Genomic DNA, 71,854 nt, shown 5'->3' on the forward strand with positions numbered 1-71,854 from the left:
ATGCGGGTACGAGCTAAGCCTTAGATGTGTGCCATAAAGGTGCTTTACCTTTTCCAAAATTGAAAATTTGCATCAGAAAATGATTTAGGAAAACAACAACTCTTTGTAGTGCATATTTATAAATTTAGTTTTATGGTAGCAACTATCATATGAATGAATTCGTCGAGTTCTCAACTGGTTGGAAAGGAAACAAATTGTGTTTCAATTATTTGTAGCCATCCCGATTGAGATCCCCAAATTTGTTTGATATTTTTTATACCATCCTGTCAACTTTGATAGCATAACTTACAACCATCATCTGGTCGCAGGCACGGTTCTTCTCAACTTCTGATCCATCCATTTCATGGTGGAGATCTATTTTTTCTGGTTAAGTTTGAAAAAAAACATATTTCACAATTTACCGTAAATTTGCCATTTCTATACAGCTCACAAGTGAACATACTAACGTAAGTTTTAAAATTCACACCCACATATATACTTGCATCTTTTATCTACGTGCAATGATTTTTCTAATATTTTATGAAACTTGCAAATAAGTTTTTACAGTTTTTATAGCACCGTATAGAAAAACGAGGCCGGCCTTTTTGTACTTTTCTCGCAGGGCCTTATTGTTCTCTCACTATTGGCTTAAGTTTAGATGCACCCTGATTCCGAAAATCTCCGCTAGAGCATTCTATAAAAAAAAATTGGAAAAGCATTTGCAACGCATGTGGCCCCCAACTTCGTAATGCCTTGCCCACTCGATTGAGCACATTCGTGAGCACCGCCTATGCTCGTGTTGCTCGGGGCACAATTTTACTATGCACATCCTGATGCTAGCTCTCCAACCTTCATAACTAAAGGTTGACAATAGGTAACCTATGTCATACTACCTTCATTCCACAAGCAAACTATTTTAGTTTGCCAAAACGGCTTATACTACGGAGTCATAGGCGCCTAGGTAGAGCAATATTACCTACGACTAAGTTGGGATAGGATGCTCGGCTACCGGTGTGTCTACCGCCTGTTCGCAGTTGCCCTGTGCAACAAAAAAAAACTACCAAATGGATTTACATTTGTGAGCTGATCTGAGATCAATTAATTTTCAGAAATCTTATCTGCGATCAATGCGGCAAGCGTACGCACAAAGGAAAGGAAAAGCTGATCTTGTGGCCTTGCCGAATCAATCCATCGCGCGCCATTCAGTCATGGATTTGTTGGCAACGTCTTTGTTGTTCAAAAATAAAGAAAAAGCCCTAGTTCGATGAGATCGTCCAAGCAAAGACGCGCGCGTATATAGGCAGAGCGAACCAACTAACTTCCCCAAAGCACCGGAGATCGATCGCGCGAGAGAACGGCGGCGCACGATGATGGCACGCCCGTGCTGCACGGGAGAAGACTTGTGCTGCTGGTTCGGTACCATCGTGATCGTCGTGGTCGTCTCCGTGCCGCTCCTGGGGATCCCCTTCGCCATTCTCGCTGACACCGTAGGCGTCCTGCCGCCGCACTACTTCGCGGCCATCGACTCCGTCTCCGGCCTCGACAGCCCCGGCGGCAACCTCACCCTTGCAGACCCGCTCTTCAACGTCACCCTCCGGGTGACCACCAGGGGCTTCGTCCGCCACGACTGCATCGCGCCGGGCTCGGTCGTGGAGGTCTCCTACGTCGGCGTCGCGCTTGCCGCCGGCCGCGCGCGGCGGTCATGCGCGAGGGTCGGGACGTCCAGGCGGCAGCGCGTCGTGGCCTGGGGCGCGGACGTGCGCGTCCCGCGGTTCGCGCTCGACAGCCTCGCGGCGGACGCGCGGCGAGGGGCGCAGGCGTTTGACGTCGCGGTCCGGATGCCGTCGACACACGATAACGGCCACGGGGCGACGCTGGTCTCGTGCTCGGGCCTGCGCGTCGGTGACGCCGCTGCCTTGCGGTCCCCGTGTTTTGTGTCCCACGTCGACGTTATGCCCGCGGCTAGCGACGTCCATGGCGGCGGCTCGAACTAGTTCATTATTGTCATTGCAGGGTTGCTTGCTATTTGATCTACTGTAGGTCTGTAGTTATATTCACATGGTTGCTAGCTTTGCTGTTGAAATTTTTGAATTTCAGAGAATGGATCATGCAATCTTCGGAGATCCATTAAGCCCCCTGAACACATAGCAAAACCTCTTGCTTATCCATATTTCCTCCATAGTCCATACACATATGAGCTGTACGTTTTGTGTATCAATTCTGCCATCCTGCAGTGTGTTTGCGTGCACGGAAAGAATTACATCGATCCTTCCATCCCCGTACCTTTTTCATACTAACCCAGCTACAACTCCACGGCGAGTATGTAGTCTATTTCTGCTTCAACTTGATGGAAGTTTGTCCAATAGAAAAATGATTTGTTATCAGCAGAATTTGATATGTATGATGTGTTCTAACCAGCTGCTAGAAAATCTGGTATGGCATAAAGATTAGAGAACCTAATATACTTCCACCAGAACTACAAAACCTCATGGCAAAGGTTTCTGGGTAAAATCCATGAAAAGTTGTCACCGTAGATTACACAATTGCACATATCTCTAATTCTTGCTTGTATGGAAATTAAAGCAATAATTCTCTCTTCTTAAGGAGATTACTGCTACTAGACCACCGACTGGTTTTAGCACTTCTCAAATGTGTAGTTATATGTTTCACACAATGACAGAGCAACTAGTTGTGCAAACAAAAAGTTTTGGTGACTTAAAACATTCTGGTGAGCCAAACATGAACAAATAACTATACATAATCATGAAATTAGTGATATTCTTTCGCAAGGAAAATAGTATAAAACCTCATGAGCTATGGTTGAAAGATGCAGAGGCGAAAAAGCAAAGTGAGCAAAAAAACAAACACAAGTACTTTTGAGCCATTTTCACATTTAATTAAACATAAGTTTCTTGCTTTCTGTGTGTTTTCTCTTAATACAAATGATATGCTAATTGGTGCATGTTGCAGAAAAGAATTAGAGATAAGTCCTATACAGCGCTAGAGACCATTGATGATTTGTGTTAAACACTGGTGAATTTTATTTAATATGAGCAGAGTGGTAAATAAACCCCCTAATTAACCTCGTGTTTGTATGAACGTTCAGAACGTCAAGTTTTTCAAAACTGGAGTGGATGGAGTAATTAGCAGTATATCCATGATAGTAAGAATATCCTCTTTTGTATGTTCATATTGTTTCTTCACTTTGTGGTCCACTTGTCCATTGAGTCATCCTTGATCATTTTGTATGAATTCAAAATTCTTTTGTTCTGTTTCTTGATTGAGGCATTGATGATGCTAAAAGTTATTAGTTACGTATGACATCTTATGACATCAAGTATAAGAAAGAGACCGGTGTTATATCTTATCCTTTTCTTGAGTGGGGATGGGGATTCATAATATTACCTTTGGTGTTTATTTGTTTATTGTTCTCTTGATGTAAATCACTACCTTATACCAGAACCAGATACCCTTTTTCTGATGTTTCAGCTACTTAGGTCGAGAACTTACTGATCACAATGGTAATGAGATATTCACGGTATAATCTCAGTAGGCCATTGTTGAACTCTGTGAATACACTCCTTTGTGGATTCATGGTATAATCGCAGATATTCACGGTATTTACTTAGGTTTATGTGAAATAATGAGATTCTAAATAGCCAAATGCTGATGGGCATAGCTTTGGTTTTATGCTTACCGCTGCTGTTCAAAAATGCTAGTCAGTATGCTATTCTATTCGACAATGTCGTAACAAGCCGGAGTTTTAGTCGTCCTGAAGATTGTAAGTGTTCCCATGTGATAAAGAGTTTTGAAGCTTTTGGCTGAATGTATTTGTGCCAGCAGTATATTACATTTCCACATTAACTGCTGATTATTACATTTCCACCTTAACTGCTGATTAAGATTATCTTAAAACTGAAATTCAAATTCCATTGGGGCAGATTGGCAAACGTCATACTTTTCTCCAGCTGGATTTACCTGAAAGGGCTGTTGCTCTTGCTCTTGCAGTGTTGCTAGACCGTGACTACTTCTCTAGGAGATTGGGCTGGTTTGTATGCGAACTCCCTAGTTCCAATTGGCCTCAAGTAGTTCTATGGAGTGCTAACATGTACTAGTAGTTTAAGTGTTCATCGCCTTGGACACTGTTATAGAACTAACTCAAGTGCTTGTCTGTTCCACGGAAACACCATCTTCCATGGGTGATGCCGCTGCCAGTTCGGAGCGACAAGGTCACCAAGTTTGGGGGGGGGGGGGAGGATGAGTTGTTCTGGGCCTGCCGCCATCTCGTCTTCATCAGGCTAAACATTTCGCTGGCTGGCTAACGGACTGCCTTAATGTAATGCTATACCAGCACATTCAGAGATGGTTTTATCTAGTAGTGACTCCGGCTAGGCTCTCTTTGCAAGCTTCATATTCGTGATCGCAAATTTTTTGCACCAGTCAAGTCCCTCTTTGCGAGATTATATAGGTTTCTAGACACTAATACGTGCCATGAGACCATAAAACTTCAGATTCGTGCTGCCACTCGTCGCCCTTTTTCTGTCTACTTGGTGGCTCCGGTTGTCGGTAGAAGCTACCGCCGCATCACATTCTTCAGGATCAGCGCAGCTGGTTGGTTCGTTAGACGCACAATGCAGGAGCAAGAGGCGTCATCTTGGCCAAGTCGAAGCGGGTGGTGCCGAAGGGGCCAAAGTGTAATGGCAACATGTGAAGTGCAGCAGATTTCATATTTGCACAACAAGTTGTTAACAGACAAGCAGCAATTGTTTGCGAGAAAGTTTCATAAACGATGCTCCTGAAGCACAGTAATAGTGTAACGCTAGCATGTGAAGTGCAGCAGTTTTCATATTTGGTGCCACATATATGTCCTGCATCGAGAAATTTAAATGAAAATATAATACGTACGATTTTTCAGTGCATGAGATGTTATCAAAATATTTAGTCATATACTCCCTCCGTTCGTAAATATAAGACGTTTTAGACATTTCAAAGTGAACTAGATACGCACCATAATAAGTGAATCTACACACTAAAAATAGACTACATTGAAAAGTAGAAAAAACATCTTGTATTAGTGAACGGAGGAAGTATAAAGTAGAATTTCAAAGCAATATAATATTAATTGATTACATTATATTTTAGGCGTTTCAAACTTTTAACAGTAACTCCAGAATTTAACCTACCGGAATAAGCAGAATTGCAAGCCGAATGACATCATTTACACAAGAAGCTCTCATGCTTCTGTTTTTCTATTGCTAGCAGTACGGGAGTGGTGTTTTTGAACATGGGTGCATATGCTCCCTACATTTTGAAATGCATCTTACACATATTTTAAATTTCAAAAAAATAAAACAAAAAATTTGTACGTACATCTTCACGTGCTACACGCTCACAAAGTCGTTTCATAAAAAATCGACTTATCATGTGACGTGTGTAAAAATGACAAAATTCAGAGCTAAAAATAATGCTTTTCACAAGATAAAGTTTCTCCTTTTTACATAGACCAAAAAAAAATTTGTTTTTTCGTGAAACTTGACGAATGCACATACATTATGAAGATGTACATATAGAATTTTTTGTCCAATTTTTTCGACATTTCAAAATATGTTTTTTTGGTAGAGGGAGCATACGCACCCGGGAGCCGAATTGAATTTCCGTAGCAGTACTTGCATCTAACTATGAATGACTGACAAATCTATAGAAGTTTCTGAACGGAATGCAATAGATGGTAACAGGTTCAAAGACGTTACACATGACATGAGACCAGAGCATACGACTTGTATCCGGCCCCATTTATGTAGCTACGAACATTCCTTTCCTCGATGCAAACAAAGCCCGTATGATTCTGCTCATGCCTGAGGACCAATCAACTTTTTTCTAGAGCTGAGATAGATTGAGCAATTCACGGAGGGATACGCCAAGCAGGTATTGTAGATAGCCGTCGCGCAACCTCCAATCTCACTTTGCTCAACCTCATACACCAACTTGATGATCATTCTTTTAAGAATTGGCGCCCATCCAAGTATCGATGTGACAAAGTCAATCTCGTGATCCCCTCCTCTGAGGTTGATGATCTCCACTTCTTCAAGACGAGTCAATGTGATACTTTGGCTCATCCAATCCTTGGGATCATCACAAGGACAGACTCCAAGACATTGTGACGCTTGTGTCATCTAAAACATTGAAAACCATCATGATGTATTTTGAACAAGTATTGTGTGAATCAGATATCTAAGCAACTTGAATAATTACCTGAAACCACCCCGGCAGGACAACCTTCAGCTTCTGAGTATTAGTTCTAATGTGATGCATCCCAAGAAGACCTAGCAAAAATGCTCCAAAAGCATGCCCCTTTGCGTTGAGATGTAACTCAAACACAGAAAAATTGGCAACCAGAATTTTCTCCATCTCATGTGCAAAGTCCACCACAACACCCACAGGATTCTACACCCTCGGCGCCCCCGACGCCCGTGGCGCCTCCGTCGCCCGTGGCGACCCCGGCGTCCCCGTCGCCCGCGACGCCCGTGGCGTCCCCGACGCCCCCGTCGCCTGCGGCGTCCCCTTCGACCTCGGGCGCTTCGTCAGCTGCCTCGTCGGGCGCCTCGCCGTCCGCCTCGCCACCCGTCGCTGCGGCCCCTGCGCCCATGCTCACCCGCGCACGTGCGGGCGTGCGCCGGCCGTCTACACGCTACCCCGCCGACCAGTATGTCTGCACGGCGTCTCCATCTGCCTTCTGGGCCAGCGGCAACAGTCTATTGCCGCACGACGGCGGCGCCCCCTTCACCAGCAGACCCGGCCCCGCACCCGGTCCGACCGGTTCCCCGGCCGGGTCACTCGGTCTTCCGCCCGGCACGACCGGCCCTCCTGCCGGCCGACCCGGTGCGCCGCCCGGTTCCGGTTGGCGGCCGGTTGGCGACCGGTCAACCGGGCCAGGGACCGGCCAACCCGGTCTGCCGCCCGGCGCGCCGCCCCGCTCCGGTTGGCGGCCGGTTGGCGACCGGTCAACCGGGCCAGGGACCGGCCCACCCGGTCTGCCGCCCGGTCCGACCGGCTCCGCCACCAGCCCGGCGACCGCTCCTTCGCCAGTGCCCACCTCGGCTCGCGCTGCCTTACGCGACCCGCATTGGCGTGCCGCCATGCAGGAGGAATACGACGCGCTGCAGCGTAATCGGACCTGGGAGCTCGTTCCCCGGCCCCCTCGCGCCAACGTCATCACCGGCAAATGGGTCTTCAAGTACAAGCTCGGCTCCGATGGTACTCTCGAGCGCTACAAGGCGCGCTGGGTTGTGCGCGGCTTTCGGCAGCGCGCTGGCGTCGACTTCACGGATACGTTTGCCCCGGTTGTCAAACCGGGCACGATCCGTACAGTGTTGCACCTCGCCGCGTCTCGTGCCTGGCCCGTGCATCAGATGGACGTCTCCAACGCCTTTCTTCATGGCCATCTGCAGGAACAGGTGTACTGTCAGCAGCCCATCGGCTTCGTCGACTCCGAGCGCCCCGATGACGTGTGCTTGCTTTCTCGGTCCCTGTATGGACTGAAGCAGGCGCCCCGTGCCTGGTACAAGCGCATCGCCGGCTTCCTACATCAGCTTGGTTTCCGCTCCACACGTTCGGATGCGTCGCTGTTCGTCTACCGGACCGGCCACGACATGGCCTATCTACTGCTGTACGTCGACGACATCATCCTAACGGCCTCCACTGCTGGACTTCTTCGACAGCTCACCGACAGTCTTCGCGCTGAGTTTGCGTTGAAGGACCTTGGCCCGCTCCACTACTTCCTCGGCATCGAGGTTGTCCGGCGTACGGATGGGTTCTTCCTTCATCAGCGGAAGTATGCTCACGAGCTCCTCGAGCGTGCCGGGATGCTCAACTGCAACCCCGCACCTACTCCTGTCGACACGAAGGCCAAGCTCTCTGCCAGTGATGGGTCGTTGGCGTCCGACGCGCCGTTCTACCGCTCCATCGTCGGTGCCCTTCAGTACTTGACGTTGACGCGCCCGGAGCTCCAGTACGCTGTGCAGCAGGTGTGCTTACACATGCACGCTCCTCGAGATGCTCATTGGGCCGCGGTGAAGCGGATTCTCCGCTACGTCTGTGGCACCATGGGCTACGGCTTGTCGTTGCACGCTTCGCCCTCGACGTCGACCGACCTCGTCGCCTACTCGGACGCGGACTGGGCGGGATGTCCGGACACGCGGCGCTCCACCAGCGGTTACTGCGTCTACCTCGGCTCGTCGCTCGTCTCTTGGTCCTCCAAGAGGCAGCCCACCGTGTCTCGCTCCAGTGCTGAGGCTGAGTACCGCGCTGTGGCCAACGCTGTGGCTGAGTGCACGTGGCTTCGCCAGCTTCTGTCTGAGCTCTCTTGTCCCGTTGACAAGGCTACGGTGGTCTTCTGCGACAACGTGTCGGCCGTCTATCTCTCCGCCAACCCCGTTCATCATCGGCGCACCAAGCACATTGAGTTGGACATTCACTTCGTTCGTGAGCAAGTTGCCCTCGGTCGTGTTCGAGTTCTTCACGTACCGACCTCTCAGCAGTTTGCCGATATCATGACGAAGGGATTGCCGTCTACGACCTTTCCGGAGTTTCGCTCCAGTCTATGTGTCGGTGCCGACCCTTCGACTGCGGGGGGTGTTGAGTAACATATTGTATAGGTATAGGTCCCCGTGTTTTCTCAGGGTTGTACCTGTAATTGTACATGTGTCCGCCTATATATACATGAGCAGCCGGCCCTATTGGTGCTGTGCAATCTCCAATATCTCTTCTACAGGCTTGATATATTCAACGGTGTGCTTAAAATAAATTTATGGGGGAAATCTAGCGGATTGAACAACAGCACATAAATGAGATCTTACATAGGAAGATATCTCCATGGATAGGACCTGAACACAAGGAAGTTGCGAACATATGCCTGCCTCATCGTTGAGGAGCACCCCATCTTTGTCTTTGTAGGCCTCGATCTGTAGTCTCTAACCGCAGGCTCTGGAGCCACCAGAAACCAAAAATAAGAGGCAACGATGTATACGTACGACACCACGAGACCTTCTCCACCATCGGTGCCGAGATGAAAACCTGTAGGTTCGTCCCGCCATGGACCTTGAGCTTCAGTTGCTTAAGTAGCGGAGTCACGATGTGGATGCTCCGGCATTCCATGTTTCTGTCCAAATCAAGCTCGAGCTCCTCGAGTGAAACTGAGTAGACCTTGACGGCCTCGATTGAAACGGAGTGGACCTTGAGCACGCGCAGTCGTGGAGATAGAATGATCATTGTGACAAGATCGGTGATAGTGCAGCCATTGAGGGTCAGCCTCTCGAGCACACTACAGGAATGGGAGGATACGCCGAGGGCCAGGCTATACGCCGACGGCCAAAAGTCGGGGCCGTCGGCGTATGGCCTGGCCAGGCCAGCCTGCCCTGTCGACCCTCGGCGTAGCGCGGCCGTCGGCGTAGCGATGTCTATGCCGAGGGCAGTCCTCGGCATATCTTTGGCCCTAGGCGTAGACAGGGCTACGCCGACGGCCACCCTCGGCGTAGGCCATTTTTCAAATTTGTCTAATTTTGTAAAAATCATAACTAATTCATATGATGTCAGAAAAATGCGTATGAGGTATCAAAATGTTCAGTAAAACATCCTCTATCCATTTATGTCAAAATCATGCATATTTGAATCATGTACAGTACCATTTTAATATAGAATCAATTCAATCACTTTCTTCTATGTCCTCAGGTTCCCGTTTTAGCCAGATGACAATTTAAACGAAGTCCGAAAATCTCGCGGAACCGCATGGCATCATTTTATGTGTCCTAGTAACCACTCCAAAAGATGGAATTGGGATATGACAATTATTTTGGAAAACCCTTCACGAACAGGGCTATCAAGTCCGGAGTTCTATGGCTTTTAGGGCAAATGAATAGGAAACGGCCCGTGACACCGCATAGTTTGTCGGAACGAGGCCATATTTGGCACGTGCGTGGTCCCTGGGATGGGAAGCAAGGCCCCGGGAGCGGATTTCCAATCCGACCCATGGGCGATGGTTTTTTCATTTTCGGGGTGCCAAAACGGGTTATTTTTGTGAAGTAACTACATGGGGCACATTTTAGTATTGCGCGAGACCTCCACGTAGTTGTAGGACACCGCCTTCGCACCACATATCACATGCCATATGTGCGCCCTAGCTATCTGGGAATCCATGCGGCTTCCTGCGGTGTCCCGCCGAATCCGCTGGAAACTGACCGGATTTGAACTAGGGCTACACTTTTCGTCGCTCAATAAATTTCGGGAAAAATGTTTTTAGGTCTATGACATATCACTTTATATGCGAATTTTTTTCCGTTTAGCGCGATGGTAAACGGGTGCACCAGCGCGCCTGGTACGACCATACCGCATCTCCGTGGGGGCCCGTTTTGGCCAAATGGCAATTTAAACGAAGTCAGAAAATCCCGCGGAGCCGCATGACGTCATTTTATGTGTCCTAGTAAATACTCCAAAAGTCGGAATTAGGATACGGTAATTATTTTGGAAAACCCTTCACAAACAGGGCTATCACGTCCGGAGTAATATGGCTTTTAAGGCAAATGAGTAGGAAACGGCCCGTGACACCACATAGTTTGTCGGAACGAGGCCATATTTGGCATGTGCGTGGTCCCTGGGATGGGAAGCAAGACCCCGGGAGCGGATTTCCAATCCGACCCATGGGCGATGGTTTTTTCATTTTCGGGGTGCCAAAACGGGGTTTTTTTATGAAGCAGCTACATGGGGCGCATTTTAGTATTGCGCGAGACCTCTGCGTAGTGGTAGGATACCACCTTCCCACCACATATCATGTGCCATATGTGCGCGCTAGCTACCTGGGAATCCATGCGGCTTCCTGCGGTGTCCCGCCGAATCCGCTGGAAACTGACCGGATTTGAACTAGGGCTACACTTTTCGTCGCTCAATAAATTTCGGGAAAAATGTTTTTAGGTCTATGACATATCACTTTATATGCGAATTTTTTTCCGTTTAGCGCGATGGTAAACGGGTGCACCAGCGCGCCTGGTACGACCATACCGCATCTCCGTGGGGGGCCGTTTTGGCCAAATGACAATTTAAACGAAGTCAGAAAATCCCGCAGAGCCGCATGGCGTCATTTTATGTGTCCTAGTAACCACTCCAAAAGTCGGAATTAGGATACGGCAATTATTTTGGAAAATCCTTCACAAACAGGGCTATCACGTCCGGAGTTCTATGGCTTTTAGGGCAAATGAGTAGGAAACGGCCCGTGACACCACATAGTTTGTCGGAACGAGGCCATATTTTGCACGTGCGTGGTCCCTGGGATGGAAAGCAAGGCCCCAGGAGCGGATTTCCAATCCGACCCATGGGCGATGGTTTTTTCATTTTCGGGGTGCCAAAACGGGTTTTTTATGAAGCAGCTACATGGGGCGCATTTTAGTATTGCGCGAGACCTCCGCGTAGTGGTAGGACACCGCCTCCGCACCACATATCACATGCCATATGTACACGCTAGCTATCTGGGAATCCCTGCGGCTTCCTGCGGTGTCCCGCCGAATTCGCTAGAAACTGACCGGATTTGAACTAGGGGTACACTTTCTGTCGCTCAATAAATTCCGAAAAAAAATGTTTTTAGGTCTATAACACATCACTTTATGTGCTATTTTTTGTCTGTTTAGCGTGTTGGCGAACGGTGCACCAGCCCGCCCGATACGGTCATTTCGCATCTCCCAAGGGGGCCATTTTGGCCACATGGCAATTTGGGCGTCATAGTTGGATTTCTCTAATTTTTAGATTCAAATGATGATATGGATGTTATATTTAGATTCCTCTCATTTTTCTGATCGATTTAGACATATTATTTGTGGAATTTCGATTTTCCGATTTAAAGATATTAATTAACCCATATTAAATAGAAAAAGACCAAAAAATAAAATAATTTTATTGTTATTTGAATTCAATATAGTTATTACTTATATATTCATTGCTGTCTACTTAAGTAATTGTTTGGGATTCAAAAATAAAGATGTGTGCATCACGGTTCAAGGGTTAATAGGGTTGATATGCTATTATTATCAGCAAGAGGTGTCAATTCTATAATGAAAGCTCATCCGAATGGAACCAAGAAGTTAAGCGTGCTGAGGCTGGAGTAGTGTGAGGATGGGTGACCAACTGAGAAGTTTAACCATGATTGCAATTTGACCTAAGATTAAGTGTAGTTAGAGTTAAAAGTGTATTGGGTGAAAGATAAACAAGTAAAAAAAAGAAAAAAGAAAAAAGAAGAAAAATGTGTAAAAGAAATTAAAAATTTTAAAAAATTAAAAGTCTATGCCGAGGGCTTTGCCGTCGGCATATAGAAAAATATTTTTTTTAAAATTTTTTTGGAAAAGAAAATTTTGAATTTTTTAAAAGTCTATGCCGAGGGTTTTGCCGTCGGCATAGCGTGCTACGCCGAGGGCCGGGCTACGCCGACGGCGACAGTGCCTTTGCCGAGGGAGTTATACGCCGAGGAGATATGCCGAGGGCGGCCCTCGGCGTAGCCTATGCCGACGGCCAAAGCAGCCTACGCCGAGGGTTCCCGGCCCTCGGCATATAGCCCCATTCCTGTAGTGGCATGGAGAACTCACCGGCTGGCAGCTGTGTGAAGCGGATTTTGTGCAAGTTCATCTCGATCGATGTGGTGCGGTGGAAGCAAACCAAGTTGGCGTCAAAAAGTTTGCGGAAGCTGTTAGTAAAGAGGAGCTCCTGTGGAGAGATCCTAGCCGCGACAAGGAGAAGAGAGGCAAAGCGAGTGCCATCGACACTAAACCTCCTATTAAATTCTTCAAATTCGATGCCGAGGCGAGAGACCGTGAGGCCGAGCGCAGCCGCCGTCTCGAGTGTGGTGAGCCGCCGTCTTGTATTAGTGATCGGAGGGAGTATAAAATAGAATTTCAAAGCAATATAATATTAATTGATTACATGATATTTTAGGCGTTTCAAACTTTGAGCAGTAACTCCAGAATTTAACCTACCGGAAGAAGCAGAATTGCAAGCCGAATGACATCATTTACACAAGAAGCTCTCATGCTGCTGTTTTTCTATTGCTAGCAGTACTTGCATCTAACTATGAATGACTGACAAATCTATAGAAGTTTCTGAACGGAATGCAATAGATATGGTAACAGGTTCAAAGACGTTACACATGACATGAGACCAGAGCATACAACTTGTATCCGGTCCCATTCATGTAGCTACGAACATTCCTTTCCTCGATGCAAACAAAGCCCGTATGATTCTGCTCATGCCTGAGGACCAATCAACTTTTTTCCAGAGCTGAGATAGATAGAGCAATTCACGGAGGGATACGCCAAGCAGGTATTGTAGATAGCCGTCGTGCAACCTCCAATCTCACTTTGCTCAACCTCATACACCAACTTGATGATCATTCTTTTAAGAATTGGCGCCCATCCAAGTATCGATGTGACAAAGTCAATCTCGTGATCCCCTCCTCTGAGGTTGATGATCTCCACTTCATCAAGACGAGTCAAGGTGATACTTTGGCTCCTCCAATCCTTGGGATCATCACAAGGACAGTCTCCAAGACATTGTGACGCTTGTATCATCTAAAACATTGAAAAACATCACGATGTATTTTGAACAAGTATTGTGTGAATCAGATATCTAAGCAACTTGAATAATTACCTGAAACCACCCCGGCAGGACAACCTTCAGCTTCTGAGTATTAGTTCTAATGCGATGCATCCCAAGAAGACCTAGCAAAAATGCTCCAAAAGCATGCCCCTTTGCGTTGAGATGTAACTCAAACACAGAAAAATTGGCAACCAGAATTTTCTCCATCTCATGTGCAAAGTCCACCACAACACCCACAGGATTCTACAAAACGAATATTATTATTTGGCTTGATATATTCAATGGTGTGCTTAAAATAATTTTATGGGGGAAATCTAGCGGATTGAAAAATAGCACATAAATGAGATCTTACATAGGAAGATATCTCCATGGATAGGACCTGAACACAAGGAAGTTGCGAACATATGCCTGCCTCATCGTTGAGGAGCACCCCATCTTTGTCTTTGTAGGCCTCTGTAGTCTCTAACCGCAGGCTCTGGAGCCACCAGAAACCAAAAATAAGAGGCAACGATGTATACGTACGACACCACGAGACCTTCTCCACCATAGGTGCCGAGATGAAAACCTGTAGGTTCGTCCCGCCATGGACCTTGAGCTTCAGTTGCTTAAGTAGCGGAGTCACTATGTGGGTGCTCCGGCATTCCATGTTTCTGTCCAAATCAAGCTCGAGCTCCTCGAGTGAAACTGAGTGGACCTTGACGTCCTCGATTGAAACGGAGTGGACCTTGAGCACGCGCAGTCGTGGAGATAGAATGATCATTGTGACAAGATCGGTGATAGTGCAGCCATTGAGGGTCAGCCTCTCGAGCATGGAGAACTCACCGGCTGGCAGCTGTGTGAAGCGGATTTTGTGCAAGTTCATCTCGATCGACGTGGTGCGGTGGAAGCAAACCAGGTCGGCATCAAAAAGTCTGCGGAATGTTAGAATAGATACCGTATTCGTATAGTACTCCTCTGTAATTATATTCTGTACATCTATATAATGAAAAGAACCCTACCCAACGAGGCACGTTGGGACAGCCAAACCAATCTACATCTAATTCTTTTATGGTATCAGAGCGAGCGATCAGGACCTAGGTTCCGTCGAGCCAAACCTCCGCCGCCTCTGCCGGCCATCGCTGCGCCTCCGTCGCGCCTTCCGCGATGACCTCGTGAGGGTCGTCCATGGCCTCCGTGCCAGCGACCTCTTCCGCTCCTTCCCCGGTGATTCCCTTGCCGGGCGCATCTTCTGTGGGACTGCCTAACCCTGCCGGCCACGGCGCGACGCCGGGAGTTCCTCCGCCGCCCGTGCCGCCGGGAGTCCCTCCGCCCGCGCCGCAGGAAGTTACTCCGCCCGCGCCCCCTGCATCAACATTGGGCGCTGGTGCGACCGGTGTTGTGCCGTCGGGAGGTCCACCACCAGCTCAGTACGTGGTGCCTCCGGGATTTCTTCCACCCGCGCAGTACGTGGGAGTTACTCCGCCCGCGCAGTACGTGGGCGTGCCACAGGGAGTTCCTCCACCCGCGCCCCCTGCATCAGTCTTGGGCGCCGGTGCGACCGGTGTGCTGCAGCACGTGCCGCAGCCGTCCGCCGCCACGGATGTTCCTCCGCTGCCATCCGCGACGATGGACACAATTTTCTCGGACGCGGCGATCTACTCCGATGCTCTCGCCGCTTCCCTGCGCTACCCTGGGTACAACTATCCTCCGATCTCGGGGTTCCCCCAGGGCACATATCCCCTTGCGCTAGGGTTTCCTCGGGCGCCGCACGCCAGCACGTCGTCGCTGCCTTATGGTGGTGCCCTGCCCTACAACACGACGCCTAGCTTTCCGCCCCAGCAGCAGCCGCCGTTCTATGGTGCCGGCCAGTTCACCAGTACCGCACTTTCCAGCATCGTCACCATCGCGCCAGCTATCACCATTAAGCTGACCAACGATAACTACATGTTCTGGCGTGCTCGGGTTGGCCCGCTGCTCCGCAGTCATATGTTGATGGGCTATGTTGATGGATCCTTCGTCTGCCCCGACCCTCATGTCGTCGTCAGTCATGCCGGCAGCCTCCACCCACAGCCGAACCCGGCGCACCAGCACTGGATTCAGCAGGACCAGGCCATCCTCTCGGGCTTTGTCTCTTCGATGACCGAGGGCGTCTTGGGTATGATCATGTTCGCCGGTACTTCTCGCGAGGCTTGGGAGACCTTGAGTGGCGCTTTTGCGTCGACATCTATTGCTCGTGCCTCAGCTCTCAGGCAAGAGATGGCTGACTTGAAGAAGGACAACAAGACTATCAATGTCTACTTCCATCAGATGAAGGCACTCTCAGACTCGTTGACTAGTATCGGGATGCCTCTTCGCGATGACGAGTTTATCTCTTCCCTCCTCGCTGGCCTCGGTGAAGAATATGATGCCCTGTTCGAGGTGGTTAATGCTCGTAACACACCTATGCAGATTCGCGACCTGTTTTCGCAGCTCCAGGCTACTGAGCAGCGCAAGCTGGCGCAACGCCGCACTCACGGAGGTGCTACTCACTATCCGGCAGCGCACGCTGCTGCCTCCACTCCCGCCGGCCCTGTCGCTGCATGGACTGCTCGTGGCAGCCCCCGGCCTTCTGCTCCACCGCCCAAGACGGCGCCCCCTCCCACGGCTCCTAAGCCGACTGCTGGGCGTGGCAGTGTCGTCTGTCAGCTCTGTGGAGTCCCTCGTCACACTGCTTCTCGATGCTACAAGCGGTTTAACCGTGATTTTCTCGGCATCGGCAATGATGGGCGCGACACCGAGAAGCAACTGTCCATGGCGATGACTGCCTCCCATGGATCCTCCTCTGGCGCCCCTCAGGTTGCAGACCCGGCATGGTATGCAGACTCTGGCGCCACGCATCACATTACTCATGAGCTTGACAAGCTCACCTCACGTGAGCCCTACCACGGCACCGATCAGGTTCATACAGCCAATGGTTCAGGTATGCGCATTCATAATATTGGTCATGCTATTTTACCTACTCCATCCTCTAGGTCTCTAGCCCTTAATCGTGTCCTTCATGTTCCTAAAGCAACTCGCAATTTGTTATCTATGAGTAAACTTTCATCTGATAATAATGTATTCATTGAACTTCATCCTCATGATCTTTTTGTTAAGGATCGGGACACGCGGGCACCCATTCTTAGAGGTCGTTGCAGTGGTGGTCTCTATGAGATTAAAGCTCCTGTCATCAAGCAAGCACTTAGCAGCGTCAAGGTGTCTCGTGATATGTGGCATCATCGTCTAGGACATCCGAGCATTACAAGTCGTTCAACATGTTCTTCGTAGTCATGAATTACCATCCCTCCATGAGTCCAATAAAATTGAGTCAGTTTGTGATGCCTGTCAGCAAGGGAAGAGTCATCAGTTACCCTTCTCCTTGTCTACTCGTGTAACAAAGTTTCCATTAGAGATTATTTATTCTGATGTATGGGGTCCTGCCCAAACTTCTGTCAGTGGACATCGCTTTTATGTTAGTTTTGTTGATGCTTATAGTCGTTTCACTTGGCTCTACTTACTCAAGCATAAATGTGATGTCTATGATGTGTTTCTTCAGTTTCAGAATCATGTTGAACGCCTGTTAAGTCGCAAGATTATTTATGTCCAAACCGACTGGGGGGGTGAGTATGAAAAACTTCACCCCTTCTTCCACAATTTGGGTATCTCCCACCGTGTGTCTTGTCCTCACACCCACCAACAGAATGGCACTGCCGAGCGTAAGCACCGTCACATTGTTGAGACCGGTCTTACCTTGCTTGCTCATGGGTCTGTCCCCTTATGCTACTGGAGTGATGCGTTTGCTACTGCCTGTTTTCTCATCAACAGGCTTCCTAGTCGCACCATCGATATGAAAACTCCTCTTGAGCGTCTTCTCAAAGAAACACCAGACTACACCTTTTTTAAGGTGTTTGGCTGTTCTTGTTGGCCTCATCTTAGACCATATAATAATCATAAACTTGAGTTTCGATCAAAAAAGTGCGTGTTTTTGGGCTATAGTTCTCTTCATAAAGGATACAAGTGTCTCCATGTCCCCTCCAATCGAGTCTATATATCTAGAGATGTCATCTTTGACGAGCATGTGTTTCCTTTTGCTAACTTGCCCAACTCACAAACACTACCACCTGTATCGGAGTCGTCTTTACTTTCAGCTGACCAATTTATGGATGATCCACATGCCTCGCCGTTGCTTGCTAACCATGGTGCAGGTACTGGACGAGGAGGTCGACTGGAAATTTTAATCCCGCACACGCCGCCGCGGGACGTCGATCAACATGCTCCTCTTATGCATGGCTTGCTGCCCATGCATGGCTTCTCCTCGGGCTGCGCGCAGCCATGCATCACAACAGCTCCAGCCAGCCCCGCCTCAGGCTGCATGGAGCCATGCAGTGGCTTGGCTGGCAGCTCAGCCGGCTCAGCCTCGGGCTCTGTGCCTGCATGCGGTGCCATGCACCCGCCTGCACCGAGCCTGGCTGCTTCAGCTCGTGGCGTGCACCCTGCTGGCCCCCTGCATGTGACTCCCATGGACGTGACGCACGCGACCGCGACGCGCACGCCTGCTGCTTCTACTGGCCTGCTGGATGATGACGCTGCCGGCCTACAGGATGCGACGCACACGCCTGTGCATGCTCCTGCTTCCCGTGTGTGCGACACCAGCACGCCTGCTGATGCTGGCCCGTTGTCCCCTGCTGCTCCGACGCCGGTGTCTCCTGTCTCCTCGCCAGCGACAACTACGTCCTGGCCAGCAATTGCACCGCCTGTTTCGTCTGCTGCTCCTGCTCCTCCGCCGACTGGCCCTGTGACACGTCTGCGTCGCGGTATTCATCAGCCTAAGCAGCGCACTGACGGTACAGTTGCTTGGAATTGTATTCTTCAGGCTTATTCTGCGTCGAAGCATACTCAGGAACCCAGGGATTATAAAGAAGCTCTGCGTCTTCCACACTGGCGTGATGCTATGGAGGCGGAGTTTTCAGCTCTACAGGATACTGGCACTTGGCGACTGGTCCCTCCTGTTCCTGGTGTTAATTTGATTGATTCTAGGTGGATTTTTAAGGTCAAGCTTCATGCTGATGGTTCTATTGAGAGGTACAAGGCCCGTTTAGTTGCTAAGGGATATAAACAGCGCTATGGTCTGGACTATGATGAGACTTTCAGCCCTGTGGTGAAGCCTGCTACCATTCGGTTATTACTTGGTATGGCTCTCTCTCATCGCTGGTACCTTCGTCAGCTCGACATTCAGAATGCCTTTCTTCACGGTTTTCTGGATGAGGAGGTTTACATGAGACAACCTCCTGGCTTTGTTGATTCTGCTCGGCCAGATCATTACTGTCGACTGATCAAATCACTATATGGACTGAAGCAGGCTCCTCGTGCTTGGCATGCTCGCCTCAGCTCAGTCCTTGGCTCCTTGGGTTTCTCCCCGTCCGTGGCCGATACGTCCTTGTTTATTCTTCGTCGCCCGGATGTGACTATCTTCCTGCTGGTCTATGTTGATGATATCATTGTTCTCAGCTCATTGGAAGGTGCTATTCCGAGGTTGATTGGCAAGCTTCGGTCTGAATTTTCCGTTAAGGATCTTGGTGCTCTCCATTATTTTCTGGGTATTGAAGTGTCATCACCTTCTGCTGGTCATCTTCTTCTTCAACAGCGTAAGTATGCCTTGGAGCTTCTTGCACGCGCTGGTATGTTGAAGTGTGCTCCTGTGACTACTCCTATGGCATCTTCTGAACGTCTGTGCAGCTCGGATGGTGATGCTCTATCTCCTGAGGAGGCCACTCAGTACCGCAGTATTGTTGGAGGTCTTCAGTATCTCACAGTGACCCGACCAGATTTATCTTTTGTTGTTAACAAGGTCTGCCAATTCCTTCATGAGCCTCGTACACCTCATTGGTCTGCTGTAAAGCGGATCCTTCGCTATGTGCGTCACACTATTCATTGTGGCTTGCATTTTCGGTCTTCTTCCTCCACACTACTTTCGGCCTTTTCGGATGCTGACTGGGCTGGTAATGTGGATGATCGGCGATCCACGGGGGGATATGCTATATTTTATGGAGGAAATCTGATCGCCTGGAGTGCACGGAAACAGTCTACTGTCTCGAGATCGAGCACGGAGTCTGAGTATAAAGCTCTTGCTGATGCTACAGCTGAGCTTGTTTGGGTCCAGTCCTTGTTGAGAGAGCTTGGTGTAACTCAACATCGTCCTCCAGTCTTGTGGTGTGATAACATTGGTGCAACTTACCTGTCATCCAATCCAGTTTTTCATGCGAGGACGAAGCATATTGAAGTGGACTTTCACTTTGTTCGTGAGCGTGTGTCACGGAAGCAACTTCAGATTCGGTTTATCTCGTCGAAGGATCAAGTTGCTGATATCTTTACTAAGCCACTCCCTTTACCTTTATATGAGCATTGTAAGCGCAATCTCAACCTTTCATTAGTTGAGATTGAGGGAGGGTGTTAGAATAGATACCGTATTCATATAGTACTCCTCTGTAATTATATTCTGTACATCTATATAATGAAAAGAACCCTACCCAACGAGGCACGTTGGGACAGCCAAACCAATCTACATCTAATTCTTTTACGGAAGCTGTTAGTAAAGAGGAGCTCCTGTGGAGAGATCCTAGCCGAGGCAAGGAGAAGAGAGGCAAAGCGAGTGCCATCGACACTAAACCTCCTATTAAATTCTTCAAATTCGATGCCGAGGCGAGAGACCGCGAGGCCGAGCGCAGCCGCCGTCTCGAGTGTGGTGAGCGCGGCCTCAAGAGATGTCGGATGGACGCCTCGGAAGATGATCCTGAGCACGCGAAGTCGGGGGCAGCGGTTCAGCAAGCCACCGACGTCGACAATGTTGCCCGAGATGGACAACATCTCGAGCATCGGGAGCTCGCCGGCGGGCGGCGACATGATGCGGAGGAACCGCATGTCCAACTCGATTGAGGTGGCGCGGTGGAAGCAAGGAAGTACCATCGTGACGCCACGGCCTCGCTTAATCATAGGAAGCTGCGGGAGGACGAAGACGTATTTCGAGAAGGGAGACAGCGGTGCGACGAGCGACATGGGCGAGCGCCGATTTTTTTCGATAAAGGATGCTTTATTACTTTTGCGAAGCAATTACATCCAGCCTCTGCACAACCAGGGTGCACACAGCCGTTTATGAGTCTTTTTAGGTCCAGAAGTATGTCAAGCTTGAAAAAAGAAAACTAGGCGAAATACATATCGAATCGATGAAGCATATAACGCCTAAGATGTGGGTGGGGCTTCAATCCGTAGACTATGCTGCCACCCATGTAGGGAAAAAGTATCCCTCGCCGTAGCCTCCAACCGTGTACAGACCTCCGTAAATAGGTCTCGGTTCTCCATGCGCTGAAGAGGTAACCACGAACGGAGAATACCTGTACATCTGTAGATGACCTGCAACAAAGAGCAATTTTTATCATTAAAAATCTTGTCATTTCTACTTAGCCATAGCGCCCAGATGACTGCTAGCGCCCTCACCCTAAGAAGCAACTTAAACATTGAATCTATACCATGAAGCCAATTGCCAAAGACATTGGCCACACTAGTCGGAGGGTACAAGGTAGACGCTACTTGGATGACAGACCAAATAGATCTCGCAAACTGGCATTGGAAGAAGAGGTGTTTAATTGTTTCGTCATGGTGACAAAAAACACATCGCTTACTTCCTTGCCAATTCCGCTTAACAAGATTGTCTTTGGTGAGGATGACACCTCGACGAAGATACCATCCAAATATTTTTATTTTTAATGGTATCTTCATCTTCCAAATTTTCTTATTATTATCTACTGGTACATCAGAATGAAGTATAGCATTGTATAAAGATTTGACCGAGAAAGATCCATCTACGTGTAAATTCCACCTAAATTCATCGGGTTCAGGTGATAAATTAATATCCCCCAGCCTTTGAATTAAGGTATTCCACGCCAATAGCCTCTGTCCTAGCAAAACTCGTCTGAACGTCACATTCGGAGGAGAGGTAGCCATTACTGTAGCAATAGTATCTCCTTTACGATGGACGATACTATACAACGCAGGATACTGTTCACTTAGGGGTGCATTGTCTAACCAAGCATCTTTCCAGAACCGTATCTGTGCTCCATTCTTAATTGAGAAAGTTCCATGGCGAAAAAAGGCATTTTTTGTCACCATTAAACCAGCCCAGAAGTGTCAATCCCCAGGTTTCCAAACCACTTGGGATAACGTCTTGGAGCCAATATACTTTCTCCGAAGAATAGTTTGCCAAATCTCATCCTCGGTAAGGAGCTTAAAAAACCATTTACCCAGCAGCGCCAAATTCTTGACCTCTAGGTCATGAACTCTAAGCCCGCCTTGATCTTTGGGACTACAAACTATACTCCATTTAACCAGTCGATACTTCTTTTTCTCGCTGTCCCCTTGCCAAAAAAATCTGGATCGATAATAATCGAGTTTGTGCAGAATTCCTTTTGGCACTAGGAAGAATGATAACATATACAGTACCATATTTGTTAGTACCGAATTAATGAGTATCAATCTTCCTCCCATGGACAGCAATTTACCTTTCCAACTGCTAAGGCGTTTCTGTAATCTTTCTTCCACTATTTTCTATGGCGAGCGCCGATTTGACCTCGCCGGCCGGGATGTCGCGGAAGGTGAGGCCTGGGAGACGAGCCCAGAGGCCGCGCCACCGCCGCGAGAGCAGGCCGGTGCGTGCGGCGGCGCGGGCGCAGTGCAGCCGCACGAGGACCTGGAGGAGCATGTCGTCATGGAGGGCGCTGATTCGATCATCGCCGTCTGGATCACCGGCTCCATTCTGCGGCGGCGGCGAGCGCCCAAGGCGCCGTCTGGATCGCGGTTCCATCCACGAGAAAAACGAGAAGTAGAAACAAACCCATGCAGCCGTGTTCAGGGCAACTCTGTGTCAGAAAAATACGAGCAGCTCGTCCGTCGCAAGGCCGAACTGTCACTTCGCCCAGCCTAAAATCTATTACGTGCCAGGGCACGCTGGTGTCTTACCCGGTGCCCCCTTTTCCTCATTACGATCCACGTGGGGCTGTTGCTTGAAGATACCGTGTGGGTCCCACCACAATCTGAGCGATCTTATCTCTTCCAGGAAAGTTTTCCCCACTTTCGTAGAGCACCGTTCGAGCGCTCTGTCGCCGGTTGCCACCTCCGCGAGCGCGTCGCCGCCGGCCAGCACCTCCGCGAGCGCGCCGCCGCCGGTCGCCACCTCCGCGGGCGCGCCGCCGCCGGCCAGCACCTCCGCGAGCGCGACGCTGCCGGTCGCCCACCTCCATCAGCGCCGTCGCCCGTCGGGAAGGGCCTCCGCGGGCGCGCCGCGGGCGCGCCGCCGCCGGCCAGCACCTCTGCGAGCGCGATGCTGCCGGTCGCCACCTCCATCAGCGCCGTCGCCCGTCGGGAAGGGAAGGGCCTCCACGGGCTGCGCCGCCGCCGGCGAGCACCTCCGCGAGCGCGACGCTGCCGGTCTCACCTCCATCAGCGCCGTCGCCCGTCGGGAAGGTAAGGGCCTTCACCTCGCCGCCGAGCACGCCGGTGACCCCTTCTCACCTTGCGCCGTCGGGAACGGCGAGCCGCTGGGCCCTCTCTCCCATGATCCAGCGCGTTGCTAGTCCGTGCCACCACTTCTCTTCCCGTTAATTTCTGCTCCTCCAAGGCTCCTTAGTTCTACATCTAAAAACATTCAAGGATGTAATAAAAGTGTGCTCCCCATTGTTCTGGTTGTATTTTTTTTTAATCTGGATTTATTTTTTGATTTTTTACATCCCAAATGATGATAGTGGTAGATGTATTTTTTTCTTCCTTTTCTACATCCAAGATCTGATTCACCCCTATTTTGGATGTAAGAATAGTAGATTCATCCCAGGTTTTATACATCCCGAATGATGGCAGTGTTAGAGAATTTCCAATGTTATATGTATTTCTCTCTTTTTTCTACATCCACTGATCTGGAACTAGTATAACTTTTCTGAAGAATTAGATGATGTATTTATTTTACAGGATCGATCTTGCATTTTTGCTCTCGTCGTGAACTTCGAACGGAGGCACGAAATGAGTCGTTGATTTTGCACATCCCGTGTTGCAGGTGCAGCGGACATTCCGAATGAAAAGAAGAAGTGCGTGGGATTAGACTTTCTATTTTTGGAACGTGGAGAATGTCAGACTAGTTTGTTTCCATTTTTGGGTGGGGCACTCCATAAAACTAACCGGTGCTATGGCACTGTGTAGCAACGTCCTTCGCCCAGCCCATATTTGCCTTGCAGTTAGGGCATCTCCAACCGGGCGACCCAAACGGACGCGCTGGGCCGTCCGTTTTGGGCCGTTTGGGTGGCCGAACGGACACCCGAACAGCGCCCCGCGTCCGCGTGTCCGTTTGGGTCGCACGCTGCGCCCAACGCAGCGGCCACCCCATTTGGCCATTTGGCCTACTTCTTTGGGAAATAGGCCATCTGGCCACAGATACTTTATAAAACAATGTCTAAACCTAGAATAATATCTCATAAACATTGAATAATATATAACAAACATAAAATATAGCAAATAGCATAAAATAGCATCAAATGTAGCATGATAAATCAATTAAAATGTGCCATAGTTTGAGAAAAATATAAAAATTACAATTGAGATTGTCTAACTCAATTTGGGCGCTCGAGGATCTCCTTCGCCTCTTCTCGAACCAAGCTCTCTTCGCCTCACTCATGTTGGTCAAGTCGGCGTTCATGATGAGGTTGTCCTCGGCTTGGCGTTTGAGCTCAACTTCCTGCGCCTTCATCTCCATCTCTTTGGCCCTTGCCATTGCTTTGAGCTCAATTTCCTTCGCCTTCATCTCCACCTCTTTCGCCCTTGCCGGTGCTTGTGAGCTCAAGTTCTCTCTCTTCGAGCTCAAGTTCTTTAGCTTTGGCCTGGGCCTTGACCTCTTCAATCTCAAGCTTCTTCTGCTGGACATCAAAGAATTTCTTCCTGTCCTCTTCTTTCTCCCGGCGCCTCCTCTCATCCCTCTTGTCCGTGGACACCTCTCTCTCCACATGCATCTCCTTCAAAGTGCCATACAATAGTACGGAGGAAGCATCACGCTTCATGTCGGCTTTGGTTGACTTGTGGCCGCGTGGACGACTTGCACGAGAAGCGGAGCTACCGCAAGGCTGCCCACCATCAAGGTCAATGACCGTGGCATCTTTGGCGGGGTTGTTGCCAGTCAAGGTGGCCATGTACCCCTCAAACCCCTCCTGGAACTTGGGGGTGCCCTCGGAGTTCCTTCCAACAATGAGGGAAGGCAAAGGTCTTCTCTCCATTGTTGGCTTTGTAGAAGTCCAAAGCTCGCCACACCTAGAGCAAAGCGAGAGAACAACGATAAACTTATGTGCGAATATCGGATGATTAAGTTGAGGTTAAGAATCATACCAAGTCCTTCATACCCATGCCACTAACGGGGAGCCGCTTCGCGTGCTCATACGCCGCCTGGAACTTGTTGCATTCCGTTTGAATTGTTCCCCACCTCTTTTGGATCGATATGTCGCTGCGGTCGCTCTCAAATGGCTCCTGTCCATATTTGCGATGTTCATGGAAGTATTCATAGACCCGGCGCCAGAATGCGGTCCCCTTCTGCTCGGCACTTGTCAACGCATCTTGCCCGATGGTCAACCATGCATTGACGATCATCTTGTCCTCCTTCTCCGTGTAGTTGGCGGTTCGCTTGCTTACCCGACGAGCTCTAGCTTGTGCGAGCTGCGGCTTGTGTGAGTCCCTCAGCGAACAACGGCTCCTCCTCGATGTTTATGCTGCCGGGACAGGCAGTTGTGCCCTCTCGTGTGTCAACGGGAGGTGGCTGGGGAGCCTGCTGTGTCGAAGGACATGGCAGGGTGGCCGGCATCGTCTGCGCGAAAGACGTAGGGGCCTGCACGGTCGACGGTGACTGCGCGCGCGCGGCCGACAAATCGTCGAACAGGTTGCGTGCGCCGGCCATGGCAGCTGCTGCCAGGTTCTTGTGGCCTTTGGAGTTCGCCGGCGCACGGTTGAGGTCAATGGACGAAGGTGACGGCCCCGACATGGACTCTCCCACCTCCGGTGACCCATCCCGTGAGTGGTACGCGTGCCGCCCAGATTGCGCCCCCAATTCGTGCCCAAACGGGGCAGACGTTGGGCCAGTTGATCTTGGAGGAAGGGGCAGGGTCACGGATGAGGACGAGCTCCCCCGAGGCCGTGCCGGTGCCGGGGATGAGCATGTGCTGGCCGAGCGATGAGTGGCCGTAAAACAGCATGGCCTGCGCCTGCTCTTGCATGACCGTGTTCTTCGCTCGTGTTTGGAGTTGGAGGAGGTGCTCCGCCGCCCGCACCCGCTCCTCCTCGGCGGCGGCCTCCTTCTTCCGTTGATCAAGCGCCCGGCGCCGGTCCGCCCGCTTCTTGGACTCCATCGCCCTCTGCTCCGCGGTGAGCTCGGGCTTCGCCTTCTTCGTCGGCGGCCCGGGCTCCACGACCACCGGAGCGTCCAGTTCAGAAGCCGCCTCCACGGAAGGAGCGGCAACGGCCGTGACCAGTGCCTCCTCTCCGATGGTGGCGGTGGTGGCGGTGGCGGCGGCAGTCGCTTCGTCGGCCATCTCTAGGTTTTGGGAGTGGAGTGGAGTGTTTCGTTGTGGGAGGCAGACAGGGCGGGCCAGGGGCGGACAAGGGGAGGACGCGAGCGACCAGCCTTTCGCGTCCGCGGCCACGCAAACTCGTCCAAGATTTGGGCCGGGTTTGGGTCGTCCCGGACGCCCCGGCCGTCCGTTTTAGGGATGGGTCCGCGCGCTGGGCTGCGATTTTGTCCGTTTCGACCCATCCGGACGCGCGGGCGCGGGATGGGTCGCCCGGTTGGAGATGCCCTTAGAGCCCACTTCAGAATCTACGCAGTGTTCTTTGGCACAACTGATCGACGATCAACTGATCGACGATCAGCAATTGTTTCCCCTGTACCAAAGTTTTATAACTGATGCTTCTGAAGCACACTTGCAGTGTTATCCTAGCATGTGAAGTGCAGCAAATTTCATATTTTGCGCAACGAGTTGTTCACATATCTTACAAGAATAATACAAAATATTTATATTTATCATTGCAAAAGGTTGCAATGCCTAGTAAGGCTTCATAGAAACGGAAGAAAACAATATCACAAAGACCTTTAAAAAATCAAGAATATTATTATATCACCAATAGTTGTTAAGTCACGATAAAAAAAAATAACAGCCAAGAATCCTTTCCGGTCTGTTTTCATCCCTGTATATGAAGTACTACTTTTCTTGTTGGAGGGACAACCGTCGGTTGAACTTCCAAAAAAGTGTTAATACCTGTAGATACTTAACCACTTCCATAAACAAGGCAGGTTACGGTGCCATCCAGAAACAACAGATGTTCATCAATTTTACACCTAGAATTATCATCATTACAAAATAACTTCACGCTAATCGACAATTACTAGCTAAGTAATGTCACCATATAAGCCAATGGCAAACACAGACATCCTATCTTTATCAGGAATTCCTCCGATGGCCATCTTTATCAGGAATTACTCCGATGACCATGGCATCCACATTACTGGCCAACAGGAGGTCGGAGGTGCAGGTGGAGGGTGCCGGCACCACAGATCTCTGGGAACAGGGGCTGGCCGTCCTCAAGCAGGTCTCCACACGACAAGAGGCACTGCTCATCCGGGGGAATGCCCAACTCGGCGTAGATCCTCGCCTTGACATCGTCGACCGTATCCGAGCGCATAAATGCATGTTCGATGATGCTCTTTTCAGTCTGCGTCTTGACCGAGACGCGCAGCCTCTCCAGTGGGAAGAGGAATTCAACACCAAGGACAGAGTCATTTTGGATGTTGTAGTCAGCCAAGGTACATCCGTCCTCCAGCAACTTGTCAGCAAAGAAGAGGCGCTGCCCGGCTGGGGCCATACACGTCTGATCGAAAATCTTTGCCTTCACACTGTAAATTGTATCTGAGCTCTCGACCTCAAGAGTCGTGCTCTTACCAGACCGCATCTTGGCAATTATGTGGATGCCTCTGAACACAATGTCAAGTATGTCCTCCTCCTGGATGTTCTGGTCCTTTAGGGTGCGGCTGCCCACTAGGAGCTTATTGATATACATGAGTCTCAGATGACCTGCAGGGATGCCCTCCTTGTCTTGAATCTTAGCCTTCACACTGTTGACAGTATCTGAATCTGCGACCTCAAGAGAGATGGTCTTGCCATCGTGGATCTTGACAAAAATGCACATCTGTTGATCGAGTGCACCAAAAATCAGATTTTAGACAAAAGGCGCCTTCCATTAAAGCCAGCCACCAAACAGTACATGAAAATAATAGTAATGATTCCAACAGATAGCAGAACTGGAAACAGTAATCTACATGATAGCAGCAACTAATCAACAGGTTCCACAACAATACACGGCCCATAGCACAAAGATCGAAAGCCAATTATGAACATTAGGAGTAGGACCATCTCCGTGTCATGCTCTAGTCCTTCATTGATTTGAAAATTATTTTTGAGAAAATCGACTCGGAAACATAAATTTGATAGATATACTGATGAAGACTACTAACAGTACTAGAGTACTACTACTCAAGAATCCTGCATGGTTATTGTTCTCCTTTTAGATAGAATGGGACATGACAACATTTTCCATATATATTCTCAATGTAACCAATCCTAAGGTCAGATAAATCTTATGAGATCAAGCACACATGCTATACACCACTCCTAGAATTAATCCACATATGATAAATACGCAAACTTCATTACTAATACTGCTAGTAAATAAATTCTAGAGATCATGTCATGGATACGTATTGACTCTACTAGATACTGGAGTCAGGCAGCTGTATTATGTATTAGCATATCTTCGAACATACAAGCACGGAGCAAAAACAACATTGTACTATGATTTTGAATGCTGCCCTATATGTTCATCATTGGCTAGCGAAACTACACTAATTTGAAAATTAAACAAATCGCTGGGCGAAAACAAGTGGCAATGTTAAGTACTGAAAACGTGGCAGGAAGATTTTCAGGTCATATAATTGTCGAAGGCTGATCATACCATAACTTATGCTGGTAAAACAATTATAACTTGGTATAAAATTACCGCATCAGTGAATGTGGCAACCAAGTGCAATACACTTGGATGAAAAAATATAAAGCAGTTTATGCAAAAGAAACCCCACATATAACGATCATGAAGGCTTAAATCTGCTCAATTCTAAATAAGATGGCATTGCAAAATTACTTAGCAGCAAATTAAGTAGTAAAATTAACTATATCTTGAGAATGGTGAATCTCGGACTCACTGAGCAAAGATGGAGCAGGCAGAAAGGAAAGCTGAGTGAAGGAAGGGAGACTCACATTGGAATAAAGTCGCGGTCGCTTGTTACTAGTCTCCTGCCACAAAACAAACTCTGGTTTATTAGACCTCCCCAGAAGCAGATAGTCCTGTATAGATATCAGATATCACTGAAATAACCTAATACCTAACTCTACTATTGGTCCGTGTTTCCAGTAACACAAGAAGCGTGTGCATCCTATCAAGAATCAGGATAATATACCTTTTGAGCAGAGAAAATATCCAGCGTGCACAAGGAAATATGATTCTTAACCAATAAAGGAATACTAGATTATTCACCTATGAATAACAGTTAGACCAAATTATCACGCATCATATGTGGTTATCAATCAAATTGTGAATACTGAATCTGAACAAACATCACTTTATTCCAATGTTACAATTCATCAAGCAGGTCTACTTATAAAAAAAGGACTTTGTCCGTTGACTATATCAATGTACAGCAAGACAGGTCTGTTGCGGATGCACCACACTATAAGGGCTCACTAGACAAATAACTTGGAAGGAAAAGAAGGTCCATCTTCATTCTTGGAAACGGATACTTTTGATAAGAAATGTATTTTCAGTGTAGAACCTCAGGTTGCTTATCTTTGTGTTTCTGGATTCCATCATTTTTCTTTCTCGGTTAAAGAGTGCATTTCTAGGAGTGTACCTTGTTTTCTGCTCTCAATCGTGCAATCACATCATCTTTGTTTCGGGCTGCCATTTCCAGCTCCTCTATCTTGTGCTGAAGCTTTTTTGCTGCTTCAGTAGCTTGCGCTGCCTCAACTTCTTTTATCTTAAGGAGCACCGTGTTTTCCTTGTCCATTGTCCTCAATTGGTTCCACAGATAATCCCTTACTGCACCCAATGCTGAAACTTCCTTATCCTTGTCTGAGCTCAAAGTCTTACAAGCTTGCTTTAATTTTCTTAGCTCGGCTCTTAAATCCCTTGCAATGTCCTCATGATCAGCCTCCTTCGATTGTATCTGGCGTTATTGGTAAAAGTATTATTGTAGAAATACAATTATCAAGAAAATCTACGAGTTGTGCACAAAGCTGGACAGAATGCTCTTCAGTTCTGAAACTGATGTTTCAGTAATTACCTTGTGCTGTGAGGAGGTATCGACGATAGAAAGGGCATCGCGGGTGCTGGAAGCCTCCAAGTCACTCTGTTGAAGTGCTGCGTTGGTTGAACACGAGGGCAGTGGTATGAGTAGCAGCACAATATATAATTGCATCGAATTAGGTGCTTCCGCCAAGAAGTGAAAATATTCTAATGGCCATCCAAATCGTTACTATTAAGCAGGCCATAAACCTAGAGAGATCGAGGCAAGAGGAACAACTAATGGCCATCCAAATCGGCCAGAATAAGGCGCCAATATCCCGGCCGGAATATGAAGATGGGAGAGTTACCGGCGAGCTTGCTGCCGCTGGCATCGTGCGAGAGCTCCCTGTAGGCCGTCTTCCACCGACTCGTGCTCGCCTCCGCCTTGAATCAACACAATAAAAACCCGTATAAGCTCCAGAACCCCAAAATAAATTAAAAAATCAAAACCCTAGAGAAAACTCGAGGTTGGGCGAATCACCTGGCGGAGGCGGGCCAGGAGGGCGTTCTCGCGGGCACCCGACGACTCGCGCCGGGCCTTGCCGGCGGCGAGCTCCTCGACCTGCGGCAGCAGCGCCTCGACCCGGTCGTAGATGCGCCGCCACTCGGCGCTCCCGCCCTCCCCAGGGGTTTCCTCAAGCGAGGCGGCGCCCGAGTCGCCGCCGCTCATGGAGACGAAAGCGCGGCTATAGACCACACTACCGTCGGCCTGTCTGGTGGTAGCAGCAACCCTGGAGAAGCTCAATGCATATCCCCGCGCGCGGCTTGGATCGGGGAATGGGGATTCCAGTGGCGGAGGGGATTTGAGGTTTCCGGAGACGATTTGGACGAGACGAGCTCATACATGCATGGCGGCTGGAAGACGGTGGCGGCTGCCTGGTGCGTCCGTGCGTGATGTTTTCTGCCGCTGGAGAAGAAAGTGAATTATTAAGAGCATCTGCATCGGCAGCCCAAGCCCAATAGCGCTCCCAAAAAGCACCGGGCAGATTTAGAGCCAACTAAAATAGCAATTTTCTTTCAAAGAGTGCTCTCATTTCTTAAGCTAGCAAGAACCAAGAAAGATCTTGCTTCGCCAGATCGATCTTGGATCTTTTCTCATGGTTGCCGCGAGGAGTATTATCCTCGCAGTTTTTGTCCCGGTTGCTACGTCCTCGACAATGGTGATTCGTACTCTCGGCTCTCCATCAACGTCGACAAGGCAGATCGGTTTTTATTCCCTGATATACTGGTGTTGGTACTCTTGCCGATGTTGATTGACTACTTTAATGGTTGCGCGCGTGCACGCAGCCTTGGCATTGCGGCTCAAATTAAAATTATAGGAGAACCTTCGTTGGTATTTACAGGTCTATGGTTTGTTATCTATCTTTGGCTGCTTCCAGAAAAGTACAAGATTATGGCTTGGAAGAAGAAAGAGTTTGAAGATCTCGAAGATTTGCTAGTATCTTTTAGACTTTATATTGTAATAGCTGGAGACAGCTCGTGTATCTCTACCATGTACTATTTACTATTATGAATATATGTGGTATTGATTGTCAAAAAAAAAAAGGACCCGCCTTACGCCCTCCACAGGAAAAGACAGCCGCCGCCTCCACTTCAACCTTCGTCATAGATTGTTTCCCTCTCTACCGGTCGGCTTCGCCGGCGTCAGGAGGAGTGGGGAACCCGATCTATGCGTGGAGTTTTTTTTTAATAAAAGTAGTGTTTTCATTTGATTATGTTAGATTTTTGGTAGTCGTCTTCTTGTTGGTTTCCCCTCAATGGAGATGGCATCGTGTGCAATAAGTGATCTTCAGGCTTTCGTTCGACGACGAGATCTCCTTCCCGACGTCAATGGTGGTGTTGAAAGATTACAATCCTCTAGGTATGGGTCTTCATATGTTACTTCGCCAGACCGATTTTTGGATCTTTTGTTGTTGTTGTCGCGAGGAGGATTGTCCTTGCAGTTTTTGTCCCGGCTGCTATGTCCTCGACAATGGTGATTCGTACTATCGGTTCTCCATCGACGATGACCAAGCTAGTCGGTTGTTATTCCCTGACATACTGGTGTTGGTACTCTTGCCGATATTGAATGACTGCTTTAATGGTTGCATGCGTGCACACAACCTTGGCATTGTGGCTCAAAAAATTATGGGAGCACTTTCGTCGGTATTTATAGGTCTATGGTTCGTTATCTATTTTTGGCTACCTTCAGAAGAGTACAAGATTGTGTTCTGGAAGAAGAAAGAATTTGAAGACCTCGAAGATTTGTTACTATCTTTTAGATTTTATTTTGTAATCATTGGAGTCAGTTCATGTATCTCTACCATGTACTATTTGTTACTATGAATATATGTGGTATTGATTGTCAAAAAAAAGTGCTCTCATTTCTTCAAACATATCTAGCATTTCAATAACCTCATTGACTGCAGAGATCAAAGTCTTCAAGCAAGGTATTTTGTTGGACCACAATTTAAAACTCCTTCTAAGATTTTTAAGCTTGGCATTAACCTTTTTTTGCACTATTAGACGGATATTCCATGCATTTTTGACTGTTTGCAAGAAGTCACTGTGTTGAAGCCAATAGTTTTCAAACCTGAAAATGTTTGATTTTGTTATCTTTGTACCAATGGAAATCACACATGGCAAATGATCAGAAGTAGGTTTCACTAGAGAATAAACCATGTAATTCGGATAGGACAAAGTCCAGGAAGCAGAAGTAAAGAACCAGTACAATTTTTCCAAAAGACGATCTTGTTGCATATTGCTCCAAGTGAACTTTCTTCCTTTCAGTGGAAGCTCAATTATACCCAAGTAACTGACTGCCTCATTGAATAATAACATGATGTTAGTGTCACCCCCAGGCTTATTTCTATCATTTGGAGACCTTATAAATTAAAGTCATCAACAATTAACCAATTCGTCTCAGGTGGCATATCAATGTTTGAAAACCAATCCAGGAAAAGGGCTTTTCTTACTGCTTGATAGGGCCCATAAATGTTTGTCAGAATTCAAGATTCATTTGTGGCATTACTGGTGAATTTAATCGAGAGAGAAAATTCATTAGGGAAGCTTAATTCTCCCTTAAATATGTTATCATTCCATATAGTGATGATCCCCCCTAAGGCACCCATAGAGGGCAAGAATTCAAACTTATTGAATTTTCTAGGGCAGAAAATTCTAATAAAATCCATATCAAACCTCTGCCTTTTTGTTTCCTGGATACAAATAATGTCATAGCCACTTTCATCTATTTTTTCAGGGCTAACCATTTTGATTTAGAATTTATCCCACCAATATTCCAGTTCAAGATTTTCCATAATCTTTTACTAATCATTGAAAAAATCTTTTATGTATTTGATACATTGGCCCACCCCAGTGCAGATCAATGTAGTCCAATAGGTAGCCCATTGCTCAACAGTAACATGTCCATGGGAAAGCAGGCCCAGGAAAGATTTAAAGAATAAGGACAGTGCAACAAATCTAGTCCACTCCCTTAACATTACCACATTCAAGCAGTAAGAAAAATTTCTAACGCATGTAACTTGGCATAAAATTCTTACATGTTTCAGCCATAAAAAAACATGACTAGCTGTGCGATAAAAGGAATTCAACAGTAACCCACTAACAACTGAGTTACACATTCCAGGGCACACATAAAATTAATTATTTGTCTTCATTAGATAAACTATTTCTTTTTCTTCTTCTCCTTTAGCTTGCTACCACCAGCATGTGACATCTTCTTCTCTTGTTCTTTCATGCTCCCCTGGCCCTTTACTTTCACATCATAGTCCTTCTCAGCAACCTTACTAAAAGAAGTTTCAATATTTTAATCACTTTATTTTGCACTAAGGGAGGTGGAGCATTGCATGGTAAACAATTCTTATCAAAGCATGCTATATGTTTCTTGTAGAATTATTAATTTCCACCAGCCTTGGACTTCTTCTTACCTCAGTTTGAACTAGTGGATTTCCCCTCTCATTTTTCTTTTTGGTGCATCAGGAGGAATAAAATCGAAAGTCTCTTTTTCTGTGCCAACAACTTTGTCCACAAGTTCCAAGTGCAAGATCTTGCAAGAGGGAGCCAGTGAAGAAATACACTTATCAGGGATATCAAATAGAAAGACCTACCCATTGGTTTCAGATGTAGAAATACAGTCCCATATAGATGATTTCAAGAGTCTTGAAGTCCAATCAAACTTTTCAGGTGTGAGTAACATCATAATGATGAAATTAAACCAACTTACATGAATTTTGCCAATATTCCTAGAGTCATGCATGCTTTGTTTCATGTTTGGAACAAAGTACTTCTCCCACAACTGCATGCCTTGCACAGAGAACTTCTGAGTGAAATCCTTCTCTTGGGTGACTGAGACAAAATAGGTTTGAACCATACTCAGCTGCAAGTGAGCAACACCTAGGTGAACAAGAGCATTCCCTTCATAGGAACCAAGATCATCTTCAAGTTGAGTGTTGCTGGACTGAACCTCCTCTACCTCACTGTCATCAAATCCACAGGACAGCAAAATGTTTTGCAAACCAGGCCCCATTTGGGCCACCTGATGAACTTCTTCATTCAGCAAATCAGTAATATCACAGTTATCCCCATTGCAAGAAGAGAGACTAGAAAGAGCACTATTTTCAACGGGGAGGAGGTTGATTTTCAGGAATGAGTTCCATCTCATCAGGTGTAGTTGCATTCATTAAATCAATCATTGCCTCATTGTGAGGTTCCACATCCACATCCATATTATTGTTTATGGGAGGGAGTGCCCAATGTCCCTAGCCATCATTTTCCATATTCCACTCCACATTAGCATTGTCATTTGCTTCATTCATCTCATCACTTACAGCAGGAGGTGGGAGAAATTGTTGCAACTTCTTCATTGGGCAGTGGATGTGGGTCTACACCATCATTAGGGATAGGGTCTTAATCAGCAGGTAAATCACCACGTAGAACTTCCTGGAGCACCTCAACATAACATGTCCAAGATTCAGAGTCTAGTGCATCACCAACAATATACCTCAAACTTTTGAGAATCTCATCTAAATATGTAGCACGTATCTTGATTAGAACCCTCTCCTTATGTGCTGGATCCTTTTCCCAAAGCAGAAGCTTACCAATGTCAGTGAAAGCAATAGAAAGGTCTTCGGTATTTATGAAATCTAGTGGAGGACCAATCATCATGACCCAGCATTCTCTATTGAAAATACCTCTACGCCAGTTTCTACCTGTGTCATGCTTAACAAAACGAAATCAAATTGGGAGATGCTCACCTCAGCGGTGACGATATCGCCCCTGTTAAATACAAACACGACTAGGGCCTCCATGCCTTGGGCCAACGCGTAGGCGTCCAGGAGCTACGACCACGACAATCTACAGAATTGGGTTGCGGCGTGTGATACGTCTCCAACGTATCTATAATTTCTTATGTTCCATGCTAGTTTTATGACAATACCAACATGTTTTAGTCATACTTTATAATGTTTTTATGCATTTTCCGGGACTAACCTATTAACAAGATGCCGCAGTGCCAGTTCTTGTTTTCTGCTGTTTTTGATTTCAGAAAAGTTAGTTTACGAATATTCTCGGAATTGGACGAAACAAAAGCCCACGGCCCTATTTTCCACGGAGTCTTCCAGAACACCGAAGAGGAGACGAAGAGGGGCCATGAGGTGGCCACCCCACCAGGCGACGCGGCCCCACCTCCTGGCGCGCCGGCCTATGGGGTGGGCCCCTCGGGCGCCCACCGACGCTGCCCCTTCGCCTATTTATTCCTTCCGTCGCGAAAACCCTAGTACCGAGAGCCACGATACGAGAAAAGTTCCAGAGACGCCGCCGCCGTCAACCCTACCTCGGGGGGTTCAGAAGATCGCATCCGGCACCTTGCCGGAGAGGGGAATCATCACCGGAGGGCTCTACATCACCATGCCCGCCTCCGGACTGATGCGTGAGTAGTTCATCCTTGGACTACGGGTCCATAGCGATAGCTAGATGGTTGTCTTCTCCTCTTGTGCTATCATGTTTAGATCTTGTGAGTTGCCTATCATGATCAAGATCATCTATTTGTAATGCTACATGTTTTGTTTGTTGGGATCCGATGAATATGGAATACTATGTCAAGTTGATTATTGATCTATCATATATGTTATTTATGTTCTTGCATGCTCTCCGTTGCTAGTAGAGGCTCTGGACAAGTTGATACTTGTGACTCCAAGAGGGAGTATTTATGCTAGATAGTGGGTTCATGTCTCCATTGAATGCGGGGAGTGACATCAACCCCTAAGGTTGTGGATGTGCTGTTGCCACTAGGGATAAAACATCAATGCTTTGTCTAAGGATATTTGTATTGTTTACATTACACACATTATTTAATGCAATTGTCTGTTGTTTGCAACTTAATACTGGAAGGGTGCGGATGCTAACCTGAAGGTGGAATTTTTAGGCATAGATGCATGCTGGATGGCGGTCTATGTTCTTTGTCGTAATGCCGTAAGTAAATCTCATAATAGTCATCATGATATATATGCTTCTCTATTTGTCAATTGCCCAACTGTAATTTGTTCACCCAACATGTTATTTATCTTATTGGAGAGACACCACTAGTGAACTGTGGACCCCGGTCCATTCTTTTACATCTGAAATACAACCTACTTCAATCATTGTTCTCTTTTGTTTTCTGCAAGCAAACATCATTCTCCACACCATACGTTTAATCCTTTGTTTTCAGCAAGCCGGTGAGATTGACAACCTCACTGTTAAGTTGGGGCAAAGTAGTTTGATTGTGTTGTGTGATACGTCTCAAACGTATCTATAATTTCTTATGCTCCATGCTACTTTATTGATGATGCCTACATGTTTTATACACATTATATGTCATTATTATGCGTTTTCCGGAACTAACCTATTGACGAGATGCCGAAAGGCCAGTTGCTGTTTTCTGCTGTTTTTGGTTTCAGAAATCCTAGTAAAGAAATATTTTCAGAATCGGACGAAATCAAGACCGAGGACCTTATAATTCCCGAAAGCTTCCGGAGCACCGGAGAAGGACGAGAGGGGAGCCAGGGGGCCCCACACCACACCCCGGCGCGGGCCAGGGGGGCGCGCCCCCCTATGGTGTGGGCACCCCGTGGCCCCTCCGACTCCATCTCTTCGCCTATTTAATCGTCCCTGACCTAAAAACACCGACGGAGAAGACGAGACCCGAGAAAACCTTCCAGAGCCGCCGCCATCGCGAAATCAAGATCCGGGGGACAGAAGTCTCTGTTCCGGCACCCTGCCGGACGGGGAATTGCCCCCGGAGTCATCTCCACCGCCGTCTCCACCGCCATCTTCACCGCCATCGCTGCCTCCATGATGAGGAGGGAGTAATTCACCCCGGGGCTGAGGGCTCCACTTGTAGCTATGTGGTTCATCTCTCTCTTTATGTGATCTAGTTGAATATCATCTATGTGCTACTCTAGTGATGTTATTAAAGTAGTTTTATTCCTCCTACACGGTGTAATGGTGACAGTGTGTGCACTTGTGTTAGTACTTGGCGTAGGCTATGATTATGATCTCTTGTAGATTATGAAGTTAACTATTACTATGATGGTATTGATGTGATCTATTCCTCCTAACTGGCGTGAAGGTGATAGTGTGCATGCTATGTTAGTTCTTGGTGTAATTATGTTGATCTATCTTGCACTCTAAGGTTACTTAAACATGAATATCGAATATTGTGGAGCTTGTTAACTCCGGCATTGAGGGTTCGTGTAATCCTACACGATTAGTGGTGTTCATCATCCAACAAAAGAGTGTAGAGTAGTCCTATTATGTGATCATTGTTGAGAGTGTCCACTAGTGAAAGCGGGATCCCTAGGCCTTGCTTCCAAGCATCGAATCTCCGTTTGTTTATTGTTTTGTTGCATGTTTACTCGCTGCCATATTTTATTCAGATTGCTATTACCACTCATATACATCCATATTACTTGTATTTCACTATCTCTTTGCCGAACTAGTGCACCTATACACCCGACAAGTGTATTTGGTGTGTTGGGGACACAAGAGACTTCTTGCTTTGTGATTACGGGGTTGCTTGAGAGGGATATCTTTGACCTCTTCCTCCACGAGTTCGATAAACCTTGGGTAATCCACTTAAGGGAAACTTGCTTGCTCTTCTACAAACCTCTCGCTCTTGGAGGCCCAACACTTGTCTACAAGAATAGAAGCACCCGTAGACATCAAGCACTTTTACGGCGCCGTTGCTTGAGGAGGAAAGGTAAAAGGCACTCATACTCCGGTTCCAGTGTAACGGTACTTTTATGGCGCCATTGTGTGTGTGCTCGAAGCTATTTCCTTTAGACTCCTGCAATTACATCTTTTTGTTTCTTGTTTTTATTTTCACTAGTTAGGCATAATGGAAAACAACAAAAAAATTGGTGAGCTTTTTAATCTTTTTCCTAATTTAGAATTGTTTGATACGAAAATTAAAAAACCTATGGAACCTTACTTGCATGATAATAGCAATGTTATTGGTATGAATGCAATTACTGCTAATGCTATGAAGAAGTCTAAGCTTGGGGAAGCTAGTTTACATAAAAATAATCTTTTTAGCTCCTCCGCTTTGGAAGAAATATTTTGCTACGATAATGCTTTATCTCCCATATGCGATAACTCTAATGATGCTTCGATATTTTAAATCCACCTGCTGAAAGTATTCAGTATAAAATACCTATGAAAATTATTGAACGTGTTATGGATAACCGCTATGAAGGGGATGGAACTATCCATCCTGGAGATCATTTATTGTTTTTGCATGAATTATGCGGGTTATTCAAGTGTGCGGGTATCTCTATGGATGAAGTGAAGAAGAAACTATTCTCTATGTCGTTTGTCCGGTAAGCGGCGCATTGGTATAAATTGTTGAAGGACGGGCGCTCTCTTGATTGGAAGGATATTGTGCCTCTATTTTATTCCAAGTTCTATCCTCCAAGTGAAATTCACAAAGATCGAAACCATATATATAATTTTTGGCCTCATGATGGAGAGAGTATTGCCCAAGCATGGGAGAGATTGAAGACTTTAATGCTCAAATGCCCCAATCATGAGCTTCCAGGTAATATCATCATTGATAATTTCTATGCAAGACTTTCTTTTCAAGATAAGACCTTGCTTGGATACTACTTGTTACGGATCATTCACGAGCAATAAAGAAGAGTTTAAAAGGGACCTTCTTGATCGGATTAAGGAGAACGCTGAAGATTGGGAGAACGACAAAGGTAAAGAGTCAGGTATAAATTATGATTATGAATGCATTGAAACTTTCATGGATAGTGGTAAATTTCGAAATATGAGTGCTACTTATGGTCTTGACTCTCAAGTTGCTGCAAATCTTTATAAAGCTTTTGCTTCTCACATTGAATTGCCTAGGAAGAATTTTGATAAGTATCATGAACCTTTTAAAGACGCTTGCATGAAGAATGAAATTGTTGTTAATGATTGCAATAAGCGTGCTCAAACTCCTAAGAATGCTATTTCCTATAAGCATGTTAATTTTTGTGGAATACATAGACCTTGTGGAATTAATCAAATAGAAGATGAATATTGTATCCATCACAGAAATGAAAAAACTAGAAAGTGGTCTAGAGCTCTAGATGATCTTGGAGAAAAAGTGTGTGCCCTCTATCCTTTTATTTGTGAACTTTGCCATAGAGTTGGTCATTTTAATTTTCAATGCTCCTCCAATGATAATTCGAACCCCATGAGTGCTGCAAATTTGTATTGTGATGATGAAATTATTCCTAATCAGCATGATGAACTTACCTTATTTTTGAAGTGTGAAGAGTTATCAAGAAAAATTTCTTTGTTAAATATTAACGATCTTGATATTGATGATGTCCTGCATGGGTGTTTTTCTTACTGCATTAATAATTGCCATACAAATACTTACATACAGAATATTTTAGAAGATGACACCTTGCCAAAATATGATAGGACCGTTGTGTGTTTTCAATTAATTAATGAAAAGGAGGGATCCTCCCAAGTTTCTTCTATTGTTTCTAAAAGTAAATCAGGTTATGCGGACAAGCCACCCTTCAAGCCTCTTCCTCCTAAAGAAGGGAGCGAGGAGAGGGAAGAAGAGAAGAAGAAGAAGAAGAAGAAGAAGGGAACGAAGAAGAAGAAGAAGAAGAAGAAGGAGAATAAAAAGAAAGAGGTAACGGCGTATCCCCGCGTGAATGAGATAACGCTAGGTAACCGTAAGTATGTTGCTCCTAATGATTATTGTGATAATGAATCTGAATACGATGATCTTCCTATGCCCTTTACATACATTAGCGATCATGATTTGAATGAGCATACTACTTTTGATATTACAAATCTCTGGGAAACTAATTCTGAAAATGATAATAATTGCCATAGTGTCAGTGCTATCCATGCTTCCTCCCATAATGATATAGAAAGCTCTAAGCTTGGGGAAGAGGTGTTTGAAAATCCTTTTGCTACTGGTCATTATGTTCTTGATACATCTCCTTCTAATAACAATGATGGTATGGTCATAGATAAATCGACTGTGAAAGATAACTATTCTATTTCTTATGATGACACTGTGCCTCCAATCTTTGATGATTATTATAAAGAATGCTATGATATAGGTTATAACTATCCTTATGAAACTTTTCATAGTCATGATTGGATTACCAAAAACAATTCTTTTAATATGCAACTTGTTTACCATGTTCAAATTCTTGATAATAATCTTGCTCCAATTACTATTAATGAGAATAACTCTTCTTATGCCAAAATTAATGATATTTCTATGCATAGGAACCATGATAAGAATGTTTTAAGTGATGGGTATATTGTGGATTTCATCAATGATGCTACTGAAAGTTATTATGAGAGAGGGAAACATGGTTATATTCATCTTAATAATATTAAGTTTCCCCTCTTTATGTTGAGAATCTTGAAGTTACTCGTGTTTTATCCTTTTATGCTTGTCACTTTGCTCTTCATGAATTCATTTGTGTATAAGATTCTTCTGCATAGGAAGCATGTTAGGCTTAAATATGTTTTGAATTGCCTCTTGAAGCTCTCTTTTGCTTCAAATACTATTTCTTGCGGGTGCATCACCAAAATTGCTGAGCCCATCTTAATGGCTATAAAGAAAGAACTTCTTGGGAGATAACCCATGTGTTATTTTGCTACAGTACTTTGTTTTATATTTGTGTCTTGGAAGTTGTTTACTACTGTAGCAACCTCTCCTTATCATGTTTTTGTGCCAAGTAAAGTTTCTATGTCAAAGTTGATATTATATTTGGGATCGCTGCGCAGAAACAGCATTGCTGTCTGTCACGAATCTGGGCACAGGCCTCTGTAGAAAATTCGAAAAAATCTGCCAATTTACGAGCGTGATCCTCAGATATGTACGCAACTTTCATTAGTTTTGAGTTTTTCCATTTGAGCAAGTCTGGTGCCATCTTAAAATTCGTCTTTACGGACTGTTCTGTTTTTGACAGATTCTGCCTTTTATTTCGCATTGCCTCTTTTGCTATGTTGGATTCATTTCTTTGATCCATTAATGTCCAGTAGCTTTATGCAATGTCCAGAAGTGAAAAGAATGTTTGTGTCACCTCTGAACATGTGAATTTTTGATTATGCACTAACCCTCTAATGAGTTTGCTTGAAGTTTGGTGTGAAGGAAGTTTTCAAGGGTCAAGAGAGGAGTATGATATACTATGATCAAGAAGAGTGAAAGCTCTAAGCTTGGGGATGCCCCCGTGGTTCATCCCTGCATATTTCAAGAAGACTCAAGCATCTAAGCTTGGGGATTCCCAAGGCATCCCCTTCTTCATCGACAAAGTATCGAGGTTCCTTCTCTTGAAACTATATTTTTATTCGGTCACATCTTATGTACTTTACTTGGAGCGTACGTGTGTGCTTTTATTTTTGTTTTGTTATCTTAGTTCTCTGAATAAGTTCATCCTTGTGTGGGAGAGAGACACGCTCCGCTGGTTCGTATGAACACATGTGTTCTTAGCTCATAATATTCATGGCGAAGTTTCCTCTTCGTTAAATTGTTATATGGTTGGAATTGGAAAATGCTACATGTAGTAATTGGTGTAATGTCTTGAATAATGTGATACTTGGCAATTGTTGTGCTCATATAGATCTTGTTTAAGCTCTTGCATCATGTACCTTGTACCCATTAATGAATAATTACATAGAGCTTGTTAAAATTTGGTTTGCATGATTGGTCTCTCTAAGTCTAGATAATATCTAGTATTGAGTTTTGAACAACAAGGAAGACGGTGTAGAGTCTTATAATGTTTACAATATGTCTTTTATGTGAGTTTTGCTGCACCGGTTCATCCTTGAGTTTGCTTCAAATAACCTTGCTAGCCTAAACCTTGTATAGAGAGGGAATACTTCTCATGCATCCAAATACTTGAGCCAATATTCATGCCATTTGTGTCCACCATACCTACCTACTACATGGTATTTCTCCGCCATTCCAAAGTAAATTGCTTGAGTGCTACCTTTAAACAATTCAAAAGTTATTACCTCTTATTTGTGTCAATGTTTTATAGCTCATGATGAAGTATGTGGTGTTTATCTTTCAATCTTGTTGGGCAACTTTCACCAATGGACTAGTGGCTTCATCCGCTTATCCAATAATTTTGCAAAAAGAGCTGGCAATGGGATTCCCGAGTCCCAAATTAATTAACAAAAATAGACACTCCTCCATGGTATGTGATTGTTGGACGGCACCAGAAGGATTCGGTTAGCCATGGCTTGAGAAAGCAAAGGTGGGGAGGAGTGTCATCATAATAAAACTAAAATAAAAAGGCACTCCTTCATGGTATGAGATTGTTGGCAGGCACCCGAGGATTCGGTTAGCCATGGTTTGTGAAAGCAAAGGTTGGAAGGAGTGCCACCTAAAAATATAAATAAAATGGGAGCCGCTCTTTGAAGGTTTGTACGGCAAGGGGGTTAGAGTACCCGCTACCATTCGTTGACAACAACAAACACCTCTCAAAACTTTACTTTTATGCTCTCTATATGTTTTCAAAATCAAAGCTCTAGCACAAATATAGCAATCGATGCTTTCCTCTTTGAAGGACCATTCTTTTACTTTATTGTTGAGTCAGTTTACCTATTCTTTCTATCTTAGAAGCAAACACTTGTGTAAATTGTGTGCATTGATTCTTACATGTTTACCTATTGCACTTGTTATATTACTTTGTGTTGACAATTATCCATGAGATATACATGTTAAAGTTGAAAGCAACCGCTGAAACTTATATCTTCCTTTGTGTTGTTTCAAAGCTTTCTACTAAGAATTTATTGCTTATGAGTTAACTCTTATGCAAGACTTATTGATGCTTGTCTTGAAAGTATTATTCATGAAAAGTCTTTGTTATATGATTCATTTGTTTACTCATTATCTTCATCATTGCTTCGAATCTCTCGCATTCATCTCATGTGCTTTACAATAGTATGATCAAGGTTATGATGGCATGTCACTTAAGAAATTATCATTGTTATCGTTTACCTACTCGAGGGCGAGTAGGAACTAAGCTTGGGGATGCTTGATACGTCTCAAACGTATCTATAATTTCTTATGTTCCATGCTACTTTATTGATGATACCTACATGTTTTATACACATTATATGTCATTATTATGCGTTTTCGGAACTAACCTATTGACGAGATGCCGAAAGGCCGGTTCTGTTTTCTGCTGTTTTTGGTTTCGAAATCCTAGTAAAGAAATATTTTCGGAATCGGACGAAATCAAGACCGAGGACCTTATAATTCCCGGAAGCTTCCAGAGCACCGGAGAAGGACGAGAGGGGAGCCGGGGGGCCCCACACCACACCCGGCGCGGGCCGGGGGGCGCCCCCTATGGTGTGGGCACCCCGTGGCCCCTCCGACTCCATCTCTTCGCCTATTTAATCGTCCCGACCTAAAAACACCGACGGAGAAGACGAGACCCGAGAAAACCTTCCGGAGCCGCCGCCATCGCGAAATCAAGATCCGGGGGACGAAGTCTCGTTCGGCACCCTGCCGGACGGGAATTGCCCCGGAGTCATCTCCACCGCCGTCTCCACCGCCATCTTCACCGCCATCGCTGCCTCCATGATGAGGAGGGAGTAATTCACCCCGGGGCTGAGGGCTCCGCTGTAGCTATGTGGTTCATCTCTCTCTTTATGTGATCTAGTTGAATATCATCTATGTGCTACTCTAGTGATGTTATTAAAGTACTCTATTCCTCCTGCACGGTGTAATGGTGACAGTGTGTGCACTCGTGTTAGTACTTGGCGTAGGCTATGATTATGATCTCTTGTAGATTATGAAGTTAACTATTACTATGATAGTATTGACGTGATCTATGCCTCCTTCATGGCGTGATGGTGATAGTGTGCATGCTATGTTAGTTCTTGGTGTAATTATGTTGATTTATCTTGCACTCTAAGGTTACTTAAACATGAATATCGAATACTGTGGAGCTTGTTAACTCCGGCATTGAGGGTTCGTGTAATCCTACACGATTAGTGGTGTTCATCATCCAACAAAAGAGTGTAGAGTAGTCCTATTATGTGATCATTGTTGAGAGTGTCCACTAGTGAAAGCAGGATCCCTAGGCCTTGCTTCCAAGCATCGAATCTCCGTTTGTTTACTTGTTTTGTTGCATGTTTACTCGCTGCCATATTTTATTCAGATTGCTATTACCACTCATATACATCCATATTACTTGTATTTCACTATCTCTTCGCCGAACTAGTGCACCTATACACCGACAAGTGTATTTGGTGTGTTGTGGACACAAGAGACTTCTTGCTTTGTGATTACGGGGTTGCTTGAGAGGGATATCTTTGACCTCTTCCTCCCTGAGTTCGATAAACCTTGGGTAATCCACTTAAGGGAAACTTGCTGCTGTTCTACAAACCTCTGCTCTTGGAGGCCCAACACTGTCTACAAGAATAGAAGCACCCGTAGACATCATTGTGCAGGTTCCACGTTGGCGCCGGAATCACTAGTGTTGCGCCGCACTACACTACTTCACCAACAACCTTCACGTGGCCTTCATCTCCTACTGGTTCGATAACCTTGGTTTCTTACTGAGGGAAAACTTGCTGCTGTACTCATCATACCTTCCTCTTGGGGTTCCCAACGGACGTGTGCTTTACCGTCACAAGCAGCTACTTTTCTGGCGCTGTTACACCCCAGGGATTTCTAACTCCCACATCAACTACACGCCAGCAGCTACTTTCTGGCGCCGTTGCCGGGGAGATCAAGACACGCTGCAAGGGGAGTCTCTCACACTCAATCTCTTTACTTTGTTTATTGTCTTGCTTTATTTTATTCTCTGTCTTGTTTGCTTTCTTTATATCAAAAACACAAAAAAATTAGTTACTTGTTTTACTTTATTTAATTCGGTTTTGCTTTGTTTATTTTTATTATTGCTAAAATGAGTAATCCTGAAGTTGAAGTTCGTTCGTTTAAGCAACAAGGGGAGAAAGTTTTAAAGATGCTTGGTATATAATTAGTGATGCTCATCATAGGTGCACTAAGAAAAACTCCACTATTATCCTCCTTAGGAACTTTTATGTTGGTATCTCTAGCTGGAATAGGTATGTTCTTGATACTCTTACGGGGGGTAATTTCCTAGGTATTCCTGCTTTAGAAGCTAGTTGCATCATTGAGAGTCTAGTTGGAATACCACCTGTTAATGAAGCTAAAATTGAAATCTCTCTTGAGGATGTCATGAAAAAGTTGGAAGCCATAGAGAAAAATCTTCCAAGTGTTGTGACTAAATTGGGAATATTACTTGATAATACTGATAAACTTGATAAATTCCTAGAAGGAATTAATGAAAGAATTGTTGTCTTAGAAACTTGTGCTATCCATGATAATCAAACCCATAGGATTGGTGAACTTGAAGAAGCTATGGGAACCTTGGGTTCAACTTTTTCTTCTCTTAAGTTTAGAGAGAAAGCTTATGTGGGAAAGGAGGAAAAATTCATGTATGTCCCTAAGATGCCAAAGCCAAAGAATCATTATGAGCTTAAAATTGATAAAACCCTTAGTACCACTATGGGAAATTTAGATAATGGAGAATCTAAGGTACCCTCTGCGACAAGTTGTGTTTTTAAGAAAAAATATGATGTTGATGCTTCTTCTCTTGATGTTACTTGATTTTCACTTTCTCCGCCTAGCTGAAAGGCGTTAAAGAAAAGCGCTTATGAGAGACAACCCATTATTTTATTTCTGAAACTTTTGTTTTATATTTGATTCAAGGTGCTTGTTACTACTGTATCAATACCTTTATATCTTTATTTTCTTGTATTTTTGTGCCAAGTAAAGTCTTTGATAGAAAGTTGATACTAGATTTGGATTTCTGCGCAGAAACAGATTTTTAGCTGTCACGAATTTGCGTTTTTCTCTCTGTAGAAGAATCTAAAAATTCTGAAAAAAATCATGCGTGATCCTCAGATATGTACGCAACTTTCATTAGTTATGAGTTTTCTGATCTGAGCTAGTTAAGTGCCTCGAAATAATTCGTCTTTACGTACTGTTCTGTTTTGACAGATTCTGCCTTTTATTTCGCATTGCCTCTTTTACTGTGTTTGAGTGGATTTCTTTGCTCCATTAAATTTCAGTAGCCTTGGGTAATGTCCAGAAGTGTTGGTAATGATTTTGTCCTTGCTTCATGTGAATTTTTTATTATGCACTAACCCTCTAATGAGATTGTTTTGAGTTTGGTGTGGAGGAAGTTTTCAAGGATCAAGAAAGGAGGATGATATAATATGATCAAGAAGAGTGAAAAGTCTAAGCTTGGGGATGCCCCCGTGGTTCAGCCCTGCATATTTCAAGAAGACTCAAGCGTCTAAGCTTGGGGATGTCCAAGGCATCCCCTTCTTCATCAAAACTTATCAGGTCACCTCTAGTGAAACTATATTTTAATTCCGTCACATCTTATGCGCTTTACTTGGAGCGTCTGTTTGCTTTTATTTTTTGTTTATGTTTGAATAAATCGGATCCTAAAATGCTTGTGTTGGAGAGAGACACGCTCCGCTTTTTCATTTGAACACTTGTGTTCTTCATCTTACTTTAATGTTCATGGCGAAAGCTGAAAGCCGCAGCACTTATACTTATTGTTATTTGGTTGGAAACAGAAAATGCTTCATATTGTCTTGAATAATTTGATACTTGGCAATTGTTTTGAGATCTCAAGTAGATCATGTTTAAGCTCTTGCATCATGTAGTTTAAATCTATTAGTGGAGAACTACCGTAGAGCTTGTTGAAATTTGGTTTGCATGATTGGTCTCTCTAAGGTCTAGATATTTTTCGGTAAAAGTGTTTGAACAACAAGGAAGACAGTGTAGAGTCTTATAATGCTTGCAATATGTTCTTGTGTAAGTTTTGTTGTACCGGTTTATACTTGTGTTTGCTTCAAACAACCTTTCTAGCCAAAGCCTTGTACTGAGAGGGAATGCTTCGCGTGCATCCAAAAACCTTGAGCCAAAACCTATGCCATTTGTGTCCACCATAACTACCTACTATGTGGTATTTTTCTGCCATTCCAAAGTAAATTGCTTGCGTGCTACCTTTAAAAAAAATTCATTCCTTATCTTTGCAATACATAGCTCATGGGAAAGTAGCCTAAAAACTATTATGGTAATGAATATGTCGCTTATGTATCTTAGTTCTTATAAGTTGCTTGTTGAGCGGTAACCATGTTTCTGGGGACGCCATCAACCTGTGACACTTTTGTTGAATATCATGTGAGTTGCTATGCATGTTTGTCTTGTCTGAAGTAAGGGAGATTTGCCATGAGTTGAAATGGTTTGAGTATGCATGTTGTTAGAGAAGAACAATGGGCCGCCAACCAAAGCCATGTATCATGGTGGAAGTTTCATCTTGGACATTAATCCTCAGAATCTCTTATGAGAATATTATTGTTGTTGAATGCTTAAAGCATAAAAGAGGAGTCCATTATCTGTTTTCTATGTTGTCCCGGTATGGATGTCCTCAAGTTGAGATCTATCAAAATCGAGAAATCAAATGCGATTTATCTCCTTGGACCTTTGTACAAGTGGCATAGGGGTACCCCTTTGTGACACTTGGTTGAAACATATGTAATGCGATGATAATCCATGGAAATCCAAGCTAATTAGGACAAGGTGCGGACACTATTAGTATTTGATGCATGAGGCTTGCAACTTATAGGAAGTTTTATACATAACCCATATGAATTATTACTACCGTTGACACAATTGTTTCCATGTTTTCAAAATAAAAAGCTCTAGCACGTGAGTAATCCCTGCTTCCCTCTGCGAAGGGCCTTTCTTTTACTTTATGTTGAGTCAGTTTACCTACTTCTTTCTATCTTAGAAGCAAACACTGTGTGCATTGATTCTTACATGCTTACTTATTGCACTTATTATATTACTTTGTGTTGACAATTATCCATGAGATATACATGTTGAAAGTTGAAAGCAATTGCTGAAACTTAAATCTTCCTTTGTGTTGCTTCAAAACCTCTTATTAAGAATCTATTGCTTTATGAGTTAACTTTTATGCAAGACTTTTTGATGCTTGTCTTGAAAGTACTATTCATGAAAAGTTTTTGCTATATGATTCAGTTGTTTAGTCATTATCTTTTTTCTAGCAAACTATATACCATTGCTTTGAGTCACTTCATTCATCTCATATGCTTTACAATAGTATTGATCAAGATTATCTTGGTAGCATGTCACTTCAGAAATTATTCTTTTTATCGTTTACCTACTCGAGGGCGAGTAGGAACTAAGCTTGGGGATGCTTGATACGACTCCAACGTATCTATAATTTCTTATGTTCCATGCTAGTTTTATGACAATACCAACATGTTTTAGTCATACTTTATAATGTTTTTATGCATTTTCCGGGACTAACCTATTAACAAGATGCCGCAGTGCCAGTTCCTGTTTTCTGCTGTTTTTGATTTCAGAAAAGTTAGTTTACGAATATTCTCGGAATTGGACGAAACAAAAGCCCACGGCCCTATTTTCCACGGAGTCTTCCAGAACACCGAAGAGGAGACGAAGAGGGGCCACCCCACCATGCGGTGCGGCCCCACCTCCTGGCGCGCCGGCCTATGGGGTGGGCCCCTCGGGCGCCCACCGACGCTACCCCTTCGCCTATTTATTCCTTCCGTCGCGAAAACCCTAGTACTGAGAGCCACAATACGAGAAAAGTTCCAGAGACGCCGCCGCCGTCAACCCTACCTCGGGGGGTTCAGAAGATTGCCTCCGGCACCCTGCCGGAGAGGGGAATCATCATCGGAGGGCTCTACATCACCATGCCCGCCTCCAGACTGATGCGTGAGTAGTTCATCATTGGACTACGGGTCCATAGCAGTAGCTAGATGGTTGTCTTCTCCTCTTGTGCTATCATGTTTAGATCTTGTGAGCTGCCTATCATGATCAAGATCATCTATTTGTAATGCTACATGTTGTGTTTGTTGGGATCCGATGAATATGGAATACTATGTCAAGTTGATTATTGATCTATCATATATGTTATTTATGTTCTTGCATGCTCTCTGTTGCTAGTAGAGGCTCTGGCCAAGTTGATACTTGTGACTCCAAGAGGGAGTATTTATGCTAGATAGTGGGTTCATGTGCCCATTGAATCTGGGGGAGTGACAGCAACCCCTAAGGTTGTGGATGTGCTGTTGCCACTAGGGATAAAACATTAATGCTTTGTCTAAGGATATTTGTATTCTTTACATTACACACAGTACTTAATGCAATTGTCTGTTGTTTGCAACTTAATACTGGAAGGGGTGCGGATGCTAAACTGAAGGTGGACTTTTTAGGCATAGATGCATGCTGGATGGCGGTCTATGTTCTTTGTCGTAATGCCCTAAGTAAATCTCATAGTAGTCATCATGATATATATGCTTCTCTATTTGTCAATTGCCCAACTGTAATTTGTTCACCCAACATGCTATTTATCTTATTGGAGAGACACCACTAGTGAACTGTGGACCCCGATCCATTCTTTTACATCTGAAATACAACCTACTGCAATCATTGTTCTCTTTTGTTTTCTGCAAGCAAACATCATTCTCCACACCATACGTTTAATCCTTTGTTTTCAGCAAGCCGGTGAGGTTGACAACCTCACTGTTAAGTTGGGGCAAAGTAGCTTGATTGTGTTGTGCAGGTTCCACGTTGGCGCCGGAATCACTGGTGTTGCGCCGCACTACACTCCTTCACCAACAACCTTCACGTGGCCTTCATCTCCTACTGGTTCGATAACCTTGGTTTCTTACTGAGGGAAAACTCGCTGCTGTACTCATCATACCTTCCTCTTGGGGTTCCCAACGGACGTGTGCTTTACCGTCACGAGCAGCTACTTTTCTGGCGCTGTTACACCCCAGGGATTTGTAACTCCCACATCAACTACACGCTGGCAGCGTGTCATCAGACATCGGTAGAGATTGTGCTAGCTACGGAACATGGAAGCGTGGTGCTGTGGGCATTACCCTTCAGGTAACTAATATTGTACTATCCCTTACGACCCAGTCAGGGGCCCATGAAGGCACTCGACGACCAGGTGGGCCGTTACGTCGATTCCAAAGAAGGATTCTTGAAGCACAAGGCAAGAAGACGAAGAATACAAGGAAAGCTTAGATTTAGAGACCTCTCGAGACCTGGCTCCCAATATAAGGACCAGGAGAGGGGCTGCCGAGGGACACAATCATAATAGCCATAACCACCATAAGTCTAGAGCTAGGTCACCATAGAATTTAGCCTCTCGACGAAAGATCATAGTCGAAATCTTCGGCACCCTATTGTAACCGATATTTTCATCAATCAAGATCAGACAGGCAAGACGTAAGGGTTTTACCTCATCGAGGGCCCTGAACCTGGGTAAATTGTTCTTACCGCTTGTTTGATAACCGATGTCTCGTGTCAGCCTATAGAATTCCATCTACCCCAAGCCCCTTACGGAGGGCATTGCCGGGGAGTACCCTCGACACGTGGGGAGCCATGGAAAAGGGTGGCACAGCACCACCGGAGAAGCGGAGATGTGGAGGGCCGACGCTCAATGAGCCCGCCCAGGCGGCGCTGCTCCATGGGTTTTGCAATTTGGGATTGCTTCGATGCCTCACAGGAAGACCGAGTGGTTGGGAGAAAAGGAAAAATAATTGGCGGGTGGGCACCACCTTAAGACTCAGGGTTGTCCATAAACATTGTGACTCTTTTGATCCGCTATAGCTCTGACATGAGTCCCAACTTATGGTATCCTTAAGAATTAAGCATTGGAGACACCCTTACAATCTAAGAATATATTAGGTTCTTTTTAACCTATTCAAAAACAACAATTATTATTTTTATTTATGAAATCCTGCATGGGGCCACGTATCCTAGTTCATGAAATATCCCCGGCCTTGATCACATGTTTTGGGAGCATGGACAACAAACGTCCAAATACGAACAACCAAGTAGTGGTATGCTTGGTTGGGCCAAATAAGACAAGCCCAAATCAATAACCTGAGCATACATATGTAGCACCTCCAATCTTTAGTCCCACATTGTTAAGCCAAGAAGGTGGAGACCAACCTTGTTGCCTTCTAGTTAGTAGTACAACACGAAAGATAGATCTATATAGCACGTGCGCTCGCGTGGATATTCGCGACTTAGGGGTGGTGTGGGTGCCCTGGTATGCCTCTTTGTTCCCCCTCCGGACTTGTCTTCGTTTCAGTAAAATACTGACTTCGGCTTTTGTTTCATTCAATTCTGAGAATATTTCCTGTACAACTTTTCTGAAATACAAAAACAGCAGAAAACAGGAAACTGACACCGTGGCATCTTGTTAATAGGTTAGTGCTGGAAATCATGTAAAAGTGCACCGAAGTCTAAACAAAACATATATGAATTCGTGTAAAACAAGCATGGAGCATCAAAAATTATAGATACGTTTGAGACGTATCAGACATTTTCTCAATGCCTACAGGAGCAATACAATTAGAAAAATCAGTTGCAAATTTAGTTTATGGAAAATGAGTAAAATTTGCTGCAAAATGAGAAAAATGTGTTGGAAAATGAGCAAATCACTTGACATGTAACTGCATTTAAAATTGCTTGTTTTTCGCCTTGAAAATAGTCGTTGATCGTCTAATTCTTCTTCTTTGTAGGTTGATGCATGTAAAATGCATACATGAACTTTGTCATTTATCATATTAAATTCTCACATATTTACAACATATATGATGATAATACCATGTTTTACATTGATTTATTGGGATTTACCAATGATCCCCTTGATTTGGTTTATAACTCTGCGGAACAGGAAAACCCTGTTTTGCGTATTTTTCACATTAACAGACCTATACGGAGTCAAATTCACCTGGGATTTTTGGAGCATCATTTTTTCATCGGGGAAGCAACCTAGGCGCTGGAAGCACACCTGGAGAGGCCTGAGGGCCGAAAGAGGCAAGGTTGCGCGCCTAGGAAGGGAGGGCGCGCCACCCAGGCTATGTCAGCAGTCGATCGTCCTTTTGCCCTGATTCTTTCGCCCACCGACATATTGTGACCCAAAAATCACTATATGTATGGCCCCGAAGAGTTCTCAGGAGGAGAGCGCCGCACAAACACATAAACATGAAAACGTAGGCTGTTGCACAAAAGTTTGGGGGGGGGGACTCCGTCGGGATCACTGTCGAAGGGATCTCCACATTCTTCAACGTCTTAATCATCATCACCATGATCAAGAGAGAGTAGTCTACCTCTGTACTACGGGTTTTTGGCAGTAGATTGATATATTTCTCTCATGTTCTTCAAAGTTCTTAGTGTCATATGAGCTGCATAACATGATTATGGCCATATTTCTAATACATATATGGTGGATCCTTATTCTATGATATTGTGCTATGATATCGGATCATATTATGTGTAAGATGTATTGGTAGATGCATATTATGTATCCCGTTCTTAAGTATTTGTTTTGATCCAACATCTATGGAAGAGTGCGTGTGGGGTGATGTGTGTATTAGATGGAGTAACATGGTTTTAGTGATTGGATAGTGACAATATGTTCAAGATCTATTATGACTTTGCCTTTTCTTTTGCTACCTTACTAGGGATAAAGTGAATGCATGTGATATGTTCGTCACGTGACAATAGTGATGATTTTGTTTGTTCAAGGTAGCATATTTGATATTCAAACTTCATGTCAAAGTACTTATGACTATGCTCTATTAATTCTTAATACAAGATTGATGAATTTTTTTTCTTGTGGGGTATAAGAGAGATGTGTTGCACTATCTCTATGTTATGACGTGATGCCCATATTAATTCTGATCTTACATATAGTAGTATTATTGGCACAATCGTATCTTATTGATGGATTGTTATTTGTCCACCACAACTTAAAAATGAACCCACGAACTCCGGTCCACTTTTTATTGTAAGAAACACCTTTATATTGCTTTTATATTGTTTTCTATTTGCTACACTATTTAAATCCGAAAATACAAAAATATTACTTTTCTTATTTGCATCTAAAACAGCAAAAACAATCAACAAATTTACAGTTTTTACTTAGTTATTTTTATCTAGTCTAGTTTTATTTGCTTTATTTTTACCCGTGTTTATTTACTTACACGAAACCTTGTGCTTGACAACCACGTGGTGAAGTTGGTTACAAAAGACATTTATTTTACTTGCAGTATTGTTAGAAGAAAGGAGAAGAGTATACTCTTTGTCAAGTTCACCGAGTTTGATATAAACCATCGAGTCACCCTTGTGGAGAAAATACTTTGCTGACACAATACTCTGCACTTGGTGTCCCAACGTCATCATAGGTTCACTGTCAAGACAAGTGGGCTAGTTGTTTCCTGCTCAAGTGGCACATTGTGAAGGACATCCGGAAAATTTGTCAAAGAACATTATTCTTGAGTATAACGAAAATAAACCAGTGACCAGCGACAAGTATACCCAGGAGTTGAGAACTGGCCATTTGATGCTATTTTGAAGTCGGTCCGAGGGAGTACAAAAAACATTTGTGTGTACACTTAGACATTTTATGTTGGTATACAAAGTTTGGGACAAAAAAAACTGTGCCTCGTGTAAAAAAATAATTTTTGATGCTCCAATATGACTCTTCACAAGACATTGTTTTTTCATTTTTACACATGACACAAAAAATTTCATTTTCTTCAAAACTTTGTGTGTGAACATAATATTTGTGGATGTACACGCCTTTTTTTTTGGTTTTTTCTAGCATTTCAAAATGTACTTTTTAGCCACTTTTTATAATAGGTTCATATATTCTTATTGGCAAAAACACCACCTATGTTGACTCTTTTTTTTTCTAGCACGAGGAATCACTAATTTCAGACGTGGCAAATATTTAGACCTACCCACCCAGTTCAGGTTTAGCTTACATCAGTCGGTTGTCCAGGAGGGCCCATGACTAAATTCATCTCCATATATAAATGGATGTACACTCCAGACATCCAGGTTTAAGTTTCCATAGACCAAGATTTAGATTCTTATATTATTTCAAAAAACACTTCATTCCTTTTAAAAGAAGGTCATACCTAGGCTGCATGCAGAATGGAAGAACTGCTGCAGTGGAACATGAAGTTCTGACGACGAGCAAATGCATCGTCAAATTCAAAATGCTGCAACCATAACGGACCTGTATGATCTAAGAAATGGAAAGAAGATTTGCATGGTGAGGCGTACATACGAAACATAATGTCCTCATGCGATTGCATTCGTTCACTGAATACTTTTCCCCATTTGCATTTTATTCCTGATCGAGCACACAACCACCACCGTACCGTACCACCACCATCATATATTATTTTCATCACTCTGAAATTTATTTGAATGCATTTGTGCGACGAAAACATCTGAATTATTTACCAAAGGTCATTATTTTGGTTCTTACTGAAATTCAGTGTGTTTCAATGAAATCTCGGTGACAGTGAGTTTCGTGTGTCTGTGTGTCGTGCACAGCTCCCATGGAAGGATGGAAGGTGTGTAGTTTTTCTTATACTTTTATAAAAGGAGCATAAATAAGATGCAAACAAACCAGTATGTCCGAACTTTATCTGGCAATCCATTATTCCTTGTGTGCCTTTTGATGATTCGTTTCCAAAAGACGAAGCCTACGGGCACTCAATCTCAGTGATATCATTCTCAGCAACGCATATGTTGTCCTTCAGTAGTATTTCTTTATTAGCTACCTTGTGTAAGCAATGTGTGGCTTTTGCTGATTCGTTTCCAAAAGAAGAAGCCTACGGGCACTCAATCTCCGTGATATGATTCTCTAAACATCGTATATGGTTAACTGACGCATACAGCTCCGCCGCCGCGTGGTGTATTCCCCGCCGGAGTCATGGCGACGGTAGAGCTACACGAGCAGGAGCAGGAGAAGGAACAGACAAAAGACATCAAGTTCTTATGGAGGTGGCGCAAGTACCTACTGCTGCTCGCCACTCTGGTTGCCAGCGTCACCTACGCGGCCGGCCTCAACCCGCCTGGCGGCGTGAGGTCAGAGGAGGGAGGCAACAACGCCAGAGGGCAGCACACCAGTGTCGAGCCACCGCTGCCCTCGGGTGTGTACCCAAACCGCGTCGGCGGCGTCAATCCGCCGATGCCCTCGGCGGTGTACCCGAACCGTGTCGGCGACCCGGTGCTCGTGTCCACCTACTCGCGCCGTTACACCGCCTTCTTCTACTGCAACGCCGCCGCCTTCGTCGCGTCCCTGGTCGTCATCATGTTCCTGCTGGACCGGCGCATCAGCAGCAACCCTGTCGGCGTCACGGTGCTCCGCTCCGCCATGCTGCTGGACCTGCTCGCCCTCATGGCCGCCTTCGCCGCCGGGAGCTGCCGCGACGTGATCGCGTCCATCTACGTCTCGGCGCTCTTCGCCCTCGTCTTCGCCTACGTCGCGATTCAGGTCAGCTCGGAAAGGAAACAGGCGGCGACTGTGGAGCGCGACCAGAATCCGGACGCGGAGGAGGAGAGCCTCAAGCTCAAAGACCGGCGCAAGTTCATGCTTCTGCTCGCCACCTTCGCGACGCCACTGACGTACGGGGCAGGGTTGGTGCCGCCGGGAGGCTTCTGGAGCCAGACAGAGCTCGGGCACCGCGCCGGCGCCCCGTTGTTGCACGACGGGCTCTTCAAGATCCGGTACGACGCCTTCTTCTACGCCAACGCCAGCTCTTTCGTGGCGTCGCTCGCCATCATCATGATGCTCACGAGCAGGACGCTGAGCAACCGTCTCGCCAGCTCGTACGCGCTGCCGGTGTGCGTCCTGGTGGAGCTGCTCGGCCTCATGGCTGCCTTCGCCGCCGGCAGCTGCCGATGGGTCACCACGACAGTGTACGTTGCCTGCCTCGTCGGCGCCGTGCTCCTCTACATTGTGCTGCAGATGGCCATCGCGGTGTTGGCCATGGACAAGTTCAAGACATGGCATGACACAGTTTGTAGCATGATCACATCATGCGGATGCAAACAAGCACACACGTAATTAATTAATGTCACATCTCCGGCCCGTTTACTAATTACATAGTACGCGCGCGCTTCTTAATTGAGCTAACTAATGTCACTTGGATATATACAGGAATCTGCAGGCACAACAAGAAGGACAGCGGTGGCCGCGTTCTCGTCTGACTGGGAGACATCTGCCTACGTCATCGCGCTCGTCGCTGCCGTGGGCGTCTTCATTACGATGTATGTGCTCTTGTCATTGGGGAAGCCCAGGATGAAACCAGTGCTGAGCAAGGCCAGCAAGTTCAAGGCCAAGGTGTCCAACTACTTGGGAAGAAGCAACAGTGATGATGAGACCAGCCGCGCCCTACAAGAACGTGCCAATCCGTAGCTTATGCTCTTTTTTTTTTTTTTTGCATTCTTTGATTTGCACACCATTGTTTGAGATTATTCCCTTGATTTGCAACGTTGCTGATCACCGTTTAAAAAGTGTACCTAGTTCTCAGTCTAAGAACTAACCTAGTTCTCAGACTACTAGTCATCAACCCGTGCATCGCACAGGCTACATGGGTATATTAAAATTATTTAGTTCATGAATTAGGCATGCTTCTATGATTAAAGACGGCAAAATTTATAGAACAATGGTGAATTTATTCCATCTATTCAATCTTAATTATTTGGGTGGGACTATATTGAATGGACCCATATTTTGTCAAATTAACTGAATTGTATAGATGGATCTAGATATTCGAGTGAAAACTTAAATGCATGTTTTAACTTTGTCGTCATCAAATATTGCTTTATTTTCTTAGCATGGTATTTCTACATAACGCTCCTTATATTCTTGCAAATAGTAAATATATCTTACTTGACAAATGCAGAAAATACTTTTCTTAACTACATCAATAATTAAATAACTGGCGGCAAATATAAATTTTATGGCACTATATAATTACAGCAGAACAAATACAATCCACTTTTTTTCCAGCAAATACTATCCACGTTACCTGCAGCTAATGAAGTATTATATTTACTTACATTTTACCATTTGGTTGTGTACAATTGTAGTTTGCGGCATGCTGTGTGACTTGGAGTTTGAAATGATCATTCTTTTTATAATTTTGTATTCAAAAGATAAAGCCAAGTTGTGCTACCCATCTAAAACGGCAGCTAAGTTACAACACACAAAGGACAGTATCATGTCATTCGCAGCCTGGTTTGCGCGATATATGTTCAATCGTCATGATTTTGACCTAGTAGTCACTCTGAGTAAAAACTTCAGCCGTGTGGTGCACCACCTGTAAAGATGCGGCGTTTTTCTTTTGTGTGGATGAATAGATGTAGCTTCTTGAAGGTGCCTCCTGCAGATTGTCGAGCTTCAAGGCACAAATATCCGGACATAAATATACAGGCAGATAACCTACTTCACTTTGCTTGCCATATTTCATTTCAAGAATGTGTATGTAATTAAGTTATAGCGCAATTAACTCCATGCTACAAAAAATATCAATTAATCCTTTAATTATAAAACAGGCCCATAAGGAAGCAACTAATATTTATTTAATAAGATAATCAATATAGAAACCCGTATAAGAGTATGCGCATTTTTAGATAGAAGCCATGCAGCATGTTGCTTACCATTACTTCTCTGAAAATCCCACACGATGTCTCCCATGCCCTAAAGCGCATTAGATTTCTGCGCGTATTTGCCAAAGAGAAGGTTTATCGAGAAAATACCTGCATAAGTGGAGACTTGAGTTGTATCTGCATAAGTAATTTTTGCTTGAAAAATAATTAGACAATACAATTACTGCATCTGGTAGAACTAAGATCATATAAACACCCAAGATGAAGTTTCTAGTTCCTAATTGCAATTGGGATAAATAATTAGGTTAGTGCATGCATTTTTAAACATTCACTTTTAGATGATGGAAGGCATAAAGTTATTAAATTTCCTGACACTTATTTAAGTAACAGTATGAGACGATGTTCCCATGTAATGAGTGGACTATTCTTCTTCCAATCACACGTGTGAGCTGCTTGAGCACTCATGGTTTACAAATTTTATTTGTTGCCTCCACAGTCATACAATCTACGATGAAACTGCACATGAATATATGGATAGACTTGTAGATGTATGGTGGACCTGTAGCAATAACAACAATGAATCTTTTCCTAGTAATATGAACAGAAGCCTCTGCGGCCACTTGGAAGAATCGTGTGCATGTGCAACAGTCGTTTGATTTTGTGGTGATCTCCTTCTTTCCTCCGGCTCATAATCCGCACTCAGCAGTATTATTGCTGCTAGGCTTTGTTTTTTTTTTATATTCTGTAGTCTATATCAGACGTATCATAATTTGAGAAATTCTGCTAATGAATTCAAGGAAACGGTAAAATAGTGCAGGGTATTTTATGGATGGGGATTTACTTGCCTGCATAGTTGTGGCGGTAGGGCAGTTCGTCCACTCGGCAGCCTTGCCGACGATGACGGCTACTCAATCTATTTCAAAGTGTTGGCATACACAATCTGCCCTGGTGCGTCCTGCTCTGTTGGGAGCGATCTGAGATTTCTAGCTTAGAGCATGGAGCGATCCTGGATTTTTGTAGAGGAACAATCGTGGCTTAAATTCTGTACTTACTTCTTTCCCTGTGGCGCAAGGGATTTAGTTTTGGGTCTGCCAATGGCTAGCACACCTGGGTGAAGCTGATGGGATCCAGAGATTCAAGAGGTAAACGAGCGGGCAAGGCCGCGCTGAAATGGCTTCAGGATGGGAGATGCTAAGGGCATCTCCAACCGGGCGACCCATCCCGCGCCCGCGCGTCCGGATGGGTCGAAACGGACAAAACCGTGGCCCAGCGCGCGGACCCATCCCTAAAACGGATGGCCGCGGCGTCCGGGACGACCCAAACCCGGCCCAAATCTTGGACGAGTTTGCGTGGCCGCGGACGCGAAAGGCTGGTCGCTCGCGTCCTCCCCTTGTCCACCCTCGGCCCGCCTGTCTCGCCTCCCACAACGAAACACTCCACTCCACTCCCAAAACCTAGAGATGGCCGACGAAGCGACCGCCGCCGCCACCGCCACCACCGCCACCATCGGAGAGGAGGCACGGTCGCGGCCGTTGCCGCTCCTGCCGTGGAGGCGGCTCCTGAACTGGACGCTCCGGTGGTCGTGGAGCCCGGGCCGCCGACGAAGAAGGCGAAGCCCGAGCTCACCGCGGAGCAGAGGGCGATGGAGTCCAAGAAGCGGGCGGACCGGCGCAGGGCGTCTGATCAACGGAAGAAGGAGGCCGCCGCCGAGGAGGAGCGGGTGCGGGCGGCGGAGCACCTCCTCCAACTCCAAACACGGGCGAAGAACACGGTCATGCAAGAGCAGCAGGCGCAGGCCATGCTGTTTTACGGCCACTCAGCGCTCGGCCAGCACATGCTCATCCCCGGCACCGGCACGGCCTCGGGGGGGAGCTCGGCCTCATCCATGACCCTGCCCCTTCCTCCAAGATCAACTGGCCCACCGTCTGCCCCGTTTGGGCACGAATTGGGGGCGCATTCTGGGCGGCACGCGTACCAGTCACGGGATGGGTCACCGGAGGTGGGAGAGTCCATGTCGGGGCCGTCACCTTCGTCCATTGATCTCAACCGTGCGCCGGCGAACTCCAAAGGCCCCAAGAACCTGGCAGCAGCTGCCATGGCCGGTGCACGCAACCTGTTCGACGATTTGTCGGCCGCGCGCGTGCAGTCACCGTCGACCGTGCATGCCCCTCCGTCTTACGCGTAGACGATGCCGGCCACCCTGCCATATCCTTCGACACAGCAGGCTCCCCAGCCACCTCCCGTTGACACACAGGAGGGCACAACTGCCTGTCCCGGCAGCATAAACATCGAGGAGGAGCCGTTGTTCGTTGAGGGCCTCACACAAGCCGCAGCTGCACAAGCTAGAGCTCGCCGGGTAAGCAAACGAACCGCCAACTACACGGAGAAGGAGGACAAGGTGATCGTCCAAGGATGGTTGACCATCGGGCAAGGTACGTTGACAGGTGCCGAGCAGAAGGGGACCGCATTCTGGCGCCGGATCTATGAATACTTCCATGAACATCGCAAATATGGACAGGAGCCATTTGAGAGCGACCGCAGCGAGATATCGATCCAAAAGAGGTGGGGAACAATTCAAACGGAATGCAACAAGTTCCGGGCGGCGTATGAGCACGCGAAGCGGCTCCCCGTTAGTGGCATGGGTATGAAGGACTTGGTATGATTCTTAACCTCAACTTAATCATCCGATATTCGCACATATGTTTATCGTTGTTCTCTCGCTTTGCTCTAGGTGTGGCGAGCTTTGGAATTCTACAAAGCCAACAATGGAGACAAGACCTTTGCCTTCCCTCATTGTTGGAAGGAACTCCGGGGCACCCCCAAGTTCCGGGAGGGGTATGAGGGGTACATGGCGACCTTGACCGGCAACAACCCCGCCAAAGATGCCACGGTCATTGACCTTGATGGTGGGCAGCCTTGCGGTAGCTCCGCTTCTCGTGCAAGTCGTCCACGCGGCCACAAGTCAACCAAAGCCGACATGAAGCGTGATGCTTCGTCCATGCTATTGTATGGCACTTTGAAGGAGATGCATGCGGACGGAGAGGTGTCCACGGACAAGAGGGATGAGAGGAGGCGCCGGGAGAAAGAAGAGGACAGGAAGAAATTCTTTGATGTCCAGCGGAAGAAGCTTGAGATTGAAGAGGTCAAGGCCCGAGGCCAAAGCTAAAGAACTTGAGCTCAAAGAGAGAGAACTTGAGCTCACAGCACTGGCAAGGGCGAAAGAGGTGGAGATGAAGGCGAAGGAAATTGAGCTCAAAGCAATGGCAAGGGCCAAAGAGATGGAGATGAAGGCGCAGGAAGTTGAGCTCAAACGCCAAGCCGAGGACAACCTCATCATGAACGCCGACTTGACCAACATGAGTGAGGCGAAGAGAGTTTGGTTCGAGAAGAGGCAGAAGGAGATCCTCGAGCGCCCAAATTGAGTTAGACAATCTCAATTGTAATTTTTATATTTTTCTCAAACTATGGCACATTTTAATTGATTTATCATGTTACATTTGATACTATTTTATGCTATTTGCTATATTTTATGTTTGTTATATATTATTCCATGTTTATGAGATATTATTCTAGGTTTAGACATTGTTTTATAAAGTATACGTGGCCGGATGGCCTATTTCCCAAAGAAGTAGGCCAAATGGCCAAATGGGGTGGCCGCTGCGTTGGGCGCAGCGTGCGACCCAAACGGACACGCGGACGCGGGGCGCTGTCCGGGTGTCCGTTCGGCCACCCAAACGGCCCAAAACGGACGGCCCAGCGCGTCCGTTTGGGTCGCCCGGTTGGAGATGCCCTAAGTGAAAGAGATGTTCTTTTGGCAGCCAATGGAGAGTCCTTACAAAATACAGATAACCTGCACATAGGGGGAAGAACGTGGTAAGTTAATTCATCCGACGGCTCGACATTGCTTTCAAATATCGGACGGACAATTAGTTAATATTTCTAGTATTAACATGGAGGCTTGATGGAAGTCTCCAATTATTAAATATATTTAAGATTCACCATGGAATGAAAGAGATTTAAAATATATGCATTTGATTCAGTGTGTGCACATGATTAGCATGAGAAAAGGAGTACCAACATGAGCATAATAGAAGAGGATATGAACATGTATAGCTTCGGATGTTTGGAAGAACTAACTCTTTCCGAAGAGATGCGGGATTTTGCAATCCGACAGGTATTCACACTGGAAAACCGGTTCGCTCCCCCGCGTCGCCTCCTCCTGGCGACCGGGGGACGAAACCCTAGGCCGCCGCCGCCAGCTCCCCCCGCCTCGATCTCCCCTCCTCGTCGCCCCCGGAGGCGCCGCCGGTCGAAGGCCGCGACGCCCGAGAAGGGGGCGGCGGGGATCTGGGCTCCCGGCTCCGCGCGCGACGATAGGAGGAGGAACGCCGCGCGGATCTGCCGTTGCCGGAGCGGGCGCGACCGGCGGCGCCCTGCTGCGTCTTGCTCCTGCCGGAGCAGCCGTGGGTCGGGCGCGGTCGACATGCGCTCCTCCCGGTGGGGGCTTGGGCACCGGAGGCGGCGGCCTCGCGAGGTGAGGGCGGCGCGGTCCCCGGCGGCGGGGAGCGCTTGCCGATGCCGAGGATCGTCTCCTCGGTCGCGTGGGCGGCGTGGAGGCGGTGGAGGGTGCTCGGGCCGCGGTGGTTGCCCCGTCGACCTCGTGGCAGATCTGAAGACAGAGGCCGGATTTCATGTGGTACCCACCCCAAGGCCATGACTTCCGGCGTTCTCGTCGGTGTGGTTGGGGTGGCAGGGCAGGGGGCTCTGGCCAGGAGAAATCCTTGGCCGGCGGTGGCGGTCACAGCGTCGGCGACGTCCTGGACGCCGTCTTCCTCCTTGGAGGCGATGCCGAGGTATATCCCCTCCCTCCTTCCTTTGGCACCCGGGTGAAACCCAAATCTCCGGATTGGGCGGCGACGGCGCTGCGGCGTCGTGTTCCTTCTTGAAGGCGCCGCCTTGGGTCGGCGGAAGGTGTCCGTGCTGCGTGGGTGTCCTGGTCCGCGGCTGCGGCGCTTGCCGTGTCTTCTCGGCGATCTCCGTCCCGATGCTGAAGTCTTTTGGGTGGCCGGTGCGTTGGCCGGCGGCGAGGCTCGTGGTCCGTCGCGTGTGGCGGTCGTGTCTCGGTTCTTGTCCTTGGTTTGATGCCCCCGATGCTCATTCGTGCTCTAGGGAGAGCTGCTCCGCTTGCCGACGGTCCGGCGCCCTACGAGCCAGGGCGAGAAGGTTGGGACCTTCTTCGGAGGTGGAGGCGGATGGCATTCCGGCTGCGATGCGACAGGACTTGAAGGTGGCAGGATTCCCGGTGGCGAGCTTCATGGCGTTGTTTCTCCTCCGCTCTGGTTCTTCCTAGAGATGATGGCCTTGATGACAAGTTGTTTTCTTTGTTATCTTTCGTTTGCTTGTTCATCGATGTTTGTAAGCTGTTCTTCAGCATCCTGTAACACTTGCCGGCAACGGCCTTATTAATTTAAGGCAGGGCTACGGCCTACTCTTTAAAAAATTTTGCAATCCGAGAACTGTCTCCCAATGAAATACATACCTCTATTGCATCACATGAATTCTGAATCCAATAATGTCGGGAGCAATGTAGAGTAAACCATCTGAAGCAGACATGTGGTACCTGCAAGCGAGTCAATGATTGTAGGATCAAAAAGTCAGCACCTAATCTAGAGTAAACATTCGCCTAACTATCTCAAAATCTATTTTTCTTAAACAATATTTGTTTAAAATAGACTAACATTTTGGTTGTAGTCTAGAACACCATCTTATTTATGGGTCTTGGAACAATTTTTTTGTCACTGAAAACCATATTAGAGTATGAAGAAGGTGAACAAAAGTATCCCAAAATGCCAACTGCATATAGGATCGCTCTCTGCTTCCACCTATATTGGCTCAATTTAGCAAAACTAAGCGTGACTCCTCCGTACCTCCTTTCTCTCTCTGCTTCCACTGGCTCTGAAAGTACTAAATAGATAGCACATATGACAAAACTTTCCCTCTTGTAGAGCTAGTCTGTATGTAAAATCTTGTCTAAGCATATAGATCAATTTTGTCCAATCAGTCCCACAATGTCTAGGACCTGGTCATCCTTAATCCACAATATACGTAATGGCTGAGTATAATTATATGACACCATGATGAGAGAAGACCAACCGGGAGAGCGGTCATGTGAAAAATCAGTCACCGCTGATTGCTCCCACCATCCAATCCATATAATCGTTCCAGATTTATCCCTGTGTGGAGGCACAGCCGGTGAAGCAATTATACAATGGTGGTGTAGCTGCTCACGAAACAGATTGGTCGTGAAAACTGAATTTTTACCTGAGATTTGCTGACTACTTCCAAGGCGAAGTCCAGCGCTGTGGTAGATCATCAAATAAGATGGATGATCTCCCGTCCAGATCAAGGAGGAGGCGGACGAACTTGTCCCGTTCAGATCGAGGAGGCGGAGGTCGAACTTGTTCGATCCATATCGAGCAGGCGGCGTAGATTAGAGACGATGGTCTCGTTTTTTTTTCCTTGACGGAAGCAGAGAGAGAAAGGAGGTACGGAGGAGTCACGCTTCAAGTATGGTGGGGCAGGGCGGATGATGTACTTATCTAGCGGCTGAACACGCACGGTAAAACAGATTGGATGGACCATATTGTTTTCCTTCTAGGATTAACCTGGTGTCTCGTTGGGAGTCTCCAATTGATAAATATAAGAAAGATATAAGATTGAGGAATCTCAGTTGCAGATAAGGGTGGACGTATGACCGAATTTTTATCTCGACCCGAGCTTTTCCTGGCTCGCTCCGAGTTGAGCTTGGCTCGCTGTTGAAGGTGACCGAGGCGAGCCCAATAATATGGACCGCCGCGAGCTCGTGACTCGACCGGCTCAGTTTGGTCCAGCCCGAAAGCTCGTCGTTTCTGTTCTCTGTCAACACGGTGACTAGGGCAAAGTCACGCCGCTCACGTTCCCAGCAACCTACAACTCCTTATGACAAAATATTGCGCCATAGCGTGTTCATAACAGTTTCAAATATAGGTGTGGTGTTCGATTCAGCAAATGATCAGGTAAATATGTCATTGTCTTCTCCGAATAGCTGCAAATAAACTGTTCGACGGAATATTTTTCGTATCCCTGCTGCCATGCTTCTCACTGCCTCTGCACCGTCCTTGCTCAGGTGTTGTGCTCGCACTCGACGTCCGGTCACTTGTGCCATGCTTCTCCGCTACTGTAGATGGTGGAACCCACATGGAAGTGACACAGCCATGGTTGGCTCGCGAGCTGTACCGAGTTTGTGCAAGGCTCAGGCCGAGCCCATTTCTCCGGACCGAGAGGCAAACTAGCCAGCCCGAGCCAACTCAATTTGCAGCGAGCTAACAACTAGCTCGCACCGAGCCCAGCCCGAGCTGGCTCGATCCTGTCCAGCCTTAGTTGCTTTCCATGTTGCAACTCATCGTTAGCACGGACCATGGATCTATTTCTATCTTGTTCTTCATTGATCTTTGTACCTGTTATCACCAGATTTTGGCCAAATCAGGAGGTGGGCCGTAAGGAAGATGGGCTTGAAAGATTACACGTGGAATATCTCTGAAACGGCCTTGTGCGAAGAGTTTGGGCTAGATTGCCCGTGTATCTTTAATTATAGTAGATTACATCTTATATTGAAAGTTAGAGTTTGTATCGTGTACGGTGGGGATTATTCCCACGTTAGAAAGTCCCCTGGACTATAAATATGTATCTAGGGTTTATGGAATAAACAACAACCAACGTTCAACACAAACCAATCTCGGCGCATCGCCAACCCCTTCGTCTCGAGGGTTTCTCCGGTAAGCACCATGCTGCCTAGATCGCATCTTGCGATCTAGGCAAGACGAGCCTGCCTACGTTGTTCATGCGTTGCTCGTGCTGAAGCTTTTGATGGCGAGCAACGTAGTTATCATAGATGTGTTAGGGTTAGCATTGTTCTTAGTATCATATGTCGTCGTAGTGCAACCCTTGCGCATCTAGCCGTCCTTGTACCTCATCCTGGGTGCAGGGCGGCACCCCGCTTGATCATTATTTAGTAGATCTGATCCGTTACGGTTGCTCCTTGATTCATCAAGGATTAGTTTAACATCCGCAATAGTTAGGCCTTACAAAGGGTTGGAGGATCCAGCGGCGTGTAGGGTGTAGTTTGCTGGCCCTAGACAGGACGTTCCGAGGATCAACCTCGTGTTGGTTTTTAGGCCTTGTCTAGGTTTGGCTTACGATCACCGTGCGCGAGCGCGAGGCCCAATCGTGAGTAGGATGATCCGATTATGCTCGTGAAAACCCTAGATCGTCGTGGATCTCATATGCTTTATCTTGATCAAGCAGGACCACCATATATTCGGCCACCTTGGACGAATCATGGGTGGATCGGCTCCATGAGCCGATTCACAGGATAACCTGAGAGCCGATCGAGGCTCGTATTTAACGTGTACGTGTGTGCCCTCGCAGAAACTAAGCGAGGCATCATCCACACCTTCCCGACCGTGTATAGGTCGGGTGGCACGCCCTTGCAATTTGCATCGGCGCGCGACCGGGAGGCTTTGCGGGCCGTCGCTCCGAGGGACCGGGGCCAGCCGCAGCCCTAGTTGTTCCCGGCTCTACGGTGTTGACCGGTCGCTGCCCGCCGGTGGGTTTCGACGTCAACACATTCCGGCACGACCGGTGGGACAATCCTCAACATCAACCACATCGCCGTCTACATCGGAGATGGCGGAAGAAACTCCGGTCACTTACGAGGATCTCAATGGCGAGCTCCAGAAGAAGTATGACGAGGTCAAGATCCTCCTCGAAGCCGACCTCATCGGCTCTTTCCACAGGACCCGCTCCCATGGCATCAGATGGAAGGGGTTCTCACCCGAAGGCGCGCTTGATGGAGTGGACCTATCCACCCCGTCAGAAGAACGCACCAGGTCGCTGCGTCAGGAGATCAACTTCATGGTGGCTCATTCGCTGCACCGCCATTCTGAGAGCCTGGTGAATACGTTGGAGCGCGTCGCTCTGCGCGTGATCCAGGAGATCATGAGCCGTCAGTACTCGCCGTCAGGACCAGCTCTCGGGATGCATCAAGGAGAGTTGCCACTCCAGTCCCGTCCACCGCTGCCATATGCGTTGGCAGCACCAGCTGAAGTGCCGGCTACACCGGCATTCGTCGTCTACAAGATCGGTGGTGACCCTAGTGACTACCAGTTTTTGGCTGAGGCGCCTAAGGAGATCCCTCAAGGATACGCGTGCACGTATGTGCCAGATTGTGGCAACTGGGCACTCTCAAACCAGGCCACAACATCAGGGACTCCGGCGAAAACAGGAGGAGCGTCAGCAACGGAGCTTGAGAAGCAGACGTGGCTAACTAAGTACGCCACCCCGACGAAACTCCAGAGCCCAGCTCCTGCAGTTGGCTCAGAGCTGGAAAAGCAAACATGGCTGGCTAAGTACGCCACCCCGGCGAATCTTCGTAGTGCAACTCCTGCAGCCAAGCACAGCGGATCGATCAGTACCATACCGAGAGACCGGCTCGGCATGGTGCCGAAAGAAGGGCAATCGGCTATTCCAAGCCGTACCCCGACGAGTACGAGATGATCCCGCTGCCACCTAAATATCGGCTCCCGACTTCTCCAAATTCGGTGGATCGGATGGCTCCAGCTCCATCGAGCACGTCGGCCGATATTTGGCGCAACTAGGACCGGCTTCGGTGTCGGATCGGCTACGCGTGAGGCTCTTCTCACAATCCCTCACGGGATCGGCTTTCGGATGGTACACCTCTTTGCCGACAAACTCCATCCGGTCTTGGAAGCAATTGGAAGAACAGTTCCATATGCAATACCATTCGAAGCTTCCGAGTCTAGCATTGCCGATCTAGCACAACTACGTCGAAGCGCGGAGAAACGGTGACGAATACATCCAGCGCTTCAGGAATCTTAGGAACCGATGTTATTCGGTTCGTATAACCGAAAAGGAAGCGGTCGAGTTGGCGTAGCGAGGCCTTGCAACACAGCTCAAGGACATGGCCTCCCAAGCAGATTATCCCTCACCGGCGCATATGGTTCGAAATTGTCGGCATATGAACAGCGCCACCCGGACCTATACCAAGACAAGTTCAAGCGTGCGATAGTCCCGGTCGATGCAGAGGAAGACGAAGTTCTGCGGGAGACCAAGAAGTAGCAATGGGCTGAGTGGACTCGGGGAGGAACCCCGTGTCCCGCAAATGGGTAAAGCCACCGGGGCCGCCCAGGGGATTTGATTTTGACGTGACCAAGACGGAGCAAATCTTCGACCTCCTGCTCAAGGAGAAACAGTTGACGATTCCTGAAGGTCTCAAGTTCCCCACGGCGCAAGAGCTGAACGGAAAGCCATACTGCAAATGGCACAACTCGCTCTCCCATGCCACCAACGACTGCAGGGTGTGGCGTCGGCACATCCAAGCGGCGATAGAGAAGGGGCGTCTAATTTTCAACCAGATACGCCATGAAGGTCGACACCCAACCCTTCCCCGCCGTTAACATGGTAGAAGTCACCTACCCTGAGGGTTGCCAGCCAGGTCCCTCGTTCAGCATCAACATGGTAGGACCTGGGAACCACTCAGGCAAAGATGGAGATGAGGGCGTCGGCTCTCATAGCAAAGACACAGAGGGGGCCGCTCCATGCGATCGGCTCCGTCAAGATGGCAAGCGCTACGTCACAGAGGGAGAAATGAAGAACATAAGATATCAGCGACCCCTCTCTGATCACCTCCTCAACAAGTATGTGAGTCGGTATGACCAACGCCGGCGACACGGCGACGATGATGAGAGAGATCGTCTGGCTAGAGAAGCCAGAAGACATCGTCGGCACGATCGCGATGAGGAGGAGCACGAGCGCCGTGCCACGGAAAAATCAAGGGAGCAAGATGACAACGCCAGGCACTGGGACTGCCCCTTCTTCAGACACTGCTGGGATTCAGGAATGAGCCGATTGCCCACAATCGGCAATTGCCCAGAATGCAACCAGAAGAAGAAGGAGGCGGCCAACGTGTTTGTGTTCAAGCGCTTAGGGCCTCTCCCGCCACAGAGCAAACGCGCTGAGTCCCCTCGCTGGGCAGATCTCGAGGATTCAGAAGACGAGGGACAAGAAGAGGAAGAAGACAGGTACCACCGTCCAAGGTGGTGCCCCGATGGACTCAGCCGTTCACAAAAGCGCAGGGTTCAGCGATTGCGCGGCTTGGAGGAAGCCGAGAGGTTATACTTGCATACGCTAAGGAAGGCACGACCTGATCTGGCTGCGAAAGTCCAGCGAACCCTGGATGAGGAGGGACTGCCGCAAAGAAAAGTGTGGCGCCCCAAGCAAAGGAAAGCCGATGATGAAACATCGGCTGGCACAAACATGGTGCTCGTTCGTCCGGCGAAGTGTAGAGCTCCACGATTACACGATGCACCCGAGGTGGACAACAGCAAGCGCACCAACGTGATAAAGTCAGAGGTTGGGCTGGTTTTATCCACCGGCCTGGACGAGTAGCAAGATTAAACCAATGAGCAAACGGGGCGAGGCTGATCCTTGTGATCGGCCCCATAAATTATGAAGGAACATTACAGAACCTTCAGTCAGCGCTCCAATAGATATGGAGGCCGATTCCAGCAATCGGCCAAAATTATCTTCACCACGTGTTCTGCTTGTGTTCAGCAACGATCCACTGGGCAGCGGCTACGTCGGCAGATGAAAGTCAGCACGAATCCTTACGGAGCCGACGTGCAAGTGCAGTGCCCTAGCTAACCATAGAAGCCGATATCTGCAGTCATTTGGCAGATTCGGCTCGGGGGGCTGATACGTCTCCAACGTATCGATAATTTCTTGTGTTCCATGCTTGTTTTATGACAATACTTACATGTTTTGCTTGCACTTTATGATGTTTTTATGCGTTTTCCGGAACTAACCTATTAACAAGATGCCACAGTGCCGGTTCCTCGTTTTCTCGCTGTTTTTGGTTCCGTAAAGGCTGTTCGGGCAATATTCTCGGAATTGGACGAAATCAACGCCAACGATCTTATTTTTCCCGGAAGCATCCAGAACACCGAAGAAGAGTCGGAGGAGAGCCAGGGGGCCACCAGGAGGGTGGGCCGCGCGGGCTAGCCCCAGGCCGCGCCCCCCTATGAGGAGGCCACCCTGTCAGCCCTCTGACGCCGCCTCTTCGCCTATTTAACCCCTTTCGACCTAAAAACACCGTACCACTTGACGAAACTCCAGAAAGACTCCAGGGGCGCCGCCACCATCGCGAAACTCCAATTCGGGGGACAGAAGTCTCTGTCCCGGCACCCTGCCGGGACGGGGAAGTGCCCCCGAAAGCCATCTCCATCAACGCCATCGCCTCCATCATGCTCCGTGAGTAGTTCCCCCATGGACTACGGGTTCTAGCTGTAGCTAGTTGGTATTCTCTCCCCCATGTACTTCAATACAATGATCTCATGAGCTGCCTTACATGATTGAGATTCATCCGATGTAATCGGTGTTGTGTTTGTTGGGATCCGATGGATGATACATTATGATTAGTCTATCTATAAAGTTTGTGAAGTTATTGTTGCTGCAATCTTGTTATGCTTAATGCTTGTCACTAGGGCCCGAGTGGCATGATCTTAGATTTGAGCTCTATAATTATTGCTTAGATTGTATCTACAAGTTGTATGCACATGTCACTGTCCGGAACCAAAGGCCCCGAAGTGACGAAATCGGGACAACCGGAGGGGATGGCGGTGATGTGAGGGACACATGTTTTCACGGAGTGTTAATGCTTTGCTCCGGTACTCTATTAAAAGGAGTACCTTAATATCCGAGTAGATTCCCTTGAGGCCCGGCTGCCACCGGCTGGTAGGACAATAGATGTTGTGCAAGTTTCTCATTGCGAGCACGTACGACTAAATATGGAAAACATGCCTACATGATTAATGAATTGATGTTCTTTCTTAATGCCTTATCAATCCTATCAATTGCCCAACTGTAATTTGTTCACCCAACACTTGTTATTGGAGAGTTACCACTAGTGTAGACAGCTGGGAACCCCGGTCCATCTTTCATCATCATATACTCGTTCTACATGTCAACTATTTTCTGGTACCATTGCTCTCATATTACTATTACTGCTGCTGTGTTACTATTACTATTGCTCCCATATCACTGCTACTTTCACATCACCCCTGTTGCTAGTGCTTTTCCAGGTGCAGCTGAATTGACAACTCAGTTGTTAAGGCTTATAAGTATTCTTTACCTCCCTTGTGTCGAATCAATAAATTTGGGTTTTACTTCCCTCGAAGACTGCTGCGATCCCCTATACTTGTGGGTCATCAAGACTATTTTCTGGCGCCGTTGCCGGGGAGGCATAGCTCTACTCATAAGTTCACCTGGGGAGTACACTCTACCTCTCTCTCCGCTTTTATTTTATTTTGTCTTGCTAGTTTATTTCTGTCTAGTTTATTTGTGCTTAGTTTATTTCTGTCTAGTTTTATTTTGCTTAGTTTACTTTTGTCTAGTTTATTTTTGTCTTGTTTTATTTTCCCTATATACCCGAAAATCCATAAAAATTTGAAAAATCTAAAAATTAAAAACTGCTGTTATGGGAGAACCTACAACCTACTTGGAGCTTATAGAATGTTATAATAATTATAGGGAATCAAGAACTGGTAAAATAATGAGTGCTATGATAGAAAAATTGAATACAATTGCTAGAATCTTGCTTAGACGCCATGATATAAACTGTTGCTC

At 46.6% G+C, this 71,854-nt stretch overlaps 2 protein-coding genes across 3 annotated transcripts; one reads left to right on the forward strand and one right to left on the reverse strand.

Moving 5' to 3' along the window:
- Positions 1 to 26,966: 26,966 nt before the first annotated feature.
- Positions 26,967 to 29,941, reverse strand: LOC124694723 (polyubiquitin-like). 2 transcript variants are annotated; one of them, XM_047227676.1, is made up of 3 exons: positions 29,633 to 29,941; positions 28,983 to 29,018; positions 26,967 to 27,858 (listed from the first exon to the last, which is right to left on the reverse strand). In XM_047227676.1, exons 1-3 carry the CDS (start codon positions 29,786 to 29,788, stop codon positions 27,175 to 27,177), a joined length of 876 nt encoding a protein of 291 aa, XP_047083632.1. In that variant the 5' UTR covers positions 29,789 to 29,941; the 3' UTR covers positions 26,967 to 27,174. The 2 variants fall into 2 exon arrangements, with proteins under 2 accessions (XP_047083632.1, XP_047083633.1); XM_047227677.1 differs by lacking the exon at positions 29,633 to 29,941 and adding an exon at positions 29,183 to 29,246.
- Positions 29,942 to 55,430: 25,489 nt separating this feature from the next.
- On the forward strand, positions 55,431 to 56,918 carry LOC124694366. Its single transcript, XM_047227360.1, has 2 exons — positions 55,431 to 56,519; positions 56,661 to 56,918. The coding sequence occupies exons 1-2, from the start codon at positions 55,431 to 55,433 to the stop codon at positions 56,916 to 56,918; spliced, it is 1,347 nt and encodes a 448-aa protein (XP_047083316.1).
- The last annotated feature ends 14,936 nt before the right edge of the window (positions 56,919 to 71,854 follow it).

Source organism: Lolium rigidum, chromosome 3 (genome assembly GCF_022539505.1).
Source record: "Lolium rigidum isolate FL_2022 chromosome 3, APGP_CSIRO_Lrig_0.1, whole genome shotgun sequence".
In the NCBI taxonomy this organism is placed as follows: Eukaryota; Viridiplantae; Streptophyta; class Magnoliopsida; order Poales; family Poaceae; genus Lolium; species Lolium rigidum.

Excerpts from the sequence above, each read along its gene's own strand:
- LOC124694723 (XM_047227676.1), bottom strand. The coding sequence starts at position 29,788 with ATGGACAAGGAAAACACGGTGCTCCTTAAGATAAAAGAAGTTGAGGCA. Across the intron at positions 29,019-29,632 it reads GATTGAGAGCAGAAAACAAG|GAGACTAGTAACAAGCGACC; the intron begins GTACACTCCTAG and ends GTTTTGTGGCAG. Across the intron at positions 27,859-28,982 it reads GACCGCGACTTTATTCCAAT|ATGTGCATTTTTGTCAAGAT; the intron begins GTGAGTCTCCCT and ends CTCGATCAACAG.
- LOC124694366 (XM_047227360.1), top strand. The coding sequence starts at position 55,431 with ATGGCGACGGTAGAGCTACACGAGCAGGAGCAGGAGAAGGAACAGACA. Across the intron at positions 56,520-56,660 it reads TCAAGACATGGCATGACACA|GAATCTGCAGGCACAACAAG; the intron begins GTTTGTAGCATG and ends GGATATATACAG.